The sequence below is a fragment of the Protomyctophum bolini genome (assembly GCF_963924005.1).
Source record: "Protomyctophum bolini genome assembly, chromosome: 12".
In the NCBI taxonomy this organism is placed as follows: Eukaryota; Metazoa; Chordata; class Actinopteri; order Myctophiformes; family Myctophidae; genus Protomyctophum; species Protomyctophum bolini.
The window spans coordinates 33,606,456-33,666,812 of NC_137873.1; the positions used below are offsets into that span (position 1 = coordinate 33,606,456).

General features: G+C 42.7%; 3 protein-coding genes across 5 annotated transcripts; 1 reads left to right on the top strand and 2 right to left on the bottom strand.

Moving 5' to 3' along the window:
- Positions 1-26,339: 26,339 nt before the first annotated feature.
- On the bottom strand, positions 26,340-34,525 carry irf4a (interferon regulatory factor 4a). The gene is made up of 9 exons (XM_080778475.1): positions 34,396-34,525; positions 33,999-34,279; positions 32,936-33,122; positions 32,168-32,253; positions 31,884-32,046; positions 31,476-31,565; positions 29,803-30,219; positions 28,399-28,511; positions 26,340-26,884 (listed from the first exon to the last, which is right to left on the bottom strand). Exons 2-9 carry the CDS (start codon positions 34,200-34,202, stop codon positions 26,735-26,737), a joined length of 1,410 nt encoding a protein of 469 aa, XP_080634601.1. The 5' UTR covers positions 34,203-34,279; positions 34,396-34,525; the 3' UTR covers positions 26,340-26,734.
- Positions 34,526-36,354: 1,829 nt separating this feature from the next.
- Positions 36,355-42,150, bottom strand: dusp22b (dual specificity phosphatase 22b). Of its 2 annotated transcripts, XM_080778094.1 has the most exons (7): positions 41,813-42,149; positions 41,067-41,100; positions 40,884-40,966; positions 39,752-39,801; positions 38,792-38,866; positions 37,892-38,063; positions 36,355-36,776 (listed from the first exon to the last, which is right to left on the bottom strand). In XM_080778094.1, the coding sequence occupies exons 1-7, from the start codon at positions 41,831-41,833 to the stop codon at positions 36,636-36,638; spliced, it is 576 nt and encodes a 191-aa protein (XP_080634220.1). In that variant the 5' UTR covers positions 41,834-42,149; the 3' UTR covers positions 36,355-36,635. The 2 variants fall into 2 exon arrangements, with proteins under 2 accessions (XP_080634220.1, XP_080634221.1); XM_080778095.1 differs by lacking the exon at positions 39,752-39,801 and having other exon boundaries at positions 41,813-42,150.
- Positions 42,151-43,160: 1,010 nt separating this feature from the next.
- ripk1l (receptor (TNFRSF)-interacting serine-threonine kinase 1, like) lies at positions 43,161-56,780 on the top strand. 2 transcript variants are annotated; one of them, XM_080779323.1, is made up of 12 exons: positions 43,161-43,265; positions 43,584-43,761; positions 45,319-45,469; positions 47,008-47,145; positions 47,748-47,982; positions 48,699-48,848; positions 50,354-50,430; positions 51,978-52,041; positions 52,848-53,456; positions 53,859-54,008; positions 54,504-54,560; positions 55,219-56,780. In XM_080779323.1, the coding sequence occupies exons 2-12, from the start codon at positions 43,601-43,603 to the stop codon at positions 55,515-55,517; spliced, it is 2,091 nt and encodes a 696-aa protein (XP_080635449.1). In that variant the 5' UTR covers positions 43,161-43,265; positions 43,584-43,600; the 3' UTR covers positions 55,518-56,780. The 2 variants fall into 2 exon arrangements, with proteins under 2 accessions (XP_080635449.1, XP_080635450.1); XM_080779324.1 differs by lacking the exon at positions 54,504-54,560.
- Positions 56,781-60,357: the final 3,577 nt, after the last annotated feature.

Genomic DNA, 60,357 nt, shown 5'->3' on the forward strand with positions numbered 1-60,357 from the left:
GTGGATGCATAGTCAAAGAAACCTTGTACAAGGGCTCCTGTTAAGGTCTTCAAGGTGTTTTTGTCGACCAGTGAGGAGATCCTGTAGAGGAATCTTGTTCTTTGATTGACTTTTTTGATTACGTTGGTGGCCATCTTATCACCGGAAAGATTGGCCTCCAGGATGGAACCTAGGTAGGTAATTTGATCCTTCCGTGTGATAATATCATCACCAACTCTAACCAAGAAGCCATCTGCCTTTTTGAGATTACTATTTGATCCGAAGAGAATGGATTCAGTTTTTCCCAGGTGTAAGGATAGTTTGTTATCAGCGAGCCAGGTGCAGATTCTACCGAGTTCAGAGCTGAGGGTCTTTTCAACCTGCAGTTTGTTCCTGTCCGAGACCAGCAGTGCTGAGTCGTCTGCGAACAGGAACAAGTTGCAGTCACAAGCTGAAGTCATGTCGTTTACATATATTAGGAACAGTAAAGGCCCTAGTATGCTTCCTTGTGGGACGCCACAGCTCACTGGGAGGGGGGGGGGACAGTGTTCCGTTCACTTCCACCATCTGTTCTCTCCCCTCCAGGTAGGATTGCATCCAGCTCACTGATGTGCTATCAAAACCAATAGCTTTAAGCTTGTTAACCAGTATGGAGTGGTTCACGGTGTCAAAAGCCTTTTGGAGGTCCAGCATGACCATGCCGCAGTATTTTCCAGCATCCACCTCGTGTTTGATGTGGTCGCTCAAATAGAGAAGGCATGTGTCAGTGGAGTGGGATGTTCTGAAACCAGATTGGAACTCGTACAACAATTTATTAGTGGCAAGATACTTTTCAACCTGTTCATAGACTATTTTTTCCATTACTTTCGAGATGGAGCTTAGAATAGAAATAGGGCGGTAGTTGCCGGGTTCTAATTTGCTCCCTTTTTTGTACAGGGGGGTTACTTTGGCCAGTTTAAAATCTCTGGGGACCTGTCCTTGTTTGATGGAGAGGTTAACTATGTGGGTGATGACTGGAGCTATGGAAATGGCTGAGTCTCTGAGTAACAACATATGACTATTGACGTAGAAACACTATCAGTCTATCAGTTATGTAACATAAAATATATACAGCACTGAGGTGGGAACAGCATATATAGGCCATTTTACCAGAGGTGGCCATGAAGAGCTGATTTAGGCAAAGAATTATAACAATAATCCACAAATAAATTACGTTAGGCCATTATTTTAGGAAGGTGACGATTATGCAAGTTGGTCATCAAGAAGGGGAGTAGACAACATTGCCTATTGGGGGCTATATCATGTGATATTTTTGAAGTGTGTGTGTGTGTGTGTGTGTGTGTGTGTGTGTGTGTGGGGGGGGGGGGGGGGTGTCTGTGTGTGTGTGTGTGCGCGCGTGTGAGTTGATACAGACAGACACATGCTTGTGTGTACCTCTATTATACTTGTGTGTGTGTTGTAAATGTACACACCAGGTTGTGTGTGTGACCGTGTGCATGGAGTGTATGTCTGTCGGTCACAGAGGCAGAGATGGAGAGGCTTCTTGCTAACTGTACACTTAAGTACAATTTTGAGGTATTTGTACTTTACTTAAGTATTTCAAATTCCAGAGAGAGAGAGAGAGAGAGAGAGCTAGACTCTTCTTGCTAAGTGTTTTCACAGCTGAGAGCAGCAGAGAGGCCTTTCTTCACCTCCGGACAGCTGTGTTATGTGCTCTGCTCAGTCACGCCACCGCTCTCCATCTCCTGAAACAGCACCCTCTACAGGCCGAACACCAAATAGATAGATATATACTTTATATTAATCCCTGAAGGGAAATTGAAGCATTGAACTGAAGCATTGAATTGAACACTTCAATGTTGAAGATAATCCCTTGTGTCGAAACAAGTACATTTACTGTCGCCATGCCGTCATTGTTTTCCACCCTAAAACATGATCATCGGGTATTATTATTAAGGCGGAAGAACTTTTTTCACAAAAGTGTATACAGTATTTGTTTAAAATGTTTTTTATGTTGACGCGCCCAGTTAATTAAGTATGCCTGGTGGGTGGTAGTGATCCACCTGAACTGAAGTCGTACCCACAGCCGTTTGGTGTATGATAAAGGGGGAGGGGTTAGGGGAGGGGATGATATTGTGATGTCACTATATCACTGTTTTATCACTGGGACGTTTGTATTTAGGGATTCTTCCTGGAGGCTGAAACCTTGACAGTCAAAGGGAGGACATCATTGCACATAACCACACCAAGGGGTCTAATGAAGTACTGTCGCCTCATAAACATATTTTAGTATGTGTACTTTACAAGTATTTGTTTTTTTGGATACCTGACTTTCACCCCACTGCAAAAGTTGTACTTCTGGCTTCACTACATTACTAGGAAGAGAAAATGTAGGTCTACATTATGAACTAACAGCGTCTTAACACTAGAAGGTAACACTAGAAGGTCTAAGAGGTCATTTTGACCGTTTTTTTAATTATTTTGAAGTTGATTATCTTTGCCCATGAAGCTTTCAGAAGGTTCCCCTTCCATGAGCATCATCATCCATCGCCATTCTATCATCTCAGAAAATCTTGACATCTGAAAAAAAAATCTAAATGTGAATTTAAGCACATGCAAATTTAGCTGATTTTATTTCTGACCTTCTAGTGTTTTAATGAGGAGATACTGGTTATATAGTGTAGGGCAGGCTACCCATTAGAATGACGGCATTCTAATTCAATCGAGCTCTAAATAATAGAACTACGACAATCATATCGAGGCAATCTGTGCATTCGGAGGCACACCTAGCCTCGCGCTACTGCGCCAGGCTAAGGCACACCCACTGTCTACATACAGAGTAGTAGATACAGTATGATAATGTGGGTAAATGCTGTTTTGTACTTAGGCAGTTGCATTGTCCTCAGTGATGGCTGTGACACGATAAAGTGATGATGACGAATGAATGGAAGTTAATCAGCTGGTGCAGTTACTCATGATTAGAAAAATAGAATTCACACCCGTGTGAAGTGAGGGGCGCTCTTATCATTGTACATCATCATGACCTAAAATAGACACTGTCTATTTGCTCAGACACTGATGTAAAATTCTGCATTGTCTCCATTGTCAATGGGAATTTAATGTTTGTGTATAGGACAAAGTTTGCAGAGAGACAAAAGCTAGCGCCCCTCAAAAATAAGAATAATACCAGGTGTCCGCTTTACTTATGTCATCTACTTATTCTACTACAGTATATGGGTTTCAAAACATTCAAAGTATATCAAATATTACATCTATACATAAAACTCACTGCTTGATGTTGGGAGCTTGTAGAGCAACTATTTATGCTATTGGCATAGTAGTAGTATAATATAGGGATGGTTAACATATCGAACCATGTAAAATAAGGCTTTTAAATAGATTTTTGAAGTGCATTGGTTTTCTCCGAAAAAAGTGTTCCTTTATTGAAAGATGCAACTACTAGAGAGAGTGATGAAGTTGGACTCGATTTACAAAAAAGCTAAATCCCACAAACAGTCTGTTTCACCTCACTTATTCCACTGTGATGTGATGATTCAAGTGTAAAACGTCTCCCAATACATTTCTAATCAAACAAAAGGCCCCAGGTTGTACCTTAACACGAGCTTGCTTTGACAGTTTTGTCACACACACACACACACAAAAAGCACCTATGCAGAAGATGCGAGGTGTGCATTGATAGAGACCTGCCACAGTCTGAGAGCTCTGGCTTCAGGGCCTTCCTGTGGTGGGCGGTGAATCACCTTTTGGACTTTTCAGACGAGGCGTTGATGGAGAAATGTTTGCCATTAATTGCCAAGAGAGGGAGAAGCACGAGATGTTACACTCAATCAAATATGCAAGGTCATCTAGAACAGTGGTTCCCAAACGCTTTCGTGTCGAGGACCCCCAAATCAACATTTATGAGGCCACGGACCCCCCATTTGATAAGGGAGGATTTTTACGGCTCTAGCAGTGATTCCGAAACACATTAATTTCATGGACCCCCCCAGTTTCACACGCATTATGCTACGGACCCCCGATTTAATGGCATTTATATCTCTGGTACCCCAATTTATATTGTGAAACCACTGTTAATTTAACTCGGAGTGTACAAATGAAACCTAATGGACCCGTTAAGGTGCATTTGGTTCCATTTGTACACTCTCTGAGTTACAGACACATAAGGGTCCATTTGTAACTATATCTCTAATTGAGCTATAGGGACCCCCTGGAACTCCCTCAAGTAGCCCCAGGGGTCCCCGGACCCCGCTTTGGGAACCACTGATCTAGAAGTAATAGGAGACCGCATTATACCCTTGCTCTGTCTCTCTCGTTCAGTCTGAATATTCACCCCATGCTTAATCCGTCGTACAATGGTGAGGCATTCCGAAAATTCGCAACACGCAAGGTTCTGGATTGGCGGGCTGTTGTGGTGGGAAAAGTACTCTCATTTTGTGCTTAAGTAAAAGTATCAATACTGCAGTGTAGAAGTACTCTGTTACAAGTAAAAGTCCGCAATTCAAAATGTACTTAATTAAAAGTACAAAAGTATTGATTTCAAAATGTACTTAAAATACTAAAAGTTAAAAAAAAGTGCTCATTATGCAGAATGTGCCCGCATTTAAAGTTTTCAAATGTATAAAGATCTTATAGCCGATCTAGTGACCTTGAAGATCGGCTATATTTAAATGGCCAAAATGTATAGGGCTGAAGTGAGTAATGTATGTTTTCTAATAATAATCCAAATCTACAAGGTTAAGTTACCTTGTAGATTTTGATTATAATTTTAAAAAGAATGTGGACTGAAAATGTACTGAAAATTTGACATGTAGTGCAAGTAAAGTACAAATACCTCAAAGTTGTATTTAGTTACTTTCCACGGTTCCACCACTGAGGAGGGAGGGTGGAATGTGTGCTACTAGGTGTGCACACTGCACAGCGTTCACGGTTAACTTCTGTAAACAAACGAATATATGTGGGATCTCACAAGGTCCAACTGTGTTCTGAGCACCAGGTAAAAACATATGCCATTTTACGTCGGATTGGAATGAAATTATGTGTGTTAGGCTGGCACCCTAATGCCCCTTTACTGACCTGGTCAACGATATACTGTATACAATGTTCATCATTGCATGTACTTTATGAGCATAGATTTGATTGACTGTTCCAAATGGACACATCTCAATACTATGCAAAATAACTTTACTTTACTTTACACTTATATGTGTTATAGGATTTCACTTGAGATTTAATTAGCCCCGCACAAAAATATTGTTTTTGTTTACCTCTATAAACTGACCACCATTATCCATGTGCTTCCGTTTCCCTTCGGAAAGGAACTGGTTAGTACTGGTTTCCCTAAAGAAAGGCTTGAAGGCAGTCACAACATCACAACGTTGCAAACGGCCTAACTGCCACCTCGTGAAGCAGGGAAATAAGAAACCTTATATGAATCGGAGGCGAATCTTATTTATTGCACCTAAAAATAACAATGTTTGATTTGTTCCTCTTGTTTTGTTCAATACGTGTTAGCTTTGGGATTCAAATGTGTGCACATACAGTATAGGTCCCATGTTTGAACTCCACACTCCATTGAATGTCAAGCCATAAACCACAGTAAAGGCTCGAAAAGACTCATCTTTATTTCTATTTAAATAGCCAGTCTATAGTTAATCAAAGCTTCATCACTGGGACATGGAGGAGGAAAGAGTTCAGAAAAAGAAACTGCTGTGTTTGCAGAATTTAGTGGCAGAAGGCTTTGTGCACTCAAAAAAAAAAGAAGCCAAAGTGATAAACAAAAGACGCCTGAGGTTTTTTTCCGTGACTAGTCCATTCAGGACAAATAAGCAACATGTTTTAAACTCAAAATGAGATCTAAAGTAAGTTTTGATAAACTAAAATGCTCTCTAAAAAACAAGTATTTGCAGTGCTATTCTAATGTTGCCGTAGCGTATATGATTATTCTGTTACAAGTTTACAACATTATGTCTAATTTATTGTCTATCAATAGATGAGTATAACAGTTTCACCAATGACCTAAACAAAGCATGAAACATGAATAATGTGCTGTAGTTCAGGGTGAATCAAATCACATGGGGAAATAAAAACAAAAGGCAAAACAAAACCACAAAAAAAAAATCATCAATTTACTGTAGTATATACCCAACACTATAGAAAAGGGTGCTCACCGGAGTGCAGGTCTTCACCAAGCCGGGTGGCCTACCCATGGGCTGTGTTAGTTGTGGGTTTCAGCCAGCAGGACACGAGGACGATCAGATGTGGGGGGGGAATAGAATAGTATCTCTGACATACGGTTGACCTGTTCATATTTGTGACGCTCCTGCTATAATGGGCTAAAAAAGAGGTGTGCTCTCTAGAGTGTGTTTTAGCTCGATACCATGTAGGGGAAATTATCAGTCGTTTTAATTGCATTTCAGAGAGTTGTATACACTTCAGATATGTGCTAATTTAGGACATTTTGTTTGTTGAAACATGCCCCCTACTGGGCATAAGAAAACCTGTGGGCCAATGTAAATTATGTGGGCAGCAGAATTCAGGAATTCGTGCCGGGGGGTGCTAAAGTGACAGGTTTATTTGTTCAGTTTAGGAGCTCACGAACAGTTAGATAGAATAATGCGATTGTGCTGTACAAATAAAGAGACATCTATTTGTCATTTTGTAGCAATGTTGTACTGATACAGATAACCAATGACCAATACGTATTTAGGGATAGATATGGATTCAACTCGGACAAAGCTATACAATACTTGGTTGGTCTTCGTCGAAGAGTTCAAACTAGTTCATAGTAGATGTGTATATATACTTGCTGATAGCTGGCCAATTCATATTTAGCATCATTGCATGGATCTCGGAATCATCGGATTCCTTTGGTGTGATGTGATTCAGATGCCTTCCACATATAAGCTGGCTAAGAAAAAATAGGCTGCTGGATTCTGAACACTACGCTGTCCATGTCTAGTCGTGTAAAGTAGCACCCTGAGCCACATATAGACAAAGTCATCATGACTTACACCGGATTGACTCGACACAACACAACTAAGGCTTGTAGACAAGTGTACCATTCATACCGAATGATAGACGGGCTTATAGCTAATCTACACTGATTATCACATGGCAAATTAATATACTGTAAGTCAATACGGCCCCAGTGTTGACGTAATGATAACCATATGTCGGCGGTGGTGTAAGGTTAGTTCCCACCCATGTTCACAGCCACTCCATATAAACCAGGACCATACCCATGCCACGCCAGTGCCCTGGCCGTGTTGTTGTAACCGGGGTTGTTAAAACCACCGTGTTGCTGTTTCAAAATATGTTTCCCCGACCCCGAGGGACTTGAGCCAGTCTTAACGCCAGAGCTGGACAGAGGCCGTTAAGTCTCCGTTAATAGAAGGTCAATATTGGTGTAAATCCTGCAGTGTGTCCTTTCTCATTTTTACACCTCGAAGAGTGCAACCTTATGGCTGTGCTGTTATGGAGTATGTATGCCATGCACCTTATTAGGATGCAGTGGTGGAAAGTACTTTTACTTAAGTACTGTACTTAAGTACAATTTTGAGGTATCGTTTGTACTTTACTTGAGTATTTCCAATAATTCTTCTATACTCCACTACATCTCAGAGAGAAAATATTGTACATTTACTCTATTAAACACTTCAGCCCCCATTTTGGCCATATTTGTGTACATTTGAAAAACCTGAAATGGGACATTCGGGCATAGTGAGTATACTTTCTACTTTTGGTACTTTCAGTACATTTGTACATGATGCCGTTACTTTCGTACTATAATTTGAATTCTGGACTTTTACCTGTAATGGAGTAGTTCTACGTTGCAGTGTCGATATGTAAAACATTTGAGTACTTTTTCCACCATTGTCTAAATGTAACCTGGAAACAGTAGTGAGTACAGTGAGTGTGCTTCAGCTGATTGGTGGGTTCATCGTGGGCTGCCAGTTGCCACACTGCTCCAGGCTGCCCCTGCCAGTTGCCACACTGCTCCAGGCTGCCCCTGCCAGTTGCCACACTGCTCCAGGCTGCCCCTGCCAGTTGCCACACTGCTCCAGGCTGCCCCTGCCAGTTGCCACACTGCTCCAGGCTGCCCCTGCCAGTTGCCACACTGCTCCAGGCTGCCCCTGCATCGTGAGCTCAATTCAGGCAAAAGATATGGTGTTTTTCCCCCTGTTTGGTCCCCCTTGTGATACCTTCAGGCAGTATTTAGCGATACAACTAATAGCATTATTAACCAGCCAATTAATGATTCAAATCCATCCCCAGAGAGAAGGGGAGAGGCAAAGGTCGTCATGAACGGGACTCGAACACACGACACGCTGTCAGGCCAAAGCTTATATATGGCCTGGACCACTTGGCCAGCGGGCACCCTTGTAATAGCAATTTTAGCCTGTGTCTATCTTTTCAAAAACATTTCTGTTGTAATTAATTGTATGTGAACCATTGCTCCTTGCAGTGGTGGAAAGTTTACTTATGTTTACTTTAGTTGAGTATTTCCAATACTTTTACATCTACTCCACTAGGACCACTACATCTCAGAGACAAATATTGTTCTTTTACTCCACTACATCTACATGTATGTGGAAACTTTAGTTAGTAGTTACTTTGTAGATTTTGATTATTATTACAAAACATAGGCTATACTTCAGCCCTATATATATATATTTCGGCTATTTGAAAAATAGCAGATCTACAAGCTCACAATGCGCCGACATGCGCCCCATTGTGAGCTTGTAGATCTGCTATTTTCAAAAGATTTGTATAAATTTTGAACGTGTGAAATGGGGCATTCTGCATAATGAGTACTTTCTACTTGTGTTACTTCTTAGAGTACACTTTGATACCAATACTTTAGTACTTTCACTGAAGTAAATTTAGATTTATAGACTTTTACTTATAACAGAGTATAGCTCTGCATTGCAGTATTGATACTTTCACTTAAGTAACAAACGTATATACTTTTTCCATCCGACAGCTGACTTCCCCCACGGACTCTACTCTCTGTGTCAGCAATCAGCATAATAATCTGTCCTAAAGGATATTATCATGCATGGACGTCCTCAATTTAACAAGTCAGCTTAGACATTGTACTGCCATTTAGTTCACTCTGTTCATATTTATTTTACCTTTATTTCAATCAACCTTTATTTATATAGCATGTGCTTCACAACAAAAAGACAAAATAAAGAAATAAATCAAAGCAGAATACATAAATCATAGAAACATAGCATATAGAATCAACGTGGGACATGGATAATACTGTACAGTCAGTGCCTAAAAAGGTTAAAATCTGTTCACATTAAAAGCCAGGGAAAAAAGGTGCGTTTTAAGAAGGCATTTGAAAACGTTAATTGTTTGAGCAGCTCTAATATGGGGGGGGGGGGAAGTTGTTCCAAAGCTCAGGGGCTGCCACCGCAAAAGCGCGGTCACCTTTTGTTCTGAGGGTTCGATATTTATCACGCATTTAGGGAGAGCATCTCTGTGTATATGAGAAGGGTTAGATATTGGTGCTCTCCTGTGGGTCTTTTCCCCCCTGCTGGGGGCTATAGAGGCCTCCTTGTCTGGGGTTGTTCAATGTACTGACTCGTCTTCAGTACATTGTCAACACTTCGCCCTGACTGATTACTAAAGCCATGATTTTTGTATTTTTTCTTGAGTACTTCATTAGACCCCTTGGTGTGGTTGTTATGTGCAATGATGTCTTCCCTTTTGTATTTAGGGGTTCTTCCTGGAGGCTGAAACCTTGACAGTCAAATGTGCCAATGAAAACATCCCCTCCCCCTTTATCATACAATAACAGCTGTGGGTGTGGCTTCACTTCAGGTGGATCACCACCCACCAGGCAAACCAAGCATACTTAATGAACTGGTGGGCATGTCCACATAAATAGACATTTTAACAAATACTGTACAATTTTTGAAACAATTCTTATATATATCAATACCTGATGATCAGGTTTTAGTGTGTAAAAAAAAATCACGGCACTATCTTTAATATTTTCCACAATAGTCTAAATTATCTCAATAATCTTGATTTGTTGGCCATTATTTTGTTTTGTGTGACTGTCTAGTATACATTCACAAACATGTTCTGTAGCCTAATTTTAATACTTCAGCGACCAACAGTCCTGCGACTATAAGTCAATTTCCTAGGCTGAAATGAGCTGCCAGTGTCTCTCGTGTGTGTGTGTGTGTGTGTGTGTGTGTGTTTGCAGTGTGGTCCTGCAGCTCAGTGTGGAGGTGACGGAGGGCTCCTCATCCTCGTGTTTAGACTGGCTGTTTCCTGTGTGGCTGCTTGGGGGAAAAGTCACTGCAGATACGGGCCAATAAAACATAAACACTGAACAATGGGCGATGGAATGAGGAGGGGGGGGGGGGGGGGGGGGGGATCTGCCCCACTGAAACACTGCCGGACTATCAGTGTCCTGGACCAACGCCGTGTTATATTATACTTTCACACTGTATTTAAAGTTTACTGTATTTGCATCATAATGCAAAACATATCGGCTCATCAACACACACCTGTTTCAGATGTCAGTTTTTCTATATATGGGACCACTTCCAGTGTATATATAGGAATAAGGATGCACTATATACAGTATGCTACTTTTGGAAGTTACTGGAAATGTTTGAACAAATTGTCAACCGTCTAATTTGTAACCCATTATATAGAGGCTAATTGCAAGTAGTTAGTGGCCATAATTACATGGTAGCCTAATTGTTGATTCATGGTAAGCATTAATTCATTTGTACTAATATTTTGGCAATATTGCTTTTTGTCACTCAGCAGACGTTAGTGGTGTGAAATTGACTTTCATGACACAGCACTGTTGCTCTCTGGGGTAATTACGTTAAGTTGTGTGTTTATGTTAACTAAATAGGCCTCATGCTGCTTGCCCTCTGACCACAGTGGAGGTGGGGATCTGGAGTGCACTGGCACATTAGTTTGCCCGGGCTGAGTACCAGGCAAGTCTATCTGTCTTTGATCCAGCGGCTATCAGACGAACCTTGCTACACCATTAAAGCGCTATCTCTCCCAGGGGAGGGTTTGTCTTTCCTATCAAAGCAAGGAGTCTGCCCCCTGCCTCACACAACTGGACCCCAGCGCCTGGGTGGTCTCGGGGCTTAGCCGTGTAATAGTGGCGCTGAGCTGTTCCCGGAACTGGTGGAGTTCTAGTGAGAATGCCTCATTTCAACTGGAGAGGGGAGGAGGGGATATAGGCTGATAACCTAGATGGGACTGATACGGTCTCAAAATGAACTAGACGGAATCATATACTTGCATGGGAACAGACGTTTAATTAAATCTGTTGGTGTTATATGAAACCGACGGGTGTTTTGAGAATCGAGAAGCGCGCAGAGCATCCACGTATGCAAAGCTTTCATTCCGAGACCAGTGCTCGTCAACTCGGCAAGGAATTGTTACAACCATGCATTGTATAAATGTTGTATGAATGACACTTATTGTGTCTGATGACTGTATGTCAGAACGGCTGTACGTCACAGGAAGTCTGTGTTGGTCCCATCCAGTTCCATGCATTATAGTCATGGACATTTAACCAACACATTCTGTGCCAAAACGTTTTAATCCGTTTTTTAGCAGCACAACCCTCCTGTGCCAGAACGTAATATTACGTTTTTATTCTAAATTATAAATAAAATAAAATAAAAAATAGCTTTATTTTGTTCCTTTTTTTTATTATAATTTTTTTATCCGACGTGCACACAGACGCGTGCACGCTATTTATTATTTTATTTGTCCTTTTTCTCTGGCACTTGCACAACAAACACTCCAACAGGTGGCACTGAATGTGTTTGTTCCTATTCTGTGTTTATTATTACGGTCTACAATCTCACAACATGTTGCTTATTGGCATAGGATATTGACCCATGGGGAACTCTGGTCAAGTGTATAGATGTTAAGTGGTCAAGTCTGAGACAGTAACAATTGAGCCATAGAGTGCCGAAGTCCTGACGTCACTCGCTCATCCCCTGGTTCTAAAGTCCTGACGTCACTCGCTCATCCCCTGGTTCTAAAGTCCTGACGTCACTCGCTCATCCCCTGGTTCTAAAGTCCTGACGTCACTCGCTCATCCCCTGGTTCTAAAGTCCTGACGTCACTCGCTCATCCCCTGGTTCTAAAGTCCTGACGTCACTCGCTCATCCCCTGGTTCTAAAGTCCTGACGTCACTCGCTCATCCCCTGGTTCTAAAGTCCTGACGTCACTCGCTCATCCCCTGGTTCTAAAGTCCTGACGTCACTCGCTCATCCCCTGGTTCAAAAGTCCTGACGTCACTCGCTCATCCCCTGGTTCTAAAGTCCTGACGTCACTCGCTCATCCCCTGGTTCTAAAGTCCTGACGTCACTCGCTCATCCCCTGGTTCGCAGACATTTTTCTCTATGGAGAATACCAATCATCTTAAAATCGTCTCATATAAGAATTGTGGTCCAAAAATAAACAAACTGTCTCTGCGATATTGTCGGAGAGGTGTCTCTGTATCGTTTACGACATATTAAGATACAGGCTGTTTCTATAGCGAAAATTCAGCAGCAGTAACATTAGTTTTCTCAGTCAGTTGATTCTTTATATAGGAGTCAAACCGCCGGGATGATTTGTTTATTTTTCAAGCACAGTCTTATATGAGGCGATCTAAGATACCCCTATAGGGATTATAATACTAATCTATAACTATAAATGCACCAAGTGTCTGTACGTCTGCAATCCATGTAACTCGAGAACCGTTCGCCCCGCCACCGTCTTCAAATTCGACAAAAGCGCTCCACACCACCACAGGGAGTGCAGTGCCCGATGTCGAGTCGGTCGGTCGGACCCATGGTTGTCCAGAAACGCCCCAAAAAAGGCCTCTGCCCGGGCTCTGGACCGGGCCCCTGCCCAGGGTCCATACAGTACATGGAGCTGGCCTGTTCTGACCTCACGACACTCCATATATAGGAATAAAGGGACACAGAGAGACACATACAGAAATCTGACATCATTCTGAAGTCGGCCATAAAAGGGACACAGACATAATATCTGGGTGGGGCATTCATTTCCAACTTGTATCATTCCAAGTATAGGCCAGTGCCCAACGGGCACCGCCATAGAGGTCCCACGGGCACCTATTACCTCTAGTTAAAAACATACACATCTCAGTGCCCTCTAGCGATATTGACATCAGACTTTGGTGCTCTCTATACCATTGGTTCCCAACCTTTTTATACTGAAGTACCACCTCAGAAAATATTTGTCTCTCCAAGTACCACCATAATAACTGATGTTAAAATACAGGAGCGTAATACCTGAACTTTTTGTTCTATTCCTAAGCCAACAATGCTGCTGCTCTGACAAAACTCTGTCTAATCACTAAGCACAACTGATGATATTTCTAACGTGATTAATCCGTTCTCAAATCTTCTATTAACGGCTAGGTGTGCTGTCATGCTCATTTCAGCACGGCTGGATAGCCTATTTCAACCAATTGCTTGGTCAGAAGAACTACCTGTAGTAATATAAATATTTCATTCCACTTTTGTCTTTTTTACATTTTTTGAGGCAACTCCTCTGAGTACCACCAAAGGAGGGACCTCCAAATTGATGCATTTGGCCACAATAAACTCCCATCTGAAAATGATGTGTGTAGTAAAATAATACTACTAATAATAATGCAAACATCCGTAATCATTCAGAAGTTTCCCAATATACTTTCAAGATTAAAATGTTAGAAAATAGCAGATGCACAAGCTGTATACGAGCTCGTATATCTGCTATTTTTTTTATAGTGGCCAACGTATAAATGGATCAGCCTGGGGTTAAAATGATTGGGATGCTGTATTGATACTTTTGCTGGGACCCCACTTTGAGAATCACTGGACTAGACTATAGCACTGCTTCTCAGGTCTGTAATGGGGGTCCATGAAATTAAAATATTTGAGGACCACTGCACGGTATCGGGGAAAGCTACAGTATAATGTACTGTAAGCCCCGGTCTCCCACCCCTGTCCCATGTCATGATGTCCCCAGTCCTACCCCGGACACTTTTCAAGGTTGTTCGGGTGGGGGGTAGCAGTGGAGGGGGTGTGGTCTGTACTCCTCTCTACCCCATTTCCTGCTTTCCACACCAGCTCTAATTGGAAAATTTTGGGTGGCCTTGTTTATTTACATGGACGAAATGCGCCGAGGTTGTATTTATATTTTCATGGCGCGTTCTCAGCAGTGCTGCATTACATAGCCTTCCCTTGAGAGACCATCGTGTGTGTGTGTGTGTGTGTGTGTGTGTGTGTGTGTGTGTGTGTGTGTGTGTGTGTGTGTGTGTGTGTGTGTGTGTGTGTGTGTGTGTGTGTGTGTGTGTGTGTGTGTGTGTGTGTGTGTGTGTGTGTGTGTGTGTGTGTGTGTGTGTGTGTGTGTGTGTGTGTGTGTGTGTGTGTGTGTGTGCGCGCATGCGCGCGTGTGTGTGTGCATGCGTGTGTGTGTGCGCACGCTCGTGGAGGCAGGGATTGAATACAGTCCAGCATTCGTGTGAATCATTTTGTTCCTTTTTTTAAGAACAATTTTGTTCTTTGTAAACTTAAACTCAAAGTAAGAAATAGTTGAATTATTGTTTCATAGATGCACCCTGTTCTCCATTCAGAACCCCGAGGTAGATCAGGTCTCAACGCTGGGTTCTGTTCTCCATTCAGAACCCAGAGGTAGATAGAGTTCTCAACGCTGGGTTCTGTTCTCCATTCAGAACCCAGAGGTAGAGTTCTCAACGCTGGGTTCTGTTCTCCATTCAGAACCCAGAGGTAGATAGAGTTCTCTACACTGGGTTCTGTTCTCCATTCAGAACCCAGAGGTAGAGTTCTCAACGCTGGGTTCTGTTCTCCATTCAGAACCCAGAGGTAGATAGAGTTCTCTACACTGGGTTCTGTTCTCCATTCAGAACCCAGAGGTAGAGTTCTCAACGCTGGGTTCTGTTCTCCATTCAGAACCCAGAGGTAGATAGAGTTCTCTACACTGGGTTCTGTTCTCCATTCAGAACCCAGAGGTAGAGTTCTCAACGCTGGGTTCTGTATCGAGGGTGACAAACGGTGCATGCGTGAGTACCAGGACACTATTAATAGACATTCAGAGATTTAAAAAATGGGCGCAGCGGTTACTGGGGTGTGGTCGGCGCTGGTTGCTTGCACCTGGCCGACATGACACTGCTCCATGGATGTGGTGCCCTGTTGGCCGGGGCGCCACTCCGTGGATTCGTCAAGGCCTGGAGAGAGGGGCAGTGATTTGGTCAATCACTGCTCGACCCGCCAACTGGAGAGTGTTTCACCTTTTGTTTTCACCTCTCACCACCAGAACTACCCTGTATGGTCCTGTACGAATGAAATGCAGCAGAAAACAATCAATCCAGGTTATTTTACTTGTCAACACATGTCGCTATACAAAACAGGGACACCTCCAATGCAGTGTTAATTTTACTTTGGGAGTGTAAAGAAATAAATATAGCCTATGGAGTGTGAATATAGTCACTATAAAGTGGTCAATGGGTGCTGTAAGTAAAGTTTGGTGTGTTGATCTTGCATACACATCTTGCATGAACTTGACATTGCGCACACCCATAGCCACTTAGAGTGGCTGACACGTTGCACAACTGTGATTAGAATGTGTTTAAACTCTTAAAGAGTATCTCTCTCATTCAGAGAGAGTACTACTGTACAGACACCTGCAGCAGGCGTTGCATTTCCTTAGTTTTCATCATAGGTGTCTTTCACGAGTGTGACTAGTCTTTGTTTGATGATCTCTGACTGCATGGGGCCAGAAGGAAAACAACTAGCATAAACACAACAGTTTTTTTACAACTATAACTCTCATTGCTTATACATCTTTCTTTGAGATTTACATCAGACAATTACAAATCTGATCTTTTCTCCCCTATTCCGATCTTTTGAAAATCATGTGATCAGAGGCGATTTCCGATCACCCGATCCGATGATAATTACCATATGATCCCCGCCAAAAAGAAAAGCAGGAATGACCAGCAATTATGAATGATTACTATAAACTTTATAGTAACTCAATGCTTTATAGTATAAAGCGAGTATTTATGCTCAATGATACAATGCATTGCACTTAGGTTTACAATGCTGTCTATAGGAGTGGTTTTCAATCCTTTTTATATGAAGGTCCATTATTTATAATTTGGCATTTGAGCCACGGACCACCATTTGGTGAGATTTTAAATTGGGCTGTATTTTGCGTGTCTTAAGTACCAGGTCTTATTACCTAACTTGAGTAAACTAAATACCTGGAGGCGTGATCAATGCTCTTTGGCCACTCAGAATAGCCAAATGGCATTGATCACGCCTCCAGGTCTTTAGTTTACTCAAGTTAGGTAATAAGACCTGGTACTTAAGACACGCAAAATACAGCCCTTATTAGCCTCTTAGACCCAAAACGTAGAATTGTACTTTGTTGTCGTTGGATAAGATTTTGTCCACAATTCCATGCTGTATGTTGATGTGGTAGTAGTACCATTATAGATAACAAATTCTCAAAATTGCAATTTTCAAAACACGTCTAATTGTGCAGTCTTCCATGCAGTAAAATAAGTATTGCAGATGTTTAACAATAATTTAACTCTTCAGAGACCATTTGGTTTCATGTTACGCTCTCAAGAGTTATCTAATGAGGATATACATTTGGTTATCTACTCTCCAATCATTTAGCTGGTGGACCACCTGGAACCCCCTCAAGGACCACTGGTTGAATACCACTGCACTATTGACTATAATATGCAGACCGCGACCACCTTGCCATTGGAGTTTGGAAGCACTCGTTTTCAGTAAAGCAACGTCCTGCTGCCTCCTGCTGCATTATGTGCAAATTCAAAACAGGTGGTACACATGCGGCTGTTGAGTGATATTCAACAAGCACTTCCAAACTCAAACAGAAAGTAGCTCATGCCACATGTCTACAGTGGACTTTTGTGAAACAAACACTTTGTAGATAGAAAGAGGATAATTATAGCTTTTCGTACAGCTGCAATGTTGGTGAGTTTGATGTCCTTTAATACCATCAGATAGGACTTAATTTTCTGTTTGGATGTATGGGCAATGTCAATGGCAAATTGCACCTAGTTACCACCCTGCCATTAACTTATTGGCAAGCTGGCCGCGGCCTGCATTGTGGTCAATAGATGCATGGCTGAATAGTTTTTGTCGGCAATATAAGCCGTACAACGAAGAAGCAGCAGGAATGAATGAGGCCTCGGAGTGAGTGGTGGTGGGACGTGTTTATACTGCAGACTGGGACTGCTGAGTGGCGGAAGGCAGGGCTTTCTAGTCAAGCTGTGGCTACAGAGAACCTGGACCCGGCTTAGGATAAAGTAAACACACACACGCACACACGCACGCGCGGACACGGACACACACACACACACACACACACACACACACACACACACACACAGAGCGAGAGAGAGCAAGAGAGAGGGCTCTCCCGTCCTCCTTGCCTGTCAGCTGGAGACCACACACCCAGACCACACAGAGTCTGAGCGCGGGCCGAGTCACTCTCACGCAACATGGCCTCCGAGCTGTCACTCTGACCGTCATCCAGACCCAGTCCAGTCCCCCAGTCGTCGTCCCCCCCACCCCACCCCACCTCTCTGTCAGTTCAACCTTTTTGCAGTGCCTTTTAAAATGTTTTTAAAAAAATAGCATAAATGGATAAAGTGGTTACTGTGATGCTGTATTAACTACTAGACTATACTTTTGCTGGCGTGGTTTGAAAATGTGGGTGTGTCTGTCTGTCTGTCTGTCTGCCTGTCTGTCTGCTGTTAGACGGATGGGTTCTTGGTTCACTTATGATCCTAGATGACTAGCCTATTTCTATGCATTTGATGCATTACCATGTGCTGTTCTTGCTTACTGTAAATCGCTCTGGATTAAGAGTGTCTGCTAATTGCCTAAACTGTAGCCTAAATTGTAAATGGTCTGAGTCTCCTTTGACTCCTATATTCTATCCCCTTTCTTTTAGGACATTTTTATGATACGAGAAAACACGAGTTTGCAGTGTTAACATACCCCAATAAGAACGCATAAATACATCATGGGTGTGCAGCATGAGTGTTTATGTATATGTGACTCATGTGTATCTCTGTGTGCATGCGTATGCCTTTGTCATATATATGCCTAAAACTCTGTCGTATGACGTGTCTACAGGCTTGTAGATGTGCTATTTTCGGTGTTGTGTATATGACTAATAAACCAGGCTTTATAGTGCTACACCAGGCACAGGGACGTGCACACATAGACATCAAAGGGGGCTTCAGCCCCTGCCCTTTTACCCGTCTGTAAAACATCTGCCCTTTCCAGACCACAAATGCAGGATTTACTATGGTTAAAGAAATGCACATGCCCCTCCTTTCCATGCCATGCCGGAAGGCAGCATTCAGTCTCCTGAACTTGAACGCAGCATTTTATACGTTGAACAAATTTGTTTAGAAATCCATGTCTTATACACACCGCATCTCCACTAGCTAAAGATTTCTGGGTTGCGCCCTGGAAAAATAGCGATCACTTTTAGACACATATCAGGCACTTTTAGACCAAAAATAGCAGATCTAAGAGCTCACACACGGTGTGAGCTTGTAGATCTGCTTGTAGATCTGCTATTGTAGATCTGCTATTTTTGTCTAAAAAGTGCCCTCTTACGGGATGTCAGCCCCTTTCCTCTCTAACACTCTCTGCACGCCCCTGACCAGGCAGGTGCTCGGGGCATTACTACTAGTGGTCAAATGTATACTAACAGTAAATGTGCTGATCGCAGGACTGATCCAGTTACAATACAGTGTGTGCTCACATCATGATTGCCTTTGCAATGTCGGTGGGAATTCATACTACGTGGTGTCCAGCTTTATCACATTGCACTCTGCTGGTTGGTTCTTATACTGCACTGCATCAGTTTAGTATACTGATGTTATGTATTTTTACCACTTGGGAGCTTTGTAAGCGCCTAGGCTGCAGGCATCTTAGTATGATACAATATCAATCCTTCAGGGTGCCTGTGAAGGAAAGCGAGAAAACATATAACACTTAATTAAAAAAAACTCTATTTTTATTTTTATTGATTCATTGAAAGTGTGCCAACATTTAAAAATGTTTTTATTTTTTATTTCATTGGAGGTCATAGTACTGGCGTCAGTGGTTTTTGACCACCATTTGATGAGATAGCCTCTCAGACCCCAAACTAAAGATTTTGTTGTTTTTGTCCACAATTCCATGCTGTATAGAGCGTCGCAGTCCCGCCCCCGGCCTTTCATGACGACGCCGGGCCCTGGAAATAATTCCCAATGCATTTTTCCCATAGACATTTCAAAACGTATTTATTTAAAGACCTTTTAAGCGTCGTACGAAGCCAACTCGAGTCGTGACAAATCATGACAAAGTCTATGAGGAAAATTAACAGGGATTTCTTTTCCGGGTCTCTCGAGGGGGCGGGACTGCGACGCTCTATTGATGTGTTACCATAGGAAAGATATATATAACAGGCAAACATTCAAAATAACAATTGTAGACTTCTTGTAAATTAAGTAATTCAGATGTCTAACAATAATTTTACTCTTGAGAGTTAAAGATCTGTAAGGGTCCATTTGGTTACCAACTCTCCCATTATTTAGCTGGGGAGAAAACCACTGTCATAAATGCAGTGAAACACTTGGTCTAAAAGTATAACACCAAAACAATGTCCTTGCCGTCTTGTTTCCATGAACTGGCCACCACTGTTTCAACGTGTACAGTATACACGAAAAGTTACTTTGTACCTATTCATCTGTGCAATAACCCGGCCAATGTGTTCCTTCTAAATAAACTAGTCAGCAGCAAGCAGCTCAGCCCTTATCTCCTGCCACGTAGCCTACTGTAGGCCACCATATTGTTCTGCTCATCAACACAGCTGTTTACACTCATATTGTAAACAGATGGGCCAGTGTTTTCTGGGGGTAGCTGAGCCATACAGAAAAATAGAATAAATCAACACTTAAGTATATAAACACATCTGAAGTTCAGAACGATGCTGGCTATTTGCGATAATAGGCCTTTTTACTCGACTAGTGGGCGGCAACTCACATTCCTTGTTTTTCACTTTCATACAACAAAATTAATACACTGTGTGCAGTGCTGCAATGGCACGTTTTGTTAACAAATATTCTGTTAACAACTGATTTTCGTGGTGACAACTATTGGCACAGGAGGTCACAGCATCAGCGAGGGTCTGGAAGCTGTTGATTGGTAAGTGTGTGACTGTGACATCAGCACCATGAGGTTAAAGGTCAGGAAAGTGGAAAATGAGGTCAACGCCTCGCTAACCCAGGAGGTCAACCAGCTCGGGTCAGTCGGACTCCACTGGGGTTGAATGGCACTGTCAGCTCAAATCTGAACTCTGACCCCAAACATACCTGAGTTCAGTGTTGAATTACAACAATGGACACATTTCTAACAGTTTAGGCATTCTCAATATTATATGTTTTGAAGGATTAGGGCAATATTGAGTGTAATGTCTTTTTGCAGACAAATGGCAACATAGAAGATTGTCGGCTTTTCAGAAATAAATATGGAATTATAGAAAAACGATGCAAAAAAATGTGATTGTTTTATTCTCATTTTTTTCATTTCATTAATTATTTGTTTTTAATTATTTGTATTTTTTTTTGTTATTACATTTTTAATTATTGTCATTTCCGTGTCATCTGGGGACCGCCCCAGAATCATGTGGGGACCTGGCTGGGGGACCCGAGCCATAGGTTGAGACCCACTGCTCTCTGAGGCCATATGGTACAACGTGTCCCATGCATGCTTTGAGCCAGAGAGTAACTAAGTACTTACTTAAGTACTGTGCAATTTGGAGGTATTTGCACTTTACATGAGTGATTCCAATTTCCAATAAGTTTACTTCTATATACTCCACTATACATCTCACTCAGAGACAAATATTGGAGCCATATTATACTCCACTATACATTTATTTGAATTTCTTTGTTACTTTTTTGTAGATTTTAATTAGTATTACAAAAATATACATTAACCACTTCAGCCCTATATACATTTCAGGCCATTTGAAGATGTAGATTGGCTATTTTCAAAATATTTTTATGGATTTTAAAACTTGACATGGGACATTCTGCATATTGAGTATTGTACTGTAAATTTTGAATTCCGCAGTGTTATTTATACAGTATTTCTATATTGCAGTATTGATACTTGTACCAAAGTAAAACATTTGAGTACTTTTTCCACCACTGGTGGCCACCCAGCGAACGCATGAAAGTGATACTCTTTGACCACCCAGGCCAAAAGGAAGGAAGGGACACGTACTGTATATCTTTACACACACGCACACGCACACACACACACACACACACACACACAGTGTGAGACGCAACTTGGCCTGTTGTAGCGCTACCATGAGGCTGATTTGAAAACTGTCAAGTGGCATTTCTTCCTCTATAGTGGGAATAGGCATGCGTGGATATGCACGGCTGGATATATCCGTGGATATATGCACGGCTTGAAGTGATGCTGATGTATATTATGCATCACTTCAATGTCCACAACTTCAGTTATGATATTTAGCGTGGTGACTTCTCCTTGCACCAGCCATCCAAATACACTTTCCAGTGCAACTATATGTCCTTCATTCAGTCTCTCCATTTTTCCTGTGACCATTTTCCAATATTGGTCTCCGCCAATTAGGACTCCTAATTCCACTGCATCCATCCCTATGATGGGTACATCTGCTATGGGCATTCCTTTTGCTTCCAAGTCCCTCTATATCTTTCCGTTTGGCGCTTTAATCATAGAAGAGCTCAAATTGGGTGTTTCCAATAATTGGACATCAATGCTTTGATTGTTCTTATATATTTCTCAAACGAGCCTTCACTTTCCTGCAGGTAATTGGGGTGTTTTGGAACCAAACACATACATTTTCAATAATTCAACGTTTCTTTACCTATATAACTGGCAGATTAAGTGCTCTGGAAATACTATAGCCTACTATTGTCAGAGTTGCTTGCTAGACTATACTAACGGCATCTGCAACACTGTGGTCAGCCGTCTGTCGTTAATTGCCGTGGTCGGCGCGTCTATCATATATTGACTGGTTGTTTGATTGCAAACTGTTTTGTGTGTGTGTGAGTTAATAACGTTTAGAAGTGTCCCTTTAAGATCCCAGTGCAGGTTTTCCAGCCTGTAAGGGAAGTCAACACCAGCAGAGGTCAGCAAAGTCCACTGAACTTGTTCATTGATTGATAATCAAGCCCATTGAATTGAATTGATAATCATCGTCATACTATAATTCAGTCAATGTCTGTCTGTCTGTCTGAGCGTCTGCCTGCCGGCCGGCCGTGGTCCAGGCACCAGCTTGGCTGGTAATCCAGTCTGACTTAGTTCGTCTGTCTGTCCATCCGTCCGTCCGTAAACTAGCAGCTAATGTTGCAGGTACCGCTGGGCCGATCGGTGTGAAACTTTGCATGCATTCAGGTCGAACAAATCTGGCCTGGTGGGGAGCTGTGCTCTGAGGAGCGCTCTTTTCTAGTTGAAATGGCATGAAGTAAACCCATCTTGGTCACTGCAGGCCCTCCCCCCCCAGGTTCGAACCCGGGCTCCCCCAGAGTTAGTGTCAAAGTGTCCTCCTTGAGCAAGACACTGAACCCCTAATTGCTCCTGATGTGCTGGTTGGTGCCTTGCATGGTTTCCGCCGCCATCGGTGTATGAATGTGTGTGAATAGGTGAATGTAATGCACAATCTCTGTAAAGCATATAGGCGCTATTTAAATGCACCATTTACCATTCATTTCTCTGTATTACTCGACTGGTGTGTGTTCTGCTCTGGGCCTTTTGACTGGAGTGGTGAGGTTGATGTGACTCGTAGTGATAACGGCTCATATATGCGGAAAAAACTGAAGGTTGACCAAAAAGCCACGTAGCTTCCTGCAGACGGGGAAACACAGACCTTTGTGAGTCCTTCCCCTCTCTCTCTGACTCGTTTACTATACTCATGCCGTGCTGGTGGTGGGAACTGCTGATCGAACAGCATGACAGTATAGCTGCAGATATTATGATGTGTAGATCATTCAGATTTTGGTGTTTGAAGGATTATGTTATAGCCTATACTTTAGCTATTGAAAAATATCTATTTTCAATTCAATAAATCTTTGAATATATATTCTTTCAGAGCGAACGTTTCTAACTCAAATCTTTGCTTCTGGAAGGTCGATCCTGGAACAACATATTTTCAGATGGGGGTCAGCGGCCAATTACATATAGTTTTTGGGGGTCCTTGACATGAAAATGTTTGAGAACCACTGATATAGAAGTTTTTTGGGGAAAACTGTCTGATTTAGAAGACATTTGTAGAATCGATCTCAGGCCAAAATGACAAATTTGTAGCCTACATACAGTATTTCATACATTCATTTGCTGTTTCCGTTCGTATCTCATATTAATGGCCACAGGATGTTTATGTACGGAGCTCTTTTCTCCCACAAGTCCACTAGACTAGAGTCCACTTTTGAGCGTATTTATGTGTTCTTGTGACAGGTGTTTGGAATCAATTTGACTGTAAATGGTTTGGTGAGAATGTGTGTGGTTGTGTTTGTCTATGAGTCACTGATGTAAGCGGGTTATTATCAGTGCGTAGGTGGGGGAGTCACACGGTTCATCCTTGAATGAATCCCTAAATGTCAAGCCCTTGCTGTGGTTTGATACAAAAATGTACGCTTTGACCACTCAGGAAGGTGTTTGTTTTGTTAACCTTTATCTGGACAGATTTAACTGCTAGCTTGAAATGAGCAGAACTAATGAGGATCACGCTAAATCTTTCCTGTTCGTGATTTTGGGTATAAACAATTGCACCAAATTGTGAAAGTGATGTGGTTTGAAGTATAAAGGAACTAAATGCAGAGATTGAAACTGGACTGGAGCCCCCCCCCCCCCACACACACACACACTTTAAACCTATACTTTAAAACAGTGGTTTTACAATGTTTTTCATTTCAAGGACCCTTAACCCATTCTGACCTGAGATCAGATTCATACGAGGTTTCCACTGGACACTCACTGGTCTGATTAATCCATTCTGACCTGAGATCAGATTCTTAAAATGTCAGTCGTTCTTCGATTTTTCAAAAAATAGCAGACCTACAAGCTCGTAGCGCGCCACTCGGTGGCGCGCTATGAGCTTGTAGATCTGCTATTTTTCAATAGCTAAAGCATAACATGATGCTAACACCAACATGGGTTCCCGTTCAGAATGGGTTAATGCAAGGGTCCATTTGGAACCCCCTCAATGATCTCTGAGGGTCCCATGAAGTCCCCACTTTAAAGACATTTAATCCTGGAGGTAACAATTTACAAAGAGGCGAGATGGACTGGCATGAACTAATATGATCATTAACGTGAATTAATGATGTTCAAATACATTAGCAAAGCATCAGATTATCGTCTCGTTTAGTTGGTAAAGAACAAATGCATGTTTACCAAGTAAGTGATATACTACTGTACATAAACCACAGGGGATTATATGACCATATTCTATTTGTAAATAATGTGTTCATATTATACAAGAGTCTGTTTAACACTGCTAATTTACTGCTTCTACTGTTAAGTTGAACTGGCATGCCTGCAGTTCAAGTGACTAATATGATTTGGTTTCATTCTCTGGTGTGTGTGTGTGTGTGTGTGTGTGTGTGTGTGTGTGTGTGTGTGTGTGTGGGGGGGGGGGGGGGGGGGCGGGGGGGCTTGGGAACCATAGAGCTCCTGTGTGGCTGGCCAGTCGAGGTGACCACATAGGTAGTTTTCCTTCCCATTTGTTAGCAGCCCATGTAGTTTCATATCAAGTGGAACAGAATTGTGGTTTCTCAAAATGTTACAGGACGAGCATGACATGACATTTATACTATAGGTTCTTCTGGTTACTGTCCTGCCAACCTGTGGCTATACCGTACGACTGGGGGTTCGGGGTTAGTAGCTCTCACATGCCAAAACACCACTATTGTTGTCTTTCCTTGGTTTCACTTCACTTAGCAGAATGAGCACCCATTTGTTGTTTTAGTAGACTAAATATCATAAGATTTTAGTCGATTAAATCTACAGTTGATTCAGTCGACTAAAATGCATTCTGGCGGGCCTTGATGCCGTCGTAATGACTGCTTTTATACTTGCTGAAAATAACCGATCTAAAAGCTCACAACGCGTTGCGCTGACACGCAAGCTTGTAGATCTGCTATTTTCAAACACATGTAAAATTACTTGTGTCTTTTAGCCTATACTTTCTTGTCCACTAGTCCAAACATTTTGGTCTTAGTTTTAATCGTCATAGCTTAGTTTTAATTTAGTTTCCATTAGTCGATGAAATCAACACCGGTCTAAGCTCATATTAAATTGCCTCCAATAATTCATAAATGCATACAAAGACAAGACCTCTCATTCATTCATACGCCGTCTCCGTCTCCATTCTTCCTGTGCACCTGTGCTTAGCACTTCCTGTCTCTCAGTCTCTGTGTCCCCCCCCCCCCCCGGCACACACACACACACACACACACACACACACACCACCACCCCCTCAAACCGCATCCTTCACACTGTCGGAACGGTGCGAGCAAAGCCAGACCATAATATTTCAACATGATATGCAGACAAGGACTCCGTCACATCGTGAGCTTGTGCACTCACTCACACACTTGCAATAGAGAGCCGAAAAACTGACGGGGTGTGTATCATTGGATTGTAGTCATATTGTACTATACATCTTTGCCACTATACATCACTGGGCTATCTATCTCACCTGCGGACTTTGAGTCAAGTTCCCATCAACGCTCACGCGGACATTACCGGGAAAACAATGACATGCCCACAGACGAGCCAAATGTATAAGAGTTGTTCGCTTAAAATAAAGAACATCATCAGTCTCATCATCCAAAAGTAGACTACATTAGACAAGATATGAATTGTTTTGATTAAAACCTCGGCTGTACAATTCTAATATTAATATAATACATTCTAATATTTTTGAGGGGCGCTAGCCCCTCCTATATTCAGCTATCTTTGTCCTACACAAAGATTAAATTCCTATTGACAATGAATGGATGATGTATCATGTATGACGATAAGAGCGCCCCTCACTTCACACGGGTGTGATTTCTAATAGATTGAATGATTGAATCAGACCCCCATAAATAAAATACATGGAAACACTGAACAGTGACCACAAACAAAGACAATCCTCTATTGACAGGAAATAGCATTTTAGGTCAAACAAAACCAAAATCATATTCTTTCTTTGGAAAAAAATAAGCTTTATTTGGAAGATAATATTAGCAGTATTGTACTGTACAAAAATGGCACTTTAAAAAAAAACTTGTTGGAAGACGAGCGGAAGCTTCTACATTCATGTCGATACCTTAACACGGTTGTATATCGTCTCTGTCGGGTGGAAACCTTGTATGTCCAAAACTGTTACTTTTCAGGACTCAACTTCAAAAATAGCAAACGTGCTAAATCTACAAGCTTAAAACGCATCACGTGGGGTTTCAAGCCTGTAGATCTGCTCCTTTTGATGCTTTTGTGTGACACTGTAGTATGAACAACCGGGCATTCGTTTATGATGGAACACAAAAGGTTAAAAGTAAATATGGAGTTACTGCCTGACAGCAATGATCTACTGTATGAGTGCGTGCGTGCGTGTGTGTGTAATGTATGTGTCAGTCATGAACAGGCAGCAAGGGTCTCTCGGTGGGATCTTCCTCTGACGGAAAGCGGTCTTGCTCTGGATGATCGTAGCCCCGTAGGTAGGCACCGCTGGTCTGCTGGTGGTAGTAGTACACCAGCTTTCTGGCAAACATAGGGTCCACCTGGAATCCCACAGTAGAATCAGTATGTCTACAGCTGCATACATTCACAATAATGTCATCTGAAGTTTGTGAGGAATAACGCGATTTAGTATAACGCGACGATAACATTTAACCGTAGTTCAACAACGGGAGGGTAACGATATGCAACTGACGCGATGAGGTAGTGGACGATGATGTTTTGCTTGCCGACAACAACTGATGTCTGCAAGCTAATCAATCATTTTGCTGCATGGGCGGACCCCCAACTCCTCAAGGACCTCTGGGTCGTCCCTGGACCGCCTGTTGATAACCTAACCACGCACCCAGCAAGCAAGTCAGGACCTGGACGAATTATTGGTGACGTCTCGATTGGGGCCAGATCAAGTCAAACCAAGACTAGTCAGATCTGGCCCAGAATATCACCTGATTTCAACCAACATAAATGATGCCCACTAAGACGGACGTCCCTGGATGATAGCGGCCAGATCAGCTTAAGTCATATCATAACTATAGTCAGATCTGGCCCAGAATAAGCTGTATTTTTTCAACTGGTGAAGACGTCTTGCAAAAGATCATCCCCACATGGGCTGTGATCTGGCCTAGTTCTGAACTAAAGATCATCCCCACATGGGCTGTGATCTGGCCTAGTTCTGAACTAAAGATCATCCCCATATGGGCTGTGATCTGGCCTAGTTCTGAACTAAAGATCATCCCCACATGGGCTGTGATCTGGCCTAGTTCTGAACTAAAGATCATCCCCATATGGGCTGTGATCTGGCCTAGTTCTGAACTAAAGATCATCCCCACATGGGCTGTGATCTGGCCTAGTTCTGAACATCACCGGAGGATGTCATCATGACATAATTTGGCTTGCTGGGACTTCTTTGGAGAGGTGCTTCTCAACCATGTTCCATTGTGTCTATACTGTACATACAGTAGTCAGCTATTTTCACAATATGTACACCATGGAACGGATTCAAACTAAATGGATTTCCCCAACTCCTACAAGTCCAAGTGCTTGTTGGGGTCAGTTAGAATATGATCATTTTGGGGGGTCGCGGCCTGAAAAGGTTGAAAACCACTGCTTTTGAGCAGTGGTTTTCAACCCTTTTCATTTCAAGGCCCATTATTAATTCGGCTTTTGAGCCGCGGGCCACCATTTGACGAGATTTAGCCTATCAGACCCAAGACTGAGAATATATTGATATCGTTGGATACGATTTTGTCCACAATTCTCCATGCTGCATCGATGTTGAAACCATAGGAAAGATAACAGGCAAACAATGATCAAAATAACAATTATTTTACATTCTCGAATTGTGTAGACTTTTTAAATTGGGCGGAAAACCCTTTTGGTGTTTAACCCATTTGATTTCATTTTAACTCGTGAGTTAAAGATCTATAAGGGTCCATTTGGTTACCAACGCTCCGTCATTTAGCTGGGGACCACCTGGAACCCCCCCTCAAGGACCACTGGTGGTCCCCGGACACCTGCTTTAGAGTCTAAAGTTTAGAGTAGAATATATAATGTGTACCTTCACTGTGATCATCTTCCTCTGACGCTGTGGATCCGGGTACTCATCGCCAAAACACAGTGTCACCTGGTACCGAGGGACATGACGGCCATGGTGGATGTAGTCCTGAAGCTCTGGGGAGAAAACATGTCAGACATGAAAGCACAATGTTATTTCATGACCTCTTCCATTAAGGAAAGTATTCCAAATATTTACCTGCTTCTTCCTCTTCTAGCACAGTAACTTGTTTTCTTTGATATGTATCGCTTCTATTTCTTTTTGTGCTAATAAACGAACTAAGCTAAACTAAGGTTCCAGAATTTGCACCCTGCAGGATTACAGTCTGTAACATTTGATGGAAGGTACAGGATCAAAACACCAAAGGTGTCCTGGCTTCGCTTGCTTGATTTCACTGTTGCCGACCACAAGAGGTGGGTGGGGCCCCTTAAATGTGACATTTTTCTGATCCACAGTCTCGCGTTTATCTCTCACTCTCCACTCTCAGCACTGTATACTAGCTGTCATATAACAAGCGCTGTAGACTGCATGCAGACGGACGGACGGACGGACGGACGGACGGACGGACGTGAGCCTACAATAGATCGACATTCGACATGCTTCAAAACGATATTTGTCATCTGCATTGAGGCGATCATCTCGCAAACATCGCTTCGTGAGTCATCTGACTGATTTCCATACAGAAGACCACAGTTATACGCTCATCGCTTACGAGCAGCATATATAATCAATAGGGAGTGTTGTGATTAAATAATAAAAGCCAAATTGAGCATATCATTTTAAAATGCATTTAGTATCACTGTTCATTTGACATTCATGTAGTTCTATGTCACTTAATGTTATACATGGCATCCTTATTTTGGGCAAATGTTCAAATGTTTTAAGATTTTTCTATATTTTTCAACAGAAAACAAAATCCAAAAATAGTGAAAACAATGTGTAGCGTCATGCAACACAATTGCAGTGGTGTAAAGTAACTAAGTACATTTACTTAAGTACAGTACTTAAGTACAATTGTACTTTTGTACTTTACTTGGGTATTCTCAATTTCTAATACTTCCACCACGTCTCAGAGGCAAATATTGTACTTTTACTCCACTACATTTATTTGAAAAGTTTAATTACTAGTTACTTTGTAGATTTAGATTATTATTCCCCACTTCAGCCCAATTTTGGCCATTTGAAAATAGACAATCTACAAGCTCACAATGCACTGCCATGCATACGACGCATTGTGAGCTTGTAGATCGGCGATTTTCTAAATATTTTTTAGACATTTGAAATCTGGGACATTAGGCATAATGAGCAAAAGTATAACGGAGCATTTCTATAATGCAGTATTGATACTTTTACCGAAGTAAAGAACGCGAGTATACTTTTTCCACCACTGGTTATATCGGTGCTCACCCGTGAGGAACTGCTGGGTGTCAAACAGTTTGCACGTCTGGCCTTTCTCCAGCTTGTTGGGTTTCTCCACGTGTGGCGCCAGAGGGCCTTCCCAGTACACCCGTCCCTGGCACAGGCGCTTGGCGTACAGCCCGTCGTGTGCCATCCATAGGAGCACGCCCCTCTCCAGTATGGCTGGCAGTCTTTCGGCACCCTGCCTCTGGGACTCGGGGTAAGGGAAGGGGAAGAGGACTAGTTCTGCCCCACTGTAGAGCTCATCCTCCGGGCTGGAGGACGAGGAGGAGGAGGGCGAGGAAGACGCAGACGAGGAGGGAGAGGAGCTGGAAGCAGAGGTGATCCGGCAGCCATGTGGACTGGTGGTGGTAACCTCCTTGACTAAAGACTCTCTGTAGAATACGGACACGTGCAAGCTGCAATCTGGAAGGAAGAGAATTGGGCTTTTATCAGAGCGTGAATCAATAAATAGACTATACACTTTTCAAAGTGTCTGTTTTACTGAATTACTGAACTGAATTACTACTGAAGGAGTACACAAATTAAATGTAGACATTTTTTATTTATACTTAAGATTTTACATCATATTTGATTTGGCTTTCGTTCTAGACTAGAGGTACTAGACACTTGATTAATATTGAACTCATTTGTGATTTCTTATTTTTTTTGCTGGTGAAAACCGATAAAAGACCGATATGGCATTTTTATGGCCGATATGGCCTATTCCGATTATGCTACCGATTAATCGTGCATCCATAAAAAAGGAATTTATACATTTTCTATCCCACAATTTTTGTAACCCATTTTCTTTTCCACCCAGAAAAGGAATTTAAACAAAGAAGTGAGACGACTATTATTAACCACTTGAACGGAACCCCAGCATCCATATTCTGGAGGTGGGAACGTTCGCCCCAAAATGGCCAATCTACAGTATCCACGCTTTTCTCTGCTCTATCACTCATAACGTAGCAGGCTGTAGTTGTCTCCACCAGGCCGAAGGCATGGGGAGAGTATGTTTTGCACTGTCCGTCCGTTCGTGTGTGTGTCCGTCCGTCCGTCCGTTACCAGCTAATCTCCGGCACTGTTAACCCGGTCGATGCCAAACTTTGCACACACACACTCCCTGGATGCTAACGATGAACCTCTGCCCCAAATCTTTGCAGAATGGTCTGTTATAGCGCCACCATGAGGCAGCTTTTCACATTGATGTTTACCAATTGATGTTTACCAATCTGCGTGAAACGTTGTATGCACACTCCCTAGAGTCCAAGGACAAACCGTTTTCACATTGGCCTATTATAGCGCCACCAGGAGGCCACAACCTGACCTGGTGGAGACCTGTGCCCCGAGGGGCACTTTTTCTAGTTTCAAATGGAACTCTATGTGGCTTTATTATCACCACTGCAGGTGCATATAAAGAAATGCATTTAAGCACTCAAGTGCTCAAAGCACTTTACAATGGTTTGTTCATTCATACATCCTCACTTCCCACATTCACACACCAATGGTGGCGAGCTCACACCGACCAACTCATTGGAGGCAAATGGCAATGTAGTAGTATGTTCACCAGGGATATGCATTTGTTCAAGCTGGGTGTTGCCATTTGCATACTTGCTGAGTACAGAATGTCTCAGGCTTTAATGTTCCTATATGAAGTGGGTGGGTGTATGATTCGTTACCTGATAAGGCAGCACTTTGATCAACCATAGATGATGCTGACTGCAGGGCTTCTGTGGAGTATGCATAGAAGGGCCCAGAGATCTGGAAACCTAATTGGAATGAAAGCAATTGTATTTGTAACCTTAACTGCATTTGGTTTATGATCAATACTATGAAATGCCTTTTGTTTAAACAAAAGGCATTAACGGCTAGGTGTGCCGTCATGCTCATTTCAGCACGGCTGGATTAGATAGCCTATTTCAACCAATTGCTTGGTCAGAAGAACTACCTGTACTAATACACATATTTAATTCCACTTTTATCTTTTTTCTCCTATTTTGGGACCACCAGTACCACCAGTGATTGCGAACGCAGTGAGACCCCCCTGGGGGACTCCAGTCAACTACGTATCATTATTGGGGCATTACCGTTTTCAACTTGAGGCCCTTGCCAGGGTCGGCTGATAAGTGAGGGGTAGTGGCATTGGCCGTACTGCATTTCACCGTGTGGTGCATGGTGATGTGGAGTCACAGGCAATGGCTCCTGTTCTGGCTGTGTATATCTCTCCTGAGACGCCACATAGTTTGGTACCTGGGAGTGGGAGGGGGCCGCATGGAATGTTGCAGAACAGCGTTTATGCTTTAGTTTTAAAAGAAAGCAGCTTGCTTGCTTATGTTCATTGAAATGGCAGCCACAAAATAAGTCTCCTCACCTGGTTGAGCAGAGTAGAATATGGGGAGAAATAGCTGAGAGAATTAACATGAGACGGTGTCTCGTGTATGTCGCTCATCTTAACTCCTGCAAATGTACAACACAGGCACGCACTGTTGGCCACGGTGATGATGATTGTGACGTGTGGTTAGTTCTGCATGCCAAGCAGATTCATGGAATGATAGTTGAACTCAAAGTCAGGACACATACTCCAATAATAGACGCACAGAACCTGAAACTCGAGCTCAAGTATAGCCTACTCATACTGAAAGTGTGTTACATGTACTGTAAGTTGTGAATCATGTGTATAGGCATAAAGTGTGACAGGTGACAGGGTGATTAGCGTCATGTGCTCATGATAAAGCTTGACTTGAACGAGGGCCATGCTGAATGATAAGACGTGATTTCAGATGCAGAGGGGCAGAAGCATATGTATTTCGTAAAGCTATAATGTCTCTCTCTGTGTTGGTTGCACTTTAAGTTGTAACCGAAGAGGTCTAAAAAAAATAAACCCCTCTCCTTTTTGGTACATGCTTCAACTTCCTTCGTATTTCCTGCCGCTGTTAGCATCAAGTTAAGCTGTGTGTGTGTGTGCGCGTGCACGTGTGTACACGCATTAGTAGTTGCATAATAGTTTAGGTGGCGGGCTAGCATGCAGCAGAGAGGACATCTGTGTGAGTATAGCATGTACTGTATCAGAATTATGCCATCAATTAAATACCCTCCCCCCTAAAAAGTTAAATAATGATAACAAATTCCATGCACTTACCTCTTTTTTCCCCCTCGGGAATGGTTTTGTACACTTTATAGGGATCTGAGATGTCTAATTGGCTCTTTTCTACCAGTTCGACAAAGTCGTTGCTTTTATTGAGTGCACACCGTAGTCTGGTTTTCCATGTCGGGGGGTCTGGCTTGTCCACACCTTCCTTGTATTTCCCCTTGAAAAGTGCCCAGGCCTGCAGCAATTATGACATTTATTTACTCAGTGGTGGAAAGGTTACTCAAATGTTTTACTTGTGTAAAAGTATCAATACAGCTGCAATATAGAAATACTCTGTTTTAAAAGTCAGGAATTCAAAATTTACTTGAGTAAAAGTACAAAAGTATTGTATCAAATTGTACTTAAAGTATACCAAAAGTAGAACGTATAGGCCTAGTCATTGTGCAGAATGTCCCATTGCATGTTTTCAAATGTTTAAACATATTTTGAAAACAGCAGATCACAATGTGTCACATTAATATATCGTCAAAATAGGTTTCACTTCGGCTAGCCGATCTACAAGAGCCATGTGTCACATAATTGTGATGCTTTGTGAGCTTGTAGATCTGGAATGTTTGAAAATGTGTGGGGGGGGGAAATGTAACAACACATCTTCTATTATAGGGCTCCTCTTTTGACACAAACTATTTTACTGTGTCTGCAGCCAAATAGCCTGGCTACATTTTTTCAATGTGGTGGTCTTTGACATGAATAGGATGGCGGGCCTATTGTGATTCTCAAAGTGTGGTCCAGGGATCCCAGGGCTCCTTAAGAGGGTACCAGGGGGACCCCAGCTACATTAATATAATATCAAGATCAACTTTACATTTACATTGAAAATAGCCGATCTACAAGCAGCTATGAATCATTTCAATGATTGTATGGCGGTCCCTGGCATATGGGGACCCCCACACAACATTTGTGTCATTCAAATGTTTCAAATTCCTCTCTATTTAGGTCCATGGCCAAATAGTAGGCCTACTATACTAAATTAATTTGGCATGGTTTTAAATTTAGGCTATAGGCTAAATATGTTTTGCAGTGCCATCCCTGCAGTGGGGGGGTTCTTCACCTTGAAGAGTGCGGCATCCTCCTCTCTGTTGTAATCTTGTTTGCCCGCGTGTTTCCACGGGATCCTGAAAATGTTTCTCTTGTCAGTTTCCCAGACCAATCCGGCGTACTTCCTGCTGTCAATCTGCTCGATCAGCCACTGTCGAAGTTTCCCGTTGCCGCCTGCACTGACTGACAAGGTGCTGTCCTCCTCTAAGCTCATCATGGCTGCTCACATGCATGCAACAGGATGCAGGCCGCTCAACATGCAATGCAGGTGAATGGAGGTGATCGTGCATCTTCCTAAAGAACCATACAAAGTGATGTCGTTATAGTCCTAACGATTTAAATAAAAGGGAGGCGGAACACATTAAATTAACATTCCATTAAAACATTTGATAAATGTTATTCTTTCTTACCAGATAGTTACAGCGTCAATGAATTGTCTTCTAATCTAAAACATGTCGTATAAACTGTCTATAATAATAAACTGACGATAGGCCTACAGTCCACTTTGCTGTTGACACGGTGAGATAGCTTCTAATGAAATGCGTCTTCTGTCTTCAGTTCAAAGTATCGCTCGACGTCCTTAAAATATTGTCACATTGATCATTTGATTATAGGAGGAGCTTCAGTAGCCTAGTATAGTCATAAGTCTGGTAACACGCGCTGGAGTGGATTTCTCTGTCTGACGCCTAACCTCTGCTATTCAGAGTGACACTGTCTGGTTTGGAATGGAACTATCAATATGGAACAACAATGAATTACCTGTAGCATTATTATTCACACTCGGTCTTAATTGCTGCTCTTGCATCCCACTGTTTTACTGCCATTACATGCAGTATTATTATTATTATGCACGGCTGAAATTCTGTACTTGAAGAGAGACTGACTTAATCTTAAACGAGTCATTAATAAGGTATACTAATTATTTTACATTCAAGCTATATTTTACTTTGGCAGCTTGGCTGCCCTCCAGTGGCTATTGAAGTAGGCTACATCTACACTACCTTTTCTAATTGTGATCCTCCCTAACGGTGCAAGGATAGGTGGGCGCTATATATCTCCACAGTGTGTGTGTGTGACGTGTAGTATACTGTAAAGTATATAGGTAGTAGGCTACATGATTTTAGTCAGTTGTTTAAACATTCGACAATGAAGGTGTAACTTAAGTAAGCCATATGTAAAGGTCTAATATGTTTGCAATTGTGCAAGTTCACACAATGTATACTTTACATTACTTAAGTCCATTTTTCTTTTTTTCCCTTCTTTACCAAATAGCCTATTTTACATTGACGTGTCCAGGTGTCCCTAGTGCCCACCTATCCTGTATGGCTGTATCCCTTCTAACCGACCATATAGCTACTTAAACTTTCAATGCGTTTTATCCGAACACAATTGGCCTTTTGACTTCACTCAACTTAAAACAAACACATTATAGTATAATATACAACAATTAACTAATTAATTATGTCAGACTCAGACGTACCCCCTACGGTAGAGGCCCTACCTGGGTGTCGATTCTTTTGACGTTTTAAATCCACAGTGGTTGTAATAATACTGTATAGCCCTACACTTAGGCAGCCATGTTAGCCTAAATGTTCAGGATAAATTCAGGCTATAATGACATTTGAACCTGTTGAAACATAGGACTCCTTCCATTTCTTACAAATAACACACTATGAATGCTGTCAATCCTGTATTGAAGATTAAATACCGTTGCACATTAAATCATTCCCATTTTGTGGCGTACCAAAGAGATTACAGTGAACACTCTTACCTCCGTCTCTCTCTTTCTCTACTCTCTCACCTTTGTAGCACAGAGCACCCTGCTACTCTGAATTTGTGAGAAAGTCCCCCAAAGGCCGTCATAAAGTAGTCTTTGAACTTGTGCCATTGGAGTATCTTGCTTGACAAGATACACACAGTAAAACAGACCAATTCATCAAGGTATGCATGGTCAGTTATTTCTATATTATACAGAGCCTGACACGTTTAATGTTTAGTTTCAAGGATTCTCTGAGACTGGTTGCTTTCCATCACACTGGAAAAAACTGCCACCTGCGTTGTATTTTATGCTTGTACTGTATGTCGTTTCTGTTTGAGCTGATTACAATTTTGTCCACAGGCTTTAATTTGATGTAATGACGGTTAATGACGGTTATTCTTGATGCTTGTAATTATTTCCCTGTTTTTTGTAAAACCCCAATAATCATTGTAAAACAAATAAATAAAACCCATGTTAAAGCCTGCTGACTGTGAGATGTGACGCTGTCATGCAAGACCTCTCTGCTGCACAGCAGACAAACAGGAAGAGAACCAGGAAACGGAGGCTCTTCTCGGCAGCCCACCCAGCATTGACACTCTGAGACAACAAATACATTTGATACTTTTATCATAGCATATGGCCTGTACAGTAGAAAAATGCAACACCATTTGTGACACTCATGAATTATAGATAACATCATCGGAAACATTGACCTTTAAACTAAAGAGGCACCACTGTGTATATCAGTAGGCCTCTCCAAAAAGTTCATATACACGTTTATCGCATCGTTTCTGGCAGAGACAAACATTGCAACGGCAGACTCTGGGTGGAGCCAGACCAGAGAGAAAGATGCTCCTCGGAGCAGACTTCCGGGACAACCTTTGGGGGATGTCAGGTGCCTCCAGGTGCTTCGTTTGTCTGTACTTCCACCTCTGTCCCATTGGCTTTAGAGGCCCCGGCCAGCAAGCTGCGAATATCAGCCTCATCATTGAAGGGGTTGTCTTTATATTCCGTCCTCAGCCACTCTCTGAACTACGGAAAGAGAAACAAAACGTGTTTAATATTTTGACGCTATTGCAAAACCGACACAAAAATGCAACTGATTATATTATCTACTCTACCCTTGGCTTACAGTATATTATCCACATTGACGTGTCATGGCAGGGGTGGACTGGCCACAGGACGTAACGGCATATTCCCGGTGGGCCGCGACCGTAGGGTCAGGCAGGCAGGCCAATAGGCGGCAGGCCACCGGGAAAGGTCCCAGTGCTCCCGTGGACCAGTTCGTGCAGCCTGCTGCCATTCTGCCAGTGCCATCGTGATAATTTCACTGTACCTGTATCAGTGAGTGTATATAAACCCTCTTCCATCTTGAATCCTTTTGCCAGCATCATTCTTGTGAGAGCAACAAAGGGTTGTGTAGTTGTCTGTTGGTTTGTCATTTATATAGTTCAGTAAAAGTTGTGGTATTAGGGCTTGTTTTTTTGTGTGCCTCGACAGAGCGGGCGGTAGAGTTTCTGCTATCTTCACGCTGTTTGTGGTGGGCCGGTCTCAGTCCAGCCCTGTGTCAAGGCAGTGATATCACTCTGTTACCTACTCAGTCTGGACAGGGTCCTATCAGCCCTGTGTCAAGGCAGTGATATCACTCTGTTACCTACTCAGTCTGGACAGGGTCCTATCAGCCCTGTGTCAAGGCAGTGATATCACTCTGTTACCTACTCAGTCTGGACAGGGTCCTATCAGCCCTGTGTCAAGGCAGTGATATCACTCTGTTACCTACTCAGTCTGGACAGGGTCCTATCAGCCCTGTGTCAAGGCAGTGATATCACTCTGTTACCTACTCAGTCTGGACAGTGGACTACTGAATCAAATTAGTGTTCACTTTTTTTACCGTAGGTTTTACGCTCGAGTCGAGTTGAGTCTTGAGCTGGCTCTATTGTTCTTCACTTCAGTGAGAAAAGCATGGACAGAGTGGCGCTGGCTGAGGACGTATCAGCAACAGCGTGGCTACGTAACGGGTGACGTTATGAAATACGAGTCAACAGCCTGATTGGCCATGCCCGAGTAAGCGAGTGACAAAACAAATTCTCGGAACGCAGCTGGAACCCAGGCTACCCGTTAACCGACTCTCCTCATCTCATACTGACCGTGTCAGCTTGACTGGTCTCAAACTCCCGGAGTTGCCGCTGGAATCCCAGGTTGGGACCGGCACAGGGCCGGGCCACCTTCACTGCAGCCAGTGCCTCCTGCCAGCCCAGTCCTGTCACTGTCATTATGTAAGCCACCACCAGGGTCACACTACGGGACACACCTGCCAGACTGCATGAAGACCCAGATGGACAGAATCAGTGAGAGAAGCACAGACAGTGGTCGGAGAAAAAAAAGAACAAATTAAGCAATAGCACACACGAGGGAGTGCTATAATGTGAGATATTGGTTTTGGCATACTGCCATAGATCAGCACAGCAACATTAATATCACTCTATAGCAGGGGGTTTCAACCCTTTTCATTTCAAGGCCCATTATTATTAGTGTGGTTGCCCTAACAGGGCAATAATGCATTTTATAATGCATTTGAGCCACAGACCACCATTTGATGACATTTACCGCCTCAGACCCAAGTCTTAGAAGTTAGTTGTCGTCGGATAGGATTTCATCCACAATTCCATGATATATTTATGTTGGTATCATTAGGAGAGATTACAGGCAAACGATCAAAATAGAAATTCTTCTACATGCTCTAATTGTGTAGACTTCTTGTAAATTAAGTAATTTGATGTTTCAATTTCAAATAATTTAACTATTGAGAGTGTAAAATGAAACCAAATGGTTTCATTATACTCTCAAGAGTATTAATCTCTTACGTAACAGTCAGGCACACCCTCTGCCTATAGGAGAGGGCCATACAGAACATAGTTCTATTATTTGTAATTAATACATAGATAGAAACATTAAGCAAATCCTTGCCTGATGAAGGCCTGAGTATAGACGGCATGTGGGGTGAAAAATGTACAAAAAAGGAGGGAAAAAAAGAATAAACCTCTCACCAGTGAACGAGGACGCCCTCTCTCTTCAGGCGGGACTCATGCATGAACATTATGCTTTGTTTAAAGTGCTGAGTCCTGTGGAGGATTTAAAAAAAAGAGTGTTGTTACAATGGATCATGACGGCTATACCAATGTGATAACGTTATGTTAATAAAGGAGCCTGGTATCATTACAGCACTGTGTGCAAGTACAGACACCCCATTTTATCGAACCTGAATCTTGAGTATGGTTCTATAGTAGAAAAGGGACATGCATCCATGTATGACATGTGTAATGTACACTGTTTGTGTGGTACTGTGCTACTCTGAATTGAAGAGGCATGAGGCTACCAGTGTGATATGGGTGACTGGCGTGTATGCATGTGTGCGTGCGTGGGCGTGTGTGTGTGCGTGCACAAGGAGGAGGGTGTCATTGGTAAAACATAGAGGCACAGCAGCGACTGTCGTGGTTAAACTGCAGAGCTGAGCACAGGGCTTCCTTCCTGTTCAAAGAACTGCAACAAAAGGTGTACACGGGGTGTGTGTGTGTGTACTATTTGTAAGAGACAATGACAATAAAGGAGACCTACACAGGATATTTCCAAAATAATTATTATTATTAATTTGCTTAGTGTTTATTTAAATGGCTCAGTGGTTAATAGTGATGCTTGTGAATGCATGTGCCTTGTGTGCCTTGTCATATTTTGTGCTAAAAAAAAGTAATGTGTTTTTACACATGAATGTCCAATATTAAGTTTTTTCTAGTAGGCCTACTGTCATTGCAACCTATTCAGAGCTGTTGTTCATCGAATTGAGAGCTTGTTGGAAGCATATCATTTTCACGTTAGCTTGAAGAAAATGAACCCGTTGACGCCCACACACACAGTGCAGCCTCGAATGGATCATATCTGGCATGATTTGGTTCAGCATTTTGTTGTCCTGTACCGTGTTGCTGTTCTATTGCACACTACTGGGTACTCACAGGTTTTGTGTGGGCAGGTCGGCTGCTGAAATGCAGAGATAGGTCATCTCCTATGAGACAATACAGTACTAATTACCCGTATGCGTGGTTTACTCAATCGTGATCACAGAACATCCAAAACAGTAGGCCATACTCAATTCACACGGTGGCCATTTTGCCATTTTGGTCGTATAGATACCAATCAACCGAGTGCTTGAATGTGTTTGCGGCACATTTCCAATGGTCCACAACACGGATCATGCAGCAAGTATAGCGTCAAGACAAGCCCATTGTGATGCCTCCCTCTTGGTTATTGTATTTAATGTACTGTACATGCATTATTTAATTTGCACGTGCAATTTACTTTTGTGTACTGAATTTGATCTTATCTGCTTTGTTAACTAAACCGTATCCCTCTCTCACCCTTCAACCAAACCTTACCCCCACAGACATCACCCATGTTTTGTATAGTCCGTATGCATGAAACACATTGTGTTTCACTGTGTATGAAATGTGCTATATGCAAATAAAACTTTGACTTGATCTCACCGTTGTCAGCTTTTCCCCCATTCACAATAGTGATTAGTGACTAGGAATGTGTGGGGGGGGGGGGGGGGGGGAAACTAGTTGCAGCAAGTAGGCAGGGAAGCTTCACTCTGGAGTCAATACAAAAAGTCCACACAGACAAAAGCAGCTGCTGCCACACGATCATCATACTGCTATGTAATTCTCAGCCTACTCCCCCAGCCCACACAAAAACACAATGCAGCCCACTGGCTCTAACAAATGTTGGCTGGGGTATGTAGTGTCCTAGATACATGAGAATAATAAACTCTCTCTCTCTCTCTCTCTGTTAAATTGCATTCTCCTTCAGGAAAGAGAAGCCGTTTGTTTGGGGAAACGCCACAGACTAGTGTTAGCAAATACTGCAGGGCAACCAACTGCCCTGAATTACCTGAAAGACTGGTCCATGGACTGTCACTCAGAGCCGATGTCACGTGTACCGCACTGTCATAGTCACAGGGTTTCGGTCACTAGGGTCACACTATTGACTTTGGCTTCATTCATTATAAGTCTCCCTTACTTGAGCAATTGGAGTGACACACAGTTCCTAGTCTGCGAAGAAAGAGCCATTATTATGAGCATGTCTTACCTGGAGGATAGGAGCTGCACTGTCATGAATTGACAAGATGTGAGTGATGTTGTTTCTTGCCAACGACTCTCTGCATCTCGCATCTTTGAAAGAAATGCAAATGAACAAATTATTAGCATCCACGAGACCCCATGTGGAACAAATAAAGGATTACAAATAAATTAACATATACTGTAGGCTCACCTTTGAAATTTCCCAAATATAAGTCAGGCAGGACCTGTGTGGAGAGAGAGAGGCATAAGCATTAAAGCATCCTTGTTGAAATGCTGATGTGGTAGCCTATATTTAGAAGGACGGTCAAGGACCATACAGACAGACAGACAGCTGAGAGGGCTCAGACAACTGGTGCAACATGTCACTGTACTGGTATGCCAGTGAGCGGATCATAGGACAGGGCAAAATCATAACAGAGGACGGATATCACTCATCTATTCTGATGGCTGTGGGCTCATCTGGACCTGGTAGCAATTCAATTATACAGTCATATCGAGAGAGAGAGAGAGAGAGAGAGAGAGAGAGAGAGAGAGAGAGAGAGAGAGAGAGAGAGAGAGAGAGAGAGAGAGAGGACTTGTAGAATGGTTAGAAAGTAATTGTCAGTCAGTGTCAGACATACTGTACACATGTAGTATGTCATTGGCATGCATTGGGACATTGGACATCCATCTAGCTAGCCTGTGGGATTAATTAGGCTAGGTCACGGTGAATGCATTTTCGCATAGACAAATTGCTATATTTAGGCTTTATTTGAGTAAACATGCTTTCCAATCAGTTAAAACAAAAACCCGTGTATGTAACCAGCACTCATAGATCATATTGTCTAGATCTCTCTGGTGTGACCAAATCACCGAGGTATCGTAAACTTCACTTGAAGACCGTGTATATAATATATAAGATGCATAAGCGCATACAATTGAAAGGGAAAGCCATACCTTATTGATACCATTACCCATGATGGCGACAGAATGTGCTCAGGAAGAAATGATGCACGGCAACACTGACATTAGCTGTCGTCTGGTCCACGCTGAATTATCATACGGCATGACGGCTTTCCGAATGGGCTCCCATGCAGCTGCTGCGGACAAGCACTGTCTGTATGTATTCGTGCATGTCTAGTCTACGCTCCACTGATCTGTCTAAGCCCCATGCTGCTTTTGCTTTATGGGATTTGTAGTTTTCTCACTTGCCAAAATAATAAAATAAAATAAAAATAAATCCCAGTTATCCCACTGGTTCAGTGTGGTCATCAAAGTGGTGTCCGTGTCTGCGTCTCCCAGGGGGGGCGGGGGGGGGGGGGGTTATGCCCTGTAGCCTGGAAACCAGACAGTGATATTAGTCTGGCCATGCCATGCCAGGCTATCAGATTCATTGGGGGAGTTCCAGGGGGTTCCCCTGGCAAAAGGAGGAACAGTTTAAAGGGGTATTTCCCTGGGTATTTCGCTTTTGACACTTCTGAGATAATTTAATGTGCAAGGATACCCAATGGTATAGGCCAACACACCTCAAGTTTCAAAGAAACATTTGTTTTTCTTTGTAATCATTCTTTTTAAAATTACATGTAAATGTAGTGTTTAGATAAATCACACCAAATGACAAATATTTGTGATATGATATGATTATCTTTATGTTTATGTCTTTGAATTTTCGAGACCTATTTGTTTTAATTGTCAATTGTCATAATAGAATGTTGTGTGTTAAACTGTATTATTGTATTGTATGGTACACGAACACGGCTATTATCAACTTCGGCCGAAACTATAGAAGCCTACAAAATTCCTCCCAAAAAATCAGACGGATAACCCCGGCGAGTTTCAATTGCATTACTGTAATCCCATCAGTAGAGGGAGACAATACAATTGACTGCTGGATTATTCTTCTCTTGAAGAGAATTTGTGTTGTGTGCACACAAATTCACAACAAACACGTACCAGTCTACGAAATACCACAACCTACAATATAAAAGCTTATGATCATCATATGATATTGTAGGCTACGTTAATTGGCCTATTATTTGCTGATATCTATCTATGTCAATCGCCAGGTCGCCTGCCTGCTGTGCAAATTGCTGCTTTTCGATTAATCATTAATAATTATCTATGTTTTATTATCTAATTTTATGATGATGAAAATGATGATCATGCGCAATGAGGAATGGAATGTGACATTTTAAAAACATAGTTTTCATTACAGATGGATGGAAGCCATTGCTCTGCTATTGACTTATCGTTCTTGATTATTATTGTTCCATTCCCATCCACTGCAGCAACAGGAACAGTTTCACTTCAGTTAGACTGTACTACAGTTACTGGCGACAGCATTAAACGATCGCTCCAGGAACTAAAGTTGTTTTGCAAGTCTGCTGTGCTGTGGGCTGATTGTGTGTAGGTAAGCCGCGTTTACCTCCAAACATGATATTGATACTGCACGATTGACAGCGATTTAATTATTTTTGCTCGAAATGACGAGTTTCACTACTATTCGTTCTTACTTTGTTTGTGGAAGTTTCTTCTGGTTCCCATTTCCGGGGTTTCGCTATTGGAACTAGCTGTTTCATTTTCTAGCATTGCTTCAGTTCAGCCTGATATTCACGCGTTGTCATTTGTTTACGTCCATGTTGTCACCTTGTTTACATTGTTGCATGCCGTGTCTGTGTCAATTAACGTGTCATTGAATCTTCTGTCTCGTAAACTCTTGTTTCTATAGCTGTTAGGAGGGCAGGCATGGCCACAGCTGCGCCAGAATCCTTTCATATGAGCTCATCTGACTTGATCAAAAAGGAGCCTTTGGATTACGGCGGGTTTGGTGAAGTGTACCTGTGTTACCACAAGACCCTGGGCCATGTGGTGCTGAAGACCGTCTACACAGGCCCTCAACGCAATGAGTGAGTCATGTATAGGCCAGGGGATGGGATGGGATGGGGATCCCCCCTTTTCTGTGTAAACAAGATGCTTAATATTCTCCAGTCCCAGAGCACACATTCAATGAAGTTAGGGTTGGGTTGCCCACGTCCAAATAATGCATCCATCTATTACTGTTAGTTAACCAGTAACCAACCAAGTTCCTATTCACGAACATAAAAGAGAAGTAATCTGAACTGTGGACTTTGTCCATTGTCCTACAGTACCAGTGTTTCTGTTAACCACTTTACACCCTTCCCTTGGTTGACCAACTGTCCCTCAGCGCTTCATAGTGCATTTCATGTTAGTTTGTGCTCTACACTGAATACCTTCCCTGAAAATAGCCGATCTACAAGCTCACACAACATCGCAATGTGTTGTGACTTGTGTTGTGAGCTTATAATTGCTATTGCTATTTTTTGCAAAGGTTTTCCCCAGAATACGGATGTTGGGTTTAAGTGGTTAATACGGAAGGTGCATGCATGACACATTTAATCACGTTTCCTGTTTTTTATCCTTTTAAAAATTTCAGTTTTTGAGAATGACTAGACTGGTGGCCGGCTGTAGAGCACTGAGTCGGTAACGACGGAAGTTGAAGATCCATGCCCCACCTGGCTATGCAATACCCGTTGTACCCGTGTCAGAGTACCCGCTCCACCCATCTGTCTGTGTCCCTTTTATGCCCATATATGGAGTGATGTCATTGTCAGAACAGGCCAGCTCCATATCATATCGTATTGATATGGAGCTGTTTTAATACCACACTCACAGTAAATATTGTAATTTGTTAGTGCAGTTGGCTGCCATTAGGCAAGTACTTGCACCTGATATTTATTTAACAGTAATAATATTGACTATATTTGCAATAGTTTTGGCTTTTGGCAAGCTACTTCTCCCACAGTTTTCGCCGCCACATCCATGGGGCCACCACGCGTGCGATTTATCAAAATTGCACCTTTCCAGTTCATCCATTTTGTTACTCAAGAGAGTATACAACATAAAATGTTATTACATTACACTTGTATACTGAGTTGAGTTAAATTAAAACTGGCGATGTTACGGTGCAGTGCCAGTGACACTGTCCATGGGCAACTGGCGGCCCCCACCTTCAATTAATGCGGCCCACAGGTTAATATCTAAATATTGACATATTATTGATTTCAGCTGTTAGAATTTCAAACATGCAAACATGACCCGCTTTTATTACTTCAGTCTATATTAATTAATTACAAAATAATTGCCTTTTTTATGTCCATTGTATTTGCATTTAAGTTAATAAAGTTAACATAAGTATAACTAAATGCATTTGAAATTAAATAAAAATGTTACATTTCAGGATTCCAATTAAAAAATAGCAAAAAAAAGAAAAATCTGGATTTAAATTCAAATACAGCAAATTTATTTTGCAGATCTACAAGCTCAAAACGCGCCGCAGTGCGACGCGTTTTGAGCTTGTAGATCGGCAATTTTTCGCTACTACTGCCCTCTCCATCGTCGCGGTTTCCCATCCCAGGCCCGCCTAACCGTGCCGTTGTTCACAGTAAGAAGTCCCTGCTGGAGGAGGGCAGCCTGATGACCAGGCTGAACCATGAGCGGGTGGTGAAGCTGCTGGGTGTGATCATGGAGGATGGGGACTACTCTCTGGTCATGGAGCTCATCCCCAAGGGGAACCTGCTTGTCATGCTACAGCAGGTTAGATGCCTTCTTGCATGGACGCCTATTTCAAAAAATAATGGAAAGATTTTACCCATTTAGGCCTGACGTCTTTCGGAAATACCTAATTTTTCTGTATCAGTGGTGCTCCATATTTGTAATTGGCTACCGACCCCCCCCCCCCTCCCCATATGAAAACATGTTATTCCAGGAACCCCTCAGAAGCAAAGATTTGAGTTAAAAACATTGAATATATATTCAAAGATTTGTGCCGCATTTTCACGATTTTTCAAAAATAATAACCTACAAGCTCGAGTGCCGCGCTACAAGCTTGTAGATCTGCTATTTTTCAATAGCTAAAATATAACATGATGCTTAAAACACCAAAAGGGGTTATGTAACATATGTGACCAGATTTGACTGAGAGCCGCCATCGTGCAAACTCCAGCTTTTCACCAGAGGAGAAAAACGTATCCTCTCTTGATTGATTTAATAGCACACGCAGACTCTTCACATGCTAGAGCATGTCTGAAATAAGTGTCAGAGCTGAAATGGACATGTAAATATGAAATAAATGCTCAAACATGCATGCTAGGTGTAACGTTAAAGACCACAGAAGTGAACCTTTCAAGCCTGTTTTCTCAACTCGCTGTTTTCGGCAAGACATTACTCTATAAGCCATATCTCCAAAACTGGTGGGTCAAACTGAACAACCAATATCTCTATTTGAAGCTATGATTCCCTGAAAAAATCCAATGGCAGTCCCTCAGTCAAATTTAGTCACATATTAACCCTGGAGTGCCTATTTTGGGCTTTGTCCTTATATATAAGCTATTTATTTTTCTTCTTTCAGCATTTCCGTACAACCTACTGTCATACCGGTAACTCCTTTGAAAGCTAGATACTGTTATGTAATATCCACTTTTTCTTTTTCTTTTTTTTTCTCTCATGCTGATGGTTAGTGGGTGGGCTGGTATGTACTTTTATTGATTGAAGAAAACATATTTTGCACACTACCTCTCTATATGCATTTTCGTTAGGAATTTGATGCTGTTTCAAAGTAGAATTAAATATAATTGCATTGTCTGATTTTGAATAAGATCACACAGAAGCATAATAAAAAAAATAAAAAAGAGAAATGCACCTGAACAAGAGCTAGAGCGATGCATTTGTTGTATAATTGAACCCGGTGTGATATATTTTCCCAGGTGGGGAATTGCATTGCGTGTACGAGTACATGCGTGCATTTTATTTTAAATGGAACGAATTAATTAACCCATTCTGACCTGAGATCAGATTCATACGAGGTTTCCACTAGGACACACACTGGTCTGATTAACCCATTCTGACCTGAGATCAGATTCTAAAAATGTCAGTCGTTCTTCGATTTTTCAAAAATAGCAGACCTACAAGCTCGTAGCGCGCCACTCGGTGGCGCGCTATGAGCTTGTAGATCTGCTATTTTTCAATAGATAAAGCATAACATGATGCTATAACACCAAAATGGGTTCCCGGTCAGAATGGGTTAAAGCAGATATACACATCTTCCAGGTTTTAAGCATAAATATGTCTTCCAGGTACCTGTGCCAATATCCATCAAGGGCAGAATTATCCTAGAGATTCTGGAGGGCATGGTGTACCTGACGAAGAACCACGTCATACACAAGGACTTGAAACCTGAAAACATTTTGGTGGACAAGGATTTTCACATCAAGGTATAGCATACTATAAAATAACTTTTGTTCTTGCTTAATGTAAATCGCTCTGGATTAAGAGCGTCTGCTAAATGCCTAAATTGTAACTGTCCCCTTATACAGTATGTTTTGACCAGTAATCTGTACTATATTGATGTACTGTACAAGTGTACAAATGGACTTAATAGATCCCATAAACTTTTAAATCTCTTAAAAAAAACCCCTTTTCTTTCATCTTTCTTAATTATTGGTTGTTCAATTGCTTTTCTGTTTTTATTCATTGGTAAAGCACTTTGTAATTATAATGTCTTTCTTCTAAATTTGCTATATAAATTCTAATGAATCATTTATAAACTAATACTCTTTGCTGTGTACATTGAACCAGAGTGTAGAGTAGGAGAATAGTGACACGCTTTGATCTCGCCGCAAAGCGGGTGCCTAGTGGGCTATAGTTCCAAACATTGCTCCTATGGCTGGAACTATCCCATTGAGATAGAATGAGCACTTCCGCATTCCATTGTTACAATGGGAGTCGACGCTAATGTCGCCACTCTCTTAACTATATTACTCTGCATTGAACGTGCATGTGTGTCTGTGCGTTTGCTTGCTTGCATGCTTGGCAGATTGCAGACCTTGGCATGGCCACCTGCCAGACATGGAGCAAACTCACAAAGGAGGAGACTCGCAGGAAGAGTCGCATGGGGCACACCGGGGCTGGCACCAGGGGCGCGGGCACGCTGAGCTACATGGCTCCAGAACACCTGCAGAGCATTCACATCCGCTCCACGGAGAAGTCCGACGTCTATAGCTTTGGAATCGTGGTCTGGGTTGTCCTCACCGGCGAAGAACCTTATGAGAGTGAGTGGACTCACCAAGGGGTGATAATCATAGAGTAATAAAAGGATAGAGAATGAACCGGAGCGGATTCATGACGAGGAAACCCCGTGCAGCTGAGTGCAGCTGGGCTTTAACATTGAGCGCTCGGTTGCACTTCCGCATTTGGGCAAATGCTGAATTGTCGAAAAAAAGTAGACGGTCCTTCCGGGTGCTTCTAAACGCCACTGAACAACTTCCACTGACATGAATAGCGGGTGGGGGGGGGGGAAGCTTCGTGCCAGATCAGTCTCTATCCTTTTAATACTCTATGCTTTCATCACAAGCGCTGAAACTGTACCGTGAGGTTGCGGGGATTTTTTTTCATTGAGCTCCTAAAACATTGACGTTTTGTACGATCACCTCAATCTGAGCCTCAATTCCGAGATAAACGCTGCTAAAGATCGTCGCTAAAGATAGGTGTGGACGGAAGAATATATAATCAATGACGTCGCCAACGCGGAAGCAAACCGTTGCCGGGGCAATTCAGACGCCAAGAACCGGTAACTAACACTTTTGCATTATAAACTAGGGGGTCGTTCTATGTCTGTGACTATAAATAAAAGTCATCCAATGTCGCTCTACCTAGCCATATGAGTTAAGTGGTCCAATAATAATAGTAGCAGTAATATATGTGTATATAATAATTTATAAATATGTATAAACACACAAATATATATATATTCTTACGCCTGTAACAGATGCCAGGAGCGAGGAGCATCTATGCTGGTGTGTGTGTAATGGTAACCGCCCTGCTGAGGAGTCGATCTCAGAGGACACGCCCTCGGAGATCGTTGAGCTGATGAAGAGCTGCTGGCAGCATGAACCCCAGCAACGGCCAACTTTTGAAGGTACCATTTTAACCCAGTTAGACCTGAGGACCATTCTACAGATGCCTTCAAATTCCTGACCATTTTCTGAAAAACCTTGTGTTTCTATGTGTCGGTCGTTCTCAAACATTTTGATGTCAAGGACCCCCAGAAATATATGTAATTGGTCGTCGACCCCCATCTGAAAATATGTTGTTCCAGGCACCCAGAAGCAAAGATTTTACTTAAAAACGTTCGCTCTGAAAGAATATATATTCAAAGATTTGCGTCACATTTAAAGAAAATAGCAGACCGCCAAGATCGTAGCGCGGCACTCGGTGCCGCGCTATGAGCTTGTAGATCTGCTATTTTTCAATAGCTAAAGTAGCCTATGACATAATGCTGAAAGCACCAAAACACTGTATATTCTGCCTTAAATTTTTGCTTAGGAATGACCATATATATATACACCATTGTACACCATACACGTGAGATTCATAAAGTGATCCTACACAGCCTATCCTAGTGTACATTTGGTCGGAGCTTTGAAACGTCAGATTGTATGAAATGAACAATGTCATACATTCAAAGCCACTAAGAAACGGTTTCCCCCTGTGGTTTGGAGCATGTGGTTTCTGACTCCTAACGCAGGTTGTACAGTACATAACTCCAGAGGACGTACTGTCCTGACGGTCCTATATAACATTGCAAATAGGCTGCCATATGCTTGTCATTGTCAAAGCGTGTTAGCCTACCTCTGATCCGCGGTCCGTGGTCAAAATCATCTCTGATGTTTTTAACATGAGCCAGTAAAGCACTGTTTAAATGGCTGAATGATTAAGCATCTACCTTGTGAGTTGTAACATTGTACATGTTATATTATATTTTATACGTTATAATTGCGCCATTTTAATTGCGTGTACAGTTGGAAATATCCTACCAATTTCACATGACACATCGTTGATGTATGCCTTTACAAAATATACCTTTTTCACATCTATTACTTATTACTTTTATAGCTATGCATTTCTGGAGTGAATACATATGTTTAGATGCCTGTCAAATGTGGTCGGACAAATGCTGCTGCTCCGCTTGTCTTTGACAGAAAAACGCCTGTAGACTACTGTCATAGCCAACGACTGCTCCTGAGCAGAAGACAGCTCCTGTGCGTGCGTGCGTGCGTGCACGCTCAAAGAAACAAAGACGGCATGCATATCTGCTGACTGCTGAGGCTGTGGTGTAAAATCTTATAACAGGGCTTATTGTGTAATTCCACTACAAAATCCTGAGTGCTAATTTAACTTTGATAGTGTGAAAAGTCTGAAAAGAAAGTTACCTGGGCACTTCAAAATAGACTGCCCAAATAAATGACTGCAGCACTCTAATTTGCAGAGGTGAAAATCCTCTTACGGGCCCCTTTTGACACCCTCGGAGTTAAATGAACACTTTGGCTTTTGCTGTGTAGTGTTAATTTCCCAGGGTCATATGACTCCGGTAACTTAATTACAGTGGCCTCTTTTCCTGCCTCCTCTCTTCCAACTATTCAGATAGCTACAACCTATTCCTGCCTGTCTACAAGGAAAAGATGGAACCCGATGTAGAGAGAGACTCGCTTGGTCTAAGGGTAAGTTTAACCACATGGCCTGCCCTAGCGACCCCATTCTGGGGTAAACATTTGGCGAAAATAGCAGATACACAAGATCACAATGCGTTGCAACGCGACACGTTGTGAGCTTGTAGATTGTCTATTTTCAGCAAAGACATTTAGTGTAAAGGGAAAAAAATCACACCCGTGTGAAGTAACTGTTGCAACTCCGTGTGGGTGTCCCCGGGGGGTCCCTGAAACTTCCAGACCCACAGGAACGCACCCAGGGGGCTGGGCCGGTTCTGGCGAGCCGCCCCGCGTCCGAAACGGTTGAGAAAACAGTGGAGAACAGTACACCCAGGGGCAGATCCCTGAACAGTGGTTGTGCCAAGTCTGGTGCGCCTTGCAAGTCTGCCCATTATTACACTATTACAGTTATTACACTACCAGTAAGACGCCTGAGGGCGAGAAGCGACCTTGCCCTAAAGAGCAAGGTTGCATGCACACGCTTTGGCATGGGGGGGGGGGGGTCAGATCAACATGGAATGAATTCTGCACTGGCCATATAAGGAGCATGTCTTGATTGTACAGGGTTTGATGACGTCAGATCAACATATGGAATGTCAGAACAGGTCGGCTCCATATATGGACATCTAAGGGTCGTAGCGGGGACGTTCTCTTGAGTGTACGGCTCGCCGGAATCGGGCCGGCACCCTGGGTGCGTTCCTGTGGGTCAGTACAGTTACAGTATAGTACAGTAGAGGGACCCCCACACGGTAACTCTGTCATTTCTCAACCGTATCGGACGCGGGCCGGCACCCTGGGTGCGTTCCTGTGGGTCTGGATCTTCCGCCCACCCCCACACGGAGTGTGGGGGTGGGGTTCCTTTTTAAATATCTATGCCTGGGATGATCAAACAACACACTGACGGTAAATTCATGAAAACAATTACTTAGTGGTATAAACCAGTTTGGAAGTACTCGGATATCACTCAACGGCCCTGCGTACCACCTGGGCAACGAGCCACCTGCGTACCACCTGGGCAACGAGCCACCTGCGTACCTCCTGAATTTGCATATAATGCAGGAGGCAGCAGGACGTAGCTTTACTGAAAGCGAGCACTAACACATTTAACACAATTGCATTTCTGAAATACCCCTTTTTAAATTTGTCATTATGCGACATTGTGTGACTGTGTGTAGAGTTCTGAGCGAATTCTGACCATTTTTTAATAAGGCTGTAATAAAAGAAAATGTGGAAAAGATGAGGGGGTGAATAGTGTGTGTGTGTATATATATGGTTATTTTACTTTTTTGGCCTATTCGCGGCTGCCTACTAAAAAAGTTATACTCTGAGTCTGGTGGGCGGTCCAGATTGTGTGGTGGCCCACCACACAATAATGCGTAGGCGAAACAGACTGTACCATATATTTTATTTTTAGTTTATTTATAGTCATTTTAATGAAGTGAGCTTGTATGCATGTCAATAATTGGCAGCATTGCTGAAAGTGAAATTAGATAGGTTCGGAAAGAAATATTACATTTATACTTCAATTCCACCTCCTGACTAATCTCTTTGTCATGCAGAACTTGTATGAGGGTCCTGAGGAGCTTGTTGAGAAAATGAAGTCATTATCCATGCCGCCAGAAGGTGAGTGATAAACCCACCCATAGTCTACATTCGTCTTGGCATAATCCACCTGGAACTTTAACCTAATAAATTATTCCTTTGGCTGTGTAGAGAAATTATTATGGATGAGGCCGCGTCCACACAAAGCATTTTTGAGCATTTCTATGATAAAGATGCGCTAAAGCTTCAGCGCTTCAGCGCTCTCGCTCTCGCTGTCTGCCGTTTCTTTTTTTTCTTTTTTTTTTTAGAGGACCCGGTAATTTTCGACCCGACTTTGAATCATTACCACAACCATGAGAAGTCCATGCTATGTTTTTTCAGCTAAGCTATTTGTGCTAATAACACGGGTGACAAAGCACGGCACCAGTTTAATCGGTTCTAACGTTGTGCGTGTCAATAAACGCTGTGTGCGAGCGCTATGGACAAGATATCCAAAGCACCCCTCTGCTCACCAGTAAGACGTGCAAACGCGGGAAGCGAACGCAGCTGAGACCCTGCAGATCATGTCTGTCTGTCTGTCTGTGTGTCTGTCCCGCTGTTACTGTATATGTGGACCTGGCCCCTTTTGTGCCCATATATGGAGCTGAGTAGACCTGGCCCCTTTTGTGCCCATATATGGAGCTGAGTGATTGCTGATGCAACACACTCCATATTTGGATAGCGGGACAGACAGACACACAGACACACACACACACAGACAGACAGACAGACATGATCTGCTAGGTCTCATAGTAAGTGCTCATTGCGTTCGCAATCACTGCGTTCGCAATAAAAAAGCTTTCTGTGGACACAGCCCCCTAACTCCATCCTGCCTTCTCACCTCACAGACTGTCCAGCACCGCTGGTGAGCTCAGAGAGAAGCGGAGCGGTCCCTGTTCCCGTGGAGGCCAGCATCGAGGACCTGCACTACCTTCCACATGAGCCCGTCGTGGAGCCTTGCATCGAGACGGATGCCAGGGCGTCCAACGGCCCTTCAGCCTTGGAGCACAAACTAGAAATGGAGTTGCGCTACCACAAAAATGGCAGCTACGTCTGTGCGGAGCAGCCCGACTCGGCCAACCCCTACCAGAACCCCGGCTACCAGAACCCCCCACAGCGGCTCAGCTCGTGGGACCACAGAGACAGGCAGCCGGTGCAGGACCGTTCCTCCCCCCTGTCGTCTTCAGTCACATCCTGGACCAAAGCCGAGCCGGTCCAGCCCGCCAGTCAAGACGACGGCTACTGCCACCCGATGGCGGACGACCTGTACGAGTCCGTCACCTCGCCGTACCGACCGCCGGCGAGCTACATGCCCACGTCGCAAAGCACCCCGTCTTTGACCCAACACTCCCAGCAATGGTCGTACTCCCCGTTCCCCCGGCAGCAGTCCTGCCCGGTGCCCGACACGACTGCCCCAGACTTCACCCAGATCAGATCACTGCAAGACACAAGTGCAGGTGAAATATTTATATATATATATACATTTTCTTTTCTGAAGCGATTCCGTGTTACCAAACACACTCACACAGATTTCTGAAATGTGCTTGATTGCCTCTGCCAGGTAATTTCCGTGCGTATACTAAAGTGTGTGTGTGTGTGTGTGTGTGTGTGTGTGTGTGTGTGTGTGTGTGTGTGTGTGTGTGTGTGTGTGTGTGTGTGTGTGTGTGTGTGTGTGTGTGTGTGTGTGTGTGTGTGTGTGTGTGTGTGTGTGTGTGTGTGTGTGTGTGTGTGTGTGTGTGTGTGTGTGTGTGTGTGTGTGTGTGTGTGTGTGTGTGTGTGTGTGTGTGTGTGTGTGTGTGTGTGTGTGTGTGTGTGTGTGTGTGTTCGTGTTCGTGTTCGTGTTCGTGTTCGTGTTCAAGGAAAACTTATCATCCAAAATGCCACTGGTGTCCAGATTGGCCACAACAACACCCTGCACCTGAGGAGCCCTGATTCCCTTTGCAGCTTGTCATCCTTTCAGTCCAACGGTTCAGCTTCCTCTTCCCTCAAAGAGGCCATTCACAAGTATGGTAAGTCAAAAAGTCATGCCTATATTTATGTGTTTAAAAAAACTGACATGTATATAACATACCAAACATTGCCTAATTCACCACTAGCTGAAGACTTTATCCATGTTGTGGCTGATAATAATTTCCATTAAATTACTCATCCGGCAGGCTAAACATGGGAGCTAAAATCAAACTGTATGACGCGCAATAAAACAATGCTAAAATGATTCATATCCAAACAAGCTCATAAGTTTAAAATGTTTATATATATAGTTCAGTGCACCAAATATTACCATACAATAAATGAATATATATGTAATACATATGTGCAAAGAATCTAACATATAACAATCAAACAGTGAGCAAACAAAACGTGAATGAATCAAACTATCAAATAAAGTGCATGTGCGGTCAACAAAATGTATCACTCCCAGCTCACCCTGCCTCCAAGTTCAAGCATCCTAGAGTGAGCTGGTACAGATACCTGTATTTGTAACCTATAGTGTCCACCCACAGAGACGCTCCCACCAATAGTGAAGCGCCAATGCGGTGCCCACACTCATCACCAACCAAGTGAGCATAACTACGTATAGGCTAAGCACTCTTTGGCTCCTACAATCCAGTTTAAACTAATAGTCATTTTTATGTTGCTTCTGTGATTCTAGTGATTCACCATAGCATAGTGTAGTGTAGTCAAACCACAATTAACAGAAGCACAAAATGCCTACAAAGATAATTCTGCCAATATTCAAAAAAATTATCCTGGTACACAATTATGGGAAAGTGAAATGTTATATTTATTAACCTAACACAGGGGGTCCAAAACTGTGGTGTGTGTACCCCTTGTGGTGCACGAACGCCCTCTAGGGGGTACGTGACATGAAAAGGGTAATGGCGGTTTTATGGTGTTATTTAGCATAAACGGCAAAATCCGGTGAACTACTGTTGTAACTACATGTACAGAGCAGCTGCGGGAGTATGCAGCAGCTGCCCAAGCACAAATAAACTTATATGTGGGAGTGGGAGACCTTCAACTTACTGATTGGAACACTAGAAGACCTATCTAGGTCCTGTTGCAATTTGCGACGGCTGCTCTTTTTAGGGTGGTTTTCAGTGAGGATATTTGGTTTCAGAATAGAATAGCAGTGTTGTACCAGCTCACTGAGCTCAGATATCGCTTCGGCTTTAAGATCACCCGTGATATTTCCCCCTTTTATGATGTTACAACCAGAGGAGCATGCTGTGACCGAGGAGCACCTGGACCTATTAAGGGACAACATTGGCTCTAACTGGAAGCGCTGCGCGCGGCGCCTCGGCCTGACCGACGTGGAGGTGGACACCATCGACCACGACTACAGCCGCGACGGGCTGCCAGAGAAGGTGCACCAGATGCTGGAGCGCTGGAGGATGAAGGAAGGCAGCGTGGGCTGCACCGTGGGCAAGCTGTGCCAAGCTCTGGAGGGATGCATCAAAATAGCCGTCATCCAAAAACTGCTGGACACCTTCAGGGGCACTTCCTCCTCCTCTTAGACCACTGGTTCCCAAACGTTGTCATGTCAAGGACCCCCCAAATAAAAAGTGTTTTTGACATCGGGACTACGAGTTGTGCAAACCTCTCCTTTCTATTTTAAAGTTTTTACCCCGTGGTCAACACCTCCCTACTCTTGGTGTGCGGACCCCCAAATTGACACCAATTCCCCCGAGGACCCCCATTTGAAAAGATATGCCAAGGACCCCCATGAGAGAAGACTTTTATGGCTCTAGCAGTGATTCTGAACCTGTTTAATGTCAAGGACATTACTGTTTAATGTCAAGGACATTAAACAGACATGCATTAGTCTAAGGCAAACTCAAATACACAATGGGCCAAAATAAAGAAAGTCGAGGGCCGGGAGAGAGGGGTAGCTGAAAGTTGACCACAAGTGATTTCACTGCTGATCAATAGTGAAGAGAAGATGCATGCTTGCGCTTGCGGGCCCTCGATACGTGACAATGCACTCGCAGTGCATTTTGGGACTTTTAGTATTATGGTGGTCCGTGCAATATACCAGAGGGCCAGTTCTAATACTAATTAAATATCATCCCGCGGGCAAAGATAATTCATTCACGGGCCTGATTTGGCCCCCGGGCCTTGAGTTTGACATATAAGGACCCCCATTTAATGGCATTTCTATCTCTGGGACCCGCAATCAAGAGTGTACAAATGGAACCAAATGGACCTGTTAGGGTCCATTTGGTTCCAAACTATCATTTAGCTGGAACTCCCTCAAGGACCCCTGGGGGTCCCCGGGACCCACTTTGGGAACCCCGGTCTTAGACCACTTAAACATGGCTCCGGTTGTGGTTGTTCTTTCTTGCATTCCCTGTGAGTTTAAAGTTTTTTTTATTTTTTATTTGGGGACCTTTTCTGTTTTTCATACGTCTGAGGATTCTTCTAGACCTGCAAGGCAGACATAATTTGAGCAACATCTGAGCTTATTATAATGTGTTGCATTTTAAGGCTGTTTGTTGCTGTTCAAATTGACTGATCATCTCTCACTTTGATCAAAATACCACATGGACTTGATTGCAAACTCAAGCAACACAAAAAAGCGCTGTCTCTATTCTGTCCATCTGGGGATGTCTAAGACATTTATTTTATCATTTCACTCAGTTTCTTTTGGTTTTATTTTAACTGTCTTTCTATTTAAATGTGTAAAAGTACTAATGCTCTGTCTAAATGTCTTAATGTTTGCATAAAGAACTATGAAGTGTCCTATACAAATAAACTCTTTGAATAGGTTGAACGCACAAGTGGGGATTACAGTACAATAATGGAATTCAGCGGGAGATTCATGAGCTGCGTAGAGAGACCCTGGTGGTGACTAAAGAGCCCCAAATCACCAGAAATCACCTACACCTGTGGAGGCCTGCAACCCACCAAACTTCTCAGGCTGATGACGTGCACAGAGCCTTTTAAAGTGGGTGAACAGATGTAATGAGGCTGCAGCACCTGAAGGCATCTCAGGCCACATCCTCAGCCCACACACTGACCAGCTGGCTTTAACCTCTTCCAAGCTGTTGTCGCGCTCGATACAAGGGCCCTTCAGGGCTGCATGCTGAGCCCTCTCCTCGTACACAGTCGGTACACACACATGGCCACACACAGCTCCAGCGTCGTCACAGTGATAGGCCTGACAAAATAATGCCATAATATCACGAACGGAATGTCCAATCCACCCCAAATTTTAATCACATGTCGAGGGTGGTTGAATCAACAGAGCAATTCTGTTTTCATCCATAGGGGGTGCCGGAAAATGCGAAGAATGTGTGCAAACATGATTTTGGGAGGATAAAGCTCCACCCATGATCATAGGGGTGACTTGACATCGTAATTGGCTAGCTAAATCAGCCAATCATTTCCTACGGCGTCTGTGCCTTTGAGGCAACCCCAGAATTGCACCTTTCCTGTACTGCTTGCCCCACGAGCAAGTGCCTCTGAGACCAGACTGATTACACCTCAAAATGCATGCATCAATAATATGATCTATTAAATCGTATTACCCACACTGTACATGATTTGGTGTTCATATATTCGAACGGGTTAATAATGGTAAAGTATCTTCTGTTGCTGATTTTTTTATTATTATTATGAGCGACTAATCAGGCTACATACCTATAAAAAGCAAGTATTTTGCTCACATATAAAAGCGACAGGTGCGTAGATTAGAAAACCAAAAAGGGCCCCAACGTAGTGAAAGACAAACTTCAAATGGGGGAAAAAACTATGTTTAATGGGAATATAACATTGTGTCATACATACCAAATAGAGCACAAAGTTTGTTTGGATGGAACAACTTGCATCAGTGCTACAGCGTGGAGCATTCAGAATCAGAACTTTACCTTTGAATCCAAAAGGCCCTAAAACTAAATATTTAACGTCACATCAGTGTTTTTGCACAAATGTGACCTGAAAATGGGCCATGGGTTTCAGAGGAGGGATGTGTGACACTCAACTCATTTTAGCGGAGCCCCTTGAAAAAGAGACACGGTTAGCTCAACCGTCTGGGCAACTAGGCTGCCAAACCAGCCGGACGGCGTGCTGCGGGTTCAACTCCCGCGCCCAACGGCCTTTGCCGTGTGTCACTCACTCCCCATCTCTCTCCCCCTTTCCTGTCTTGACTACCATTCCCTCTCAATAAAGGCATAAAAGCCCCAAAATAAATCTTAAAAAGAACAAGAGACATGCACCATATTAATTATACCAGAGCATAGCCATTACCAGAACTTCCACAAGATGGTGCTATAGAGCTGCATAGATTTTATAAATATAATAATAATAATAATACAAATAAAATTGAAATTATTTGAGCGTAGACGGTCTACATACAGTATGTACATAACTGCAAGTAATATTTTCTTGAATAATCATTTAAAAAGTCCTTCAGGTAAAAGTGAGCGCAATGATTTGAATTTGTTCATCTCGTCTGCAAGATGAAACGATGAATAATTTACTCAGGTTTCATAACTATTGCTCCTCCAGGCCCTCAGTCAAGTGTAAATGAACCCCAGGGCTGTTACAGTATTCATGGCAGCTCCCCAGCATGTCCTGGTCCTGGGGCATGTATACTCTCAAAGGCTCTCTCAGATTTGAGGCCTATATGACTACAAGAACGAAAGACACACCAACAAAGGCTTTACTATATACAGCAGCCTGAACCCCCTGAACTGTCTCCAAGGTTCAAATGAACTATATCTTCCTATATTAAAATTAACCAATGGGAGGCGGGTGGACCAGGTAGACATAAACATAAACAACCCACAGCCACGGTACAATGACAACATAACCATAAACAACCCACAGCCATGGCACAATGACAACATAACCATAAACAACCCACGGGCCCCGTTACCATGACTCATTGGCCCCTTTTCCACTGAGATTGAACCGCTTCAGTTAATCCATGAGCCACTTAGCCTGACACTCACACACACACACACACACACACACACACATTTACAATTTTTATGCATATTTTACTATATAATGCGTAATTTGCATATTTCAATGTACAAATTCAGAAAAGTTGTAATACAATAAATCATTGTCTTCGTATACTGGGGAAGTAATGATAGGTGAATAGGTAAATATGTAGTTATCACCATGAAACTTGGAAGTTTCATGGTGATAACTATTAGGATACTGCAAGGTGAAAATAAAAAGAACGTGTGATAAATATGAAAAAGCTACTCCTGTGGAAAGGTTATCCTCATATATTAATTTACTTATATCGATCCTATAAACAATTTTATATAGGTATGGTTTTTCCCACTCAATTCATAATTAACGTTCCAATTTTGGAGCTCTGGCTAAGAACCAAACCGGGGCCATCCCGGTGGAAAGGGGGCCCATTGTGAAATCACTATGCAAACCTGTGTGACATGATGACAGGCAGGGTAAACAAACACAGCTAATCCACATGCAGTTGGTGGCCAATGGCCATATAATCATAAGTAGAAGAGGTAACCTATTTGGGTTGTATTTTCGATCTGGTGAAAAGAAATTGCATCAGAGGTGATCATGAAAGTTGACCAAAGTCCAAAGAACAAGATTTTGGGGCAGGATCTCCTCTTGCAATGATGACTCTATAGCTTGTTCAATCATTTCAACTACGCTTGCACCTCATGGTTCACTAACACCTTAATAATAAAGGTTAAGTGATATTTTTGGTTAAAACAAGTTTTCTTTTGTTAAAATGTTAAATCACTATATTCTGATAGAATAGACTTGATTTGCCATTTGCACGTGCATAGGAAATCTTGGAGCGCAGCTCCCAGGGTCAGCATATAAAAAAGAGACGGGTAAGAAAAAACATACAACATAAAATCCTAGAATAAATAAGTGCTTCATAGTCTACCTAAAAACAGTACATAATTCAGTTCATCTATCATGATTCAGTCCATCTGTCATATTGACTACGGTCCCTAATGTCATCGCTACTATAGTCGCACAGTAGCAGGGAAAAAACTGTTATGGAAGCGTGTTGTTGGTGGAGATGCTCTCTGGCCGGTGGTGTCTCAGGTCGTGTCCTGAGTCCCTCCACATGAACAACAGAGAGAGTGAGCAGGATGGTGTGGATCCTTAAGGATGCTCTGTGCTCTCCTCCTACAGCGCTGTGTGTAGGCTACATTGTGTCCATGGCAGGGAGATTTGATCCAATAATTCTCTCCGCACTTTTGACAGCTCGTGGCAGCGATTTCCTCTCAGCTTGGGTAGTGTATCCAAACCACACCGTGATACGCTTTCAACGAGTCCTCTGTAGGCCAGAGTAAGGGGCTGTAGGCCATCTTCAGCATCCTAATAAAGTATACAGCCTCTGCTGTGCTTCTT

Bases quoted from the DNA above. Each gene is read 5' to 3' on its own strand.
- ripk1l (XM_080779323.1), top strand. From the start codon at position 43,601: ATGGCCACAGCTGCGCCAGAATCCTTTCATATGAGCTCATCTGACTTG. The intron at 43,762-45,318 runs GTGAGTCATGTA...CGTTGTTCACAG, and splicing joins ACAGGCCCTCAACGCAATGA to TAAGAAGTCCCTGCTGGAGG. The intron at 54,561-55,218 runs GTGAGCATAACT...TGTTACAACCAG, and splicing joins CCACACTCATCACCAACCAA to AGGAGCATGCTGTGACCGAG.
- dusp22b (XM_080778094.1), bottom strand. From the start codon at position 41,833: ATGGGTAATGGTATCAATAAG. The intron at 40,967-41,066 runs GTGAGCCTACAG...TTTCTTTCAAAG, and splicing joins ATATTTGGGAAATTTCAAAG to ATGCGAGATGCAGAGAGTCG. The intron at 39,802-40,883 runs GTAAGACATGCT...ATTGTCTCATAG, and splicing joins GTGCAGCTCCTATCCTCCAG to GAGATGACCTATCTCTGCAT.
- irf4a (XM_080778475.1), bottom strand. From the start codon at position 34,202: ATGATGAGCTTAGAGGAGGACAGCACCTTGTCAGTCAGTGCAGGCGGC. The intron at 32,254-32,935 runs GTAAGTGCATGG...GTACATTTGCAG, and splicing joins TCCCGAGGGGGAAAAAAGAG to GAGTTAAGATGAGCGACATA. The intron at 32,047-32,167 runs GTGAGGAGACTT...TCCCACTCCCAG, and splicing joins ATTCTACTCTGCTCAACCAG to GTACCAAACTATGTGGCGTC.